We start from the raw sequence: 72,089 nt of genomic DNA, 5'->3' as shown, positions 1-72,089 counted from the left end.
GGCCCCAAATGGCCCCTATGCTTATATTTGCACTTTTGACCGGCGATGTCTATTCCGCCGCTCAGTTTGTATTTGATATAATATTTTGATTTGGCACGACCGCTTAAGACTTGTTTGATATAAATTATGTTCGATATGATTTCGAAAAATTATGAAATAAGTTTGGATTTGAAAAGGAATGTGTGATTCGGTCTGGGTACCCAGGTAGGGTGCCAGTCGCGGCCCACGGGGCTGGGTCGTGACAGTCCGTATAAGTGACCGTGAAATTCACCCTTCAGCAACTTCATTCTATGACACTTCTACGGTCCATTATACGGGCCGTATAACATTATACGGTCCATATAATCGACCGTATAACCCATCTTTTCACTGATCTTTTTCTTATCACTTCGTTTGATCTCCAATCCATAGGGAACCTTCTTAGCACTTGTTTATCACCTCATTAACAATTTAAGGGACATTATAACTCTTCTCCAAAGCACCATTGAGTTATCATTAACTCGTTACTCGTAATTCCTTTTTGATACACATCGTATGCCTTGCCTTCTCTCGGCAAACTTGCTTCTCTTATCTCAGTTGCCTTTAAAATCTTAACTAGGGTCATCAAACGTCATTCCTTCCTTATGAAAATATCGTATACTCATATTCTTCGTTAGTCTATTCATTGTGCGTAAATGGGGGATTTTGCAAGGTGTAACATTCTTCCCCCCTTTTGGAACATTCGTCCTCGAATGTTAAACACTCGGGAATTCTGCGAAAATTTCGCCAGAGTTTCCCCTGTAATATGGCACTACTATCCTGTCACAACAGCCCATAATATCATTTCCTCATAGGGCCACAACATAATTGTTACATCCCGTATTTTTGAACGTCGGATTAATTGTAAGTTGAGGTGGGGCCCACACGTCAAGATTTTTTTTGGGATATGTGACAAATTATATGAATCACATATGTGAAGTTAAACACAACTCAAGAAGGACCCTTGGGCCAAATCAAAGTGGAAGTCCTCCAAACCAATATTTTTAAGAAAACGTTTTCGGGTGACCTGACTTTGGGGGGGAAAAAACGGTATTATAAGTTTCGAATTTGGAAAATACCAAGAAATAGAAGTTGTACATAATTGAATTAGCTTTCCATCCATAGGTCGTGAGTTCCAAGGTGACGTCGATACAAGGAGATATGAACGTTTTAAGGTCGAAAGGTCAGTGGGCTAGGCCCAACTCGGGACCAACCGAGTTGGCCCAAAAAAATGAAAAGAAAAATTTGGGCCCAACTCAAAGGGGTGGCCGGCCAACAATGGCCCAAACCCATGGTCCTAATTAAATTTTCCATGTGCTAATAATATATAGTAGTCATTATCCTATAGAGGGTTCAAGAAAACAACATAAGGAGAAGACAAGAACAACAACTCAAGCCAATTTCGGGTTTGGCCATAGAAAAATCAACCCCCAAAATCTTGCCTCTAAAATTATTTTCTTGTTGAATTCCTACTAATTCAAGGTCCCTCTACAACTTGGTGTAGTTGTTTTGGAAGAAGGAGCACTTGGTTCCTCAATTTGATCATATATTCAAGTGAAGAAGATTAGGAAAAAGGGTAAGAATTCATCCCTTTTATTTGTGTTATGAAGTCTTGTTTGTGTTGTAGTATGTGGGAATGAGTTGATTGTATGGAAAAATGGAAGATTTCAAAGTGGGTATGAAATATAGTGTATGTAGCCGTGTGTGTATATTGTTGTATATATGATATGAGTTGAATTTTATGTTGTATTCTAGTTGTGGTTATGATGGAAATTATATTGGGAATGAAAGTTGAATGAATTTTGGTTGAAGTTGGAATGTAGAAGATTATGTCACCTTAGAATAATTTTGTGATATTATGGAAATGAAGTTGTTAAGATGTAAATTATGATTATGGTTGATGAAATTGGAAGATGGAAATATGTTATGAATATGTAGGTTGAAGATTTGAAGTTTTGGGTGAATTATGTTTTGGTGAAAAGTTTGTATATTTTGTATATCTTGTGAATATTTCGTAGAAATGATATGAAATATTTCCAAATTATATTGTGATGATCTAGATTAATGATGAATGTGAAACCATTGAGATTAGTTTGGAAATTGAAGTTGAAATGAAGGTTATGACATTATGTTGAAAAGATAGCTAGTTAAGTTATATTGTGGTTATAGTGATTGTTGTTGTTGTTGATGTTGTTGTTGGGTTGTTGTTGTTGTTGATGTTGTTGTTGGGTTGTTGTTGATTGTTTTGGCCGAGTTAAATTCTCGGGGATGCTATGTGTATAGGGGAGATGCTGCCCAAATTTTTGTAGAAAAGTGTTGACTTGAGATTTAAGCCTAAAGCCTTATGGTTAACATTTGGTAAATGTGACCATTTGCAGATTTTGGACGAAACGGGAAGTGAACTTGGAAAGGCGTAAAGTGCGTAAAAGGTATGTAAAGCTATCCCGATTCTTCTCTTGGCATGTCCTAGGTGTACTAGGATTGGATTTGAACTTCGGAAGACATTCTGCCCATTGGAATCCGCAATTGAAAATGCTCCTTTTTCGTTCAATAGAATTGAACCCTCTAAGCAGGCTTACTGAAAAATTATGCAAACTTCTCCAAACTGCCTAGAAAGTTATGGAATACCCCTAAGACCTCTGTAGGTGACCCCATAAGCTTAATATACGTAATTTGAGCCCGCCGCCTTGTTTGTCCCGAGGCGGGCCCACTATTTCCGATTTTACCCTTATGGTCCTTTGTAACTTGATTTCAAGCAATTTTTAAGGAAACGTCTTAACTACTTTTCCGACTACTAATGATACTTATTCTGGATACTATATCGAGTCTCTGTAAAGGTACGATATTTTGTATTACGTTTAGCTCCACTATTCCCGTTTTGCCCTCTTATTGTACTATTGCCTTATTTTCGAATAATATAAAATAAAATGTTTTAACTATCCTTTCAACTACTAAGGAAAATCGTTTGCTGACTCCCTCGAGTTTGGTAAGCTATTTTGGAATATGAAAAAGATTTCAGGAGGATTATTCTTCCGTAACTCATTATGACATATGACATACACTTGCTATGATTCCGTCCGACTTCATCGATTTGATTTGTCATTCAATATGCCTCATTGAGTCTCTGGAAATTTATAATATTTTTATTGCATTTAGTTTCTCACTACTCCATTCGTGGATGCCTCAATGTTTCCCACACTGAGCCCGGGCCAGGATATGTTGTCAAGCGTATTCCACTGCATTGTTCGTCGTGCCTCGATGTGAGGGGGCAGGAATATATGTACATGGGTTTTGGAGTATGCTGTGCCATGTACACACATTCTGATATGCTATGATCTGATATGGCCATCTGATATGATATGTTATGTTACGGGGTTATCCCCTACTCTGTTCCGTATGTATGGTGGCACCAGCGTCGGGGGGTGGCCACGTTCTGTTTGTCGAGCCCTTGACAAGGGCCGGATATGATATGTTGTATGTTTCTGAACACACTCCTCATGTTTTGAAAATATGCATTTGATACTTCAGATGTCACACTCACTTCTCTGTAAGTCCTGTTTCGGTTATGATCTTGTTCCGTATTGGGACCAGGTACGACATATGTTTTCAACAAATACTATTTATGCTTTATGATCAATATTTTGCTAATCTGGATATTCTGTCCATTTTCTGTACCTTCTGTTCTGATTATGACTTTGTTTACTACGTTCTGTGCTTTACATACTCAGTACATATTTCGTACTGACCCCCTTTCTTCGGGGGCTGCGTTTTCATGCCCCGCAGGTACAGAAGACAGATTTGCTGACCGCCTGCCTAGGACATCTATTCTGCTATATTGGGAGCGCTCTTTTGTTCAGAGCCTGTATATTGGTACAGTTTGCCGCTATTATATATATGTATGCTATTCAGGGGTATGACGGGGCCCTGTCCCGTCTTATGATTATGTTATGATCTGTAGAGGTCTGTAGACATACTTGTGTGGGTTCTGTATATGTTCGGGTATGATACGATCTGTGACAGCCTCATCGGCCTCCATGTACTGTGTCGGTTCTTTTATGCTAATTACTAACGTCAAGTGACTTTTATATTTGAAATATTCTGTCATTTTGCTAATTTGGGTTATCGGGTACGTCTGGGTGTCCAGCACGGACACTAGTCGCGGCCTACGGAGTTGGGTCGTGACAATAATAGCGACATAAATCGGCCACACACGACCAAAAGCATGAAAAGAAAACATACATACCTTATAATGTTAGTGTTTCATCTTGAATCTCTCTTGGGGGTTGGAACAAATGCGGGTATGTGGATTTCATCTTCTCCTCCGCTTCCCAAGTCATCTCTTCCCGGTTGTTGTTTTGCCACAAGATTTGACTGAAGCTACTTCCTTATTGCAGAGTCTTCGCACTCTAGGATGGCAATAGGCACTTCTTCGTATGCTAGCTTTTCTGTCACTTGGACATCATCAATCGGAACAATCCTCGTATGATATCCAACACACTTGCGGAGCATAGAGACATGAAAGACTGGATGAACCGATTCAAGCTCTGAAGGCAGATCCAATTCATAGGCTACATGACCCACCTTGCAGATAATTTTATAGGGTCCAATGTATTGAGGACTTAACTTTCCTTTCTTGCCAAATCCCATCACCCCTTTCATTGGCGATACTTTCAAAAATACCCAATCATTAACCTGAAATTCCAAGTCTCGCCGGCGATTGTCTGCGTAAGATTTTTGGTGACTTTGGGCTATTAACAATCGATCTCGAATCACCTTGACTTTTTCTACCGCTTGCTGAATCAATTCAGGGCCTATTAACTGTACTTCTCCTATTTCAAACCATCCGATTGGGGACCTGCATTTCCTTCCATATAAAGCTTCATACGGAGCCATTTGAATACTGGAATGATAACTATTGTTGTATGCGAACTCAATCAGGGGTAAGTGGTCATCCCAACTACCATCAGATTCCAGTACACAAGCCCATAGCATATCTTCCAAAGTTCGAATAGTACGTTCGGCTTGCCCATCTGTCTGCGGATGAAATGTCATGCTAAGCTTCACTTGAGTACCTAGACCCTCTTGAAAAGACTTCCAGAACTTGGCTGTAAACTAGGCTCCTCTATCTGTGATAATGGATAGTGGAATAACATGAAGTCGCACAATTTCTTTGAGATATAACCTCGCATAATCTTCTGCTGAGTATGTGGTTCTAACCGGAAGAAAATGGGCTGATTTCGTGAGTCTATCCACGATCACCCATATATAATCATACTTGCCTCGGGAACGAGGTAACCCCACAATAAAATCCATATTGATAACTTCTCATTTCCAAGTAGGGATTTCCATTGCTTGCAATAATCCTCCTGGCTTTTGATGTTCGACCTTTACTTGTTGGCAATTTGGACATTGGGCTACAAATTTGGCTATGTCTCTCTTCATGCCATCCCACCAATATATTAATTTAAGATCATGATACATCTTTGTTTCCCTTGGGTGAATAGAATATCGAGAATAATGAGCTTCCTCTAGGATTCGACGACGCAATTCTGCAACATTTGGAACACATAGCCTGCCTCGATATCTGAGAATTCCATCTATAGAGGTTTCAAATCGAGACTTTTCTTTTTCATGAGATGCGTCTCTATAATGGCTCAACTGAGGATCTTCATATTGCCGCTCTTTCACTTCCATATCCAAGGACGAAATTGTGGGATCATTAATACCAATTCCTGCATTACCCGAATCAATTACACGTACTCCGAGATTAGCTAGTTGGTGGAGCTCATGAACTAATTCTTTCTTTTCCGGAGGGACTTCACATAAGCTGCCCATTAATCGGCGGCTAAGCACATCAGCTACTACATTTGCTTTCCCAGGGTGGTATAAAATACTCACATCATAGTCTTTCAACAATTCTAACCACCGCCTCTGCCGCAGATTTAACTCCTTTTTCTTGAAAATGTATTGAAGACTCTTGTGATCTGTATAGATATCAACATGCACACCATACAGGTAATGTCTCCAGATTTTTAATGCATGAATAACTGCAGCCAATTCGAGATCATGAGTTGGGTAGTTCTTTTCATGTTTCCGTAGCTGTCTCGAAGCATAAGCAATAACTCTACCATGCTGCATCAATACACACCCTAACCCAACTCCAGAAGCATCACAATACACGACATAACCCTCTGGCCCTTCTGGGAGTGTCAAGACTGGAGCTGAGGTTAATCTGTCCTTCAACTCCTGTAAACTACGCTCACAAGCATCATTCCACTGAAATTTAGCTGACTTCTGGGTTAGCTTCGTCAATGGGGCAGAAATAGATGAGAAGCCCTCGACGAATCTTCTATAATAACCTGCCAATCCCAGAACACTACGAACTTCTGTAGGCGTCGTAGGCCTTTGCCAAGTCTTAACAGCTTCAATTTTCTGAGTGTCGACTCGAATGCCATCATCCGAAATAACATGGCCCAGAAATGTCACAGAGTTCAACCAAAACTCGTACTTTGAAAATTTTGCATACAATGCTCGGGCTCGAAGTATTCCAAGGACAATTCGTAAGTGATCTGCATGTTCTGATTCTGTGCGAGAGTACACCAGAATATCATCAATAAATACTATCACAATTAAATCCAAAAGTGGCCTGAATACATTATTCATCAAATTCATGAACACTGTTGGAGCATTAGTCAACCCAAACGACATTACTCGGAACTCATAGTGGTCATATCTCGTTCTGAAAGCTGTTTTGGGAATATCTTCTTCTCTAACTCTCACTTGATGGTAACCCGACCTCAAGTCTATTTTTGAGAACCACTTGGCACCTTGCAATTGATCAAACAAATCATCAATCCTTGGGAGAGGATATTTGTTCTTTATCGTTACCTTATTCAACTGCCTATAATCGATGCACATTCGTAGGGAACCGTCTTTCTTTCAAACGAACAAGACTGGTGCTCCCCACGGTGATGAACTGGGTCTAATAAACCCCTTTTCAAGCAAATCTTTCGACTGTGCCTTTAGCTCTTTCAATTCTGCCGGAGCCATTCGATAAGGAGGGATAGAAATAGGTTTAGTGTCCGGCAACACATCAATAGCGAAATCAATTTCTCTTTCTGTAGGAAGGCTTGGAAGCTCATCTGGAAATACATCTGGATATTTATTCACTATCGGAACGGATTGGAAAGTTGGCGACTTTGCTTCGGTATCATGAACTCGGACTAGGTGATAAATATAGCCCTTAGCCATCATCTTTCTTGCCTTAAGGTAGGAAATAAACCTACCTTTCAGAGATGCTGTGTTACCCTTCCATTAAAGCACGGGCTCTCTCGAAAATTGAAATCGAACTATTTTCATCCGACAATCAACATTAGCATAACATGAAGCCAACCAATCCATACCCATAATCACATCGAAATCTAGCATTTCCAGCTCAATTAAATCAGCTTTAGTTCGGCAGTCACACATCACAATTACACAATCTTTGTACACTTGTCTTGCTATCACGGGATCACCAACCAGAGTAGATACCTTAAAAGGTTTAATTGGCTCGAGTTTCACCCCAATACGACCAGCCACATAGGTAGTAATATAAGATAGGGTAGAACACAGATCTATCAATGCATACACATCATGAGAAAACACGGACAATGTACCTGTAACCATATCTTGGAAGGACTCAAGATCCTGTCGTCCGGCTAAAGCATAAATGCGGGGCTGAGTGGCACCTGAATTAGATGCTCCCCCTCGGCCTCTACCTCGGCCTGTTGGAATCAGAGAAGTCTGCCCTACCGGCCGCACTGAAGAAGAACCGGCCGCTGATCCTGTGGGCTAAATCCAATTTCTACCACTCATCGACGGGAAATCTCTCATCATGTTCCCAACCTGGCCATAAGCATAGCAAGCATCCAAACCCTAGTGACACCGTCCGGAATGTAATCTACCGCACTGACTGCACTGCGGTACTTGGGGTCTCCTCTGGCTATAATCTCCCCCAAACTGAGAATCTGGGGCCCTCGAACTCTGACCCTGTCCTAAGCGGAAGGAGCGATCAAATCTCCTACCTGCAAATCGGGGAGGTGCACTAGTCACCGACTGGCCTGAGTGTCTAGAATGCGGCTGCCTTGATCCCCCTCTGTATTCACTACCTGCGCCCATAGATCTGGCCCTCTTGCTTTGCCCTCTATCAATATCACGATCACCCCTTTACGAATGTCGTTGTCCTTCTAAGTTCTGAGACTGGGCTTGTATTCGGGAATATCCATCCTATCTTGCAACGAAGCCATCAAACAATCCTTGAACAGATGTGGCTACAAGCCACTCACAAATCGATCACTCTACTCCCATATCGGCCATCATAGTCGAGGCATATCTAGCCAAAGAATTAAATTGCAGGCTATACTCCCGGGCACTCATATTTCCTTGCTTCAAATTTAGAAATCTATCCGCTCTAGCTCGGCGGACCTCGGTTGGTAAATAATGGCGAATGAAAGCCTCTACGAATTCTTGCCAAATGGGAGGAGGCGCATTCTCTCTTCTCGATGCTATCCACTTATTATACCACAATACCGCCACATCTTGGAGTCTATAAGATGCCAACTCCACAGATTCAGTCTCGGAGGCCTGAATAATCCTCAATGTTCTCAGCATCTCATCAATAAAGCCTTGCGGGTCTTCATCCAGCTTTGACCCGAAATATTCAGGAGGATTCAAACTCATAAAGTCACGGGCTCTGGTACTAGCTGACCGATCACTTGGGCCCGCATTCTGCCGTTGTGCCTGGGCGGCAACCAACTGTGTCAATAAGTGAATAGCTTCGGTCATTTGTTGACCCGAAGTAGTCGGTGGAGGGACTGGCGGCATAGGAGCTAGAGCTGAAGCCCCTTCTTGTTCTTCGATAATAGGTGGAGTAGAAGAAGCATTAGATGGAGCCTCATTATGTGATTCACTCTCATCTACATTCATTGGCGGCTCTCTTTCTGCCCGCCTTTTCATCGTAGCCTTACCTTTCTGGACGGCTTCAGCCTTTCCCTTTGGCGGCATTTCTGAAATTACAACACACTATTAGGGAGGATAAAATCTTATACACGGCTCTATCGCACGATCTCATAAGAAGAAAGATGGTCATATTTCCTAAATGCCCTGTAGCCTCCTGTTTATTAGTGTGGCGCACAACACACCATAAACAAGACTCTACTAGACACGGATCGTTGACACTTCCTAGGACTGAACTACTCTGATACCACTTTTGTCACGACCCGACTAGGGGCCGCGACGGGTACCCGGGGGGCTAACCACCGAGCACCACTCATTCTACTACTTATCATGCTCATTAAACGTTCCTTTATCAGATTCATACTCAAATTATAAGGAAATCATCTTTCATTTGAAAACATGAATACTTTTATATACATACGCCTCTCGGCTATCAAAATGATAATATACACACATATACATACGTACAGTAATGACCTTGTAAGACCATATAACCCACACTGCGTATCTACGAGACTCTACTGGAGTGCTAGACTTAAGGACGGGACAAGACCCCGTCATGCCCAAAATATACATGTACACAAAAGAATAATCATAAGCACCTCCCTGTCTACCTGTGGGCATGAACACAGCATCCAAAGAAAACAGACGTCAGTACGAACATTGTACTAAGTATGAGAGGCATAAACAATAATAAAACATCAATGAAATGAGGAAGCATCAAATGAAGAGCAATTTGTAACTGACTGTGACTCATAAAAGAAATAACACATGTTGACTTACTCATACTCATCATCATATCATATATGCATAAATGTATAAGTTGCCCGTCCATATCGTATCGGTGTGATAATCAATAACATTAGCCTGCGTCCAGGCCTCCCGCGTCCGGGGTATAAGCTGCCCACTATAGTGGTGTGTATGTCTGCCTGTCCATATAGGTACGATGTAATATCATCATCATAATGTGCTAATAATAATATTCTCATCATAGTATGCTCATCATAATACGTGCGTAAAGACTCAAGGACAACTATACTTTATCGAGGTGACGTAAGGTCGTGATCCCCCGATTCCATTATGGACATCTATAAGTACTCTGCCTCACCTCGAAGTAAATAGTACATAAGGTGAGTATATACAATAATCGACATCGCTAACTTAACAGTGTGCTGCCTCACCTTGAAAGGAACGTAAGTATAAGGTGAGTGTATACGATAATGAGATCATTAGCTCAATGGTATTCTGCCTCACCTTAAAGGAAATAGTATATAAGGTGAGTGTGTACAACAACAATATCATTAACTGTAGAATCTTTAGACTCAAGCTTATCATCATTGTTATTCGGCTCGCGACATATCTCTTATCTCATAGTGCTATTCATGAACATGAACTACTAGCTTTCCGGAATGTAGGAGATTCATAGTGAAGAAAGAAAAATCATACCATCAGATTCATGCCATAGAAAGATCGTACTAGCCTCACATACCTTTGTCGTTTAACTACTCTATTGCTTGCTCATTCTCCTTTAATGATTACGTCTTTACCTTAAAAAGAATTCGCATTAACATTAGCTAAGAGATTATAAGAACGTGCTTACTAAGCTAGAGGAAATTGGGCCGCATTTCCTTTGTTTGTACTACTTTCCCCATATTCCATATCAACTCCCAAACGTTCATAACAACATTCACAATATAGTAGACAATAATCATTATTCATCTACAATATCCGCATTTCACAATTCCTCTTCAATTCCCCCATAATCATGGTCATAACTCACTATTACGTTCTTTCACAAATCATACTCATTCCATGTTCTAAATGTCATTCATAATCTATTTACAATCACAACATATCCATATTCATGATCCATCCTAAACTACTACTCAACAATAGCATTATTCCCATATTTATGACCCATTTTCTATATTTTTCAACAATCCAAGTGTTTCAACTTCACAATATCTCAAACATCATGAAAATATCGTAAAACTTACCTTAGATATTGTGGGAACAAGCCTTGAGTGGTATTACCCTTCTTACACCAAAACCCTAGTTCACGTTTCTTGAAATTTCTTGGCTTAGATGACTTTAATGTGCTTCACACTCTTGATTTTTGTTGGTTTGATGAAGTTGATCTTCAATTTCACTTGGATTCCTGTTTATGGAGGGTTTGGAAAGTTCTAGAGAATTCTTAAGTTGTGGAGAAGAAAAATGAAATGAAATAAATGTGATTGGGTCTCTTATTTAAAACTTGAAATCTCTCCTGGCGTCATTATACGGACAATTATACAGTCCGTATAATTGACCGTAAAATAGCTCCAGTGACAATCCCCCTCTGTGTCAATTTGACGGCACATTATACGGGCCGTAGAATTTTATATGGTCCGTTTAAGTGACCGTAAAATTCACCCTTCAGCAACTTCATTTTGTGACACTTCTGCGGTCCATTATACGGGCCGTATAACATTATACGGTTCGTATAACCCATCTTTTCACTGATCTTTTTCTTGTCACTTCGTTTGATCTCCAATCCATAGGGAACCTTCTTAGCACTTGTTCTCATTAATAATCTAAGGGACGTTATAACTCTTCTCCAAAGCACCATTTAGTTATCATTAACTCGTTACTCGTAATTCCTTTTTGATACACATCGTATGCCTTACCTTCTCTCGACAAACTTGCTTCTCTTATCTCAGATGCCTTTAAAATCTTAACTAGGGTCATCAAACGTCATTCCTTCCTTATGAAAATATCGTATACTCGTATTCTTCGTTAATCTATTCACTGTGCGTAAATGGGGATTTTCCAAGGTGTAACATAACATGAGGCCAACTAATCCATACCCATAATTACATCAAAATCTAGCATTTCCAACTCAATTAAATCAGCTTTGGTTTGGCGATTGCATATCACAAGTACACAATTCTTATACACTTTTCTAGCTATCACGGGATCACAAACCGGAGTAGATACATCAAAAGGTTTGATTGGCTCAGGCTTCACCCCAATATAATCAGCAACATAAGGAGTAATATAGGAGAAAGTAGAACTCGGATCTATCAATGCATACACATTATGGGAAAATACAGATAATGTACCTGTAACCACATCTGGGGAGGACTCCAGATCCTGTCGTCCGGCTAAAGCATATACACGAGGCTGAGCGTCACCTGAAGTAGATGCTCCCCCTCTGCCCCTACCTCGACCTGCTGACATCTGGGGAGTCTGCCCTACCGGGCGCACTGAAGATGAGCCAGCCACTGATCCTGTGGGCTGAACCCCAACTCTACCACTCATCGACAGTCAATCTCGCATCATATGCCCAACCTGGCCGCAAGCATAACAAGTATCCGAATCTTGGCAACACTGTCCGGAATGTAGTCTACCGCACTAGCTACACCGCGGTACTGGGGGTCTCCTCTGACTATAATCTTCCCTGAACTGAGAATCTGAGGTCCTCGAACTCTGACCCTGTCCTGAACGAAAGGAGCGATCAAATCTCCTATCTGCAAACCGTGGAGGTACACTAGTCACCGACTGTCCTGAATGTCGGGAATAAGTCTGCCTCGATCCCCCTCTATAATCACTACCTGCCCCCATAGATCTGGCCCTCTTGCTTTGCCTTCTATCAACATCACGATCACCCCTTTGTGGTTATTGTTGTCCATCTAAGTTCTGGGCATGGGCCTGCATTCGGGAAATATCCATCCCGTCTTGCAACGAAGCCGTTAAGCAATCTTTAAATAAATGTGGCCCTAAGCCACTCACAAAGCGATGCACTCTATCTCCCATATCGGCTACCATAGTCGGGGCATATCTAGCCAACGAATTAAATTGAAGGCTATATTCCCGGGCACTCATATTCCCTTGTTTTAAATTTAAAAATCTATCCGCTCTAACTCGACGGACCTCGGGTGGCAAATAATGACGGATGAAAGCATCTACAAATTCCTGCCACACGGGAGGAGGCGCATTTTCTTTTCTTGATGCTAGCCAATTATTGTACCACAATACCGCCACATCTCGGAGTCTATAGGATGCCAACTCCACAGATTCAGTCTCGGAAGCATGGATAATCCTCAATATTCTCAGCATCTCATCAATAAAACCTTGCGGTCTTCATCCGGCTTTGACCCGAAAAAATCCAGAGGATTCAAACTCATAAAATCACGGGCTCTGGTACTAGCTTCCCGATCACTAGACTTCACATTCTGCCGCTGTGCCTGGGCGGCAACCAACTGTGTCAATAAATGAATGGCCTCGGTCACTTGTTGACCCGAAGCAACCGGTGGAGGAACTGGAGCTGAAGCTCCCCCTTATTCTTCTACATTGGGCGGGGTGGAGGAAGTATTAGATGGGGCCTCATTATGAGATTCGCCCTCTTCTACATTCATCGGGGGCTCTCTTCCCACTCGCCTTTTTGTCTTAGTCTTGCCCTTCTGGGCGGCTGTAGCTTTTCCTTTTGGCGGCATTTTTGAAATCATAGCACACTATTAGGGAGGAGAACGTCTTATAATACAGCTCTATCGCACAATCTCTTAAGATGAAAGATGTTCATTTTTCCTAAATGTCTTGTAGCCTCCTATTTATTAGCGTGGCACGCAACACACCATAAACAAGACTCTACTAGACACGGCTCGTAGACATTTCCTAAGACTAAACTGCTCTGATACCACTTTGTCACGACCCGGCTAGGGGCCGTGATGGGTACCCGGGGCTAACCACTGAGTACCTCTCGTTCTACTACTCATCATACTCAAATTATAAGAAAATCATCTTTCAATTGAAAACATAAATACTCTTATATACATAAGCCTTTCGGCCATAAAAATAATATACATACATACATAATGGTAACCTCGTGAGACCACATAAACCACACCTGCGTATCTACGAGCCTCTACTGGAGTGCTAGACATAAGGACGGGACAGGACCCCGTCGTGCCCAAAATATAAAAATATACACAAAAGAATAATCAAGGCACCCCCGGAACAATGAAGTCCTCTCAAATCAGCTACTAGCTCCTACGAGTCTGGATCAAGATCACCTCCCTGTCTACCTGTGGGCATAAACACAGCGTCCAAAGAAAACGGACGTCAGTATGAACATTGTACTGAGTATGAGAGGCATAAACAATAACAATACGTTAATGAGATAAAGGAAGCATCAATAAGGAGCAACTGTATATGACTGTCACTTCTAAAAGAAATAACACATGTTGACTTACTCATAATCATCATCATATCATGTATGCATAAATATATAAGCTGCCCGTCCATATCGGTACGGTGCGATAATCATTAGCCTGCGTCCAGGCCTCCCGCGTCCAGGGTATCAACTCATGCCGCCCACTAGTGGTGTCCGCCCATGCCATCTAGACATGGTATATACATATAGCTGCCCGCCTTAGCGGTGTCTGCCCAGCCATATAGGCGCGGTGTGATAGCATCATGTACATATCATAGACTTATCATATTATCATCATATTATTATCATAATGCATGACTGGAAACTTAAGACAATTATACTCTATCGAGGTGACATAAGGTCGTGAACCCCTGATTCCATTATGGAACGTTTATAAGTATTCTGCCTCACCTTGAAGGAAATAGTATACAAGGTGAGTGTATACATTAAATGACATCGTTAACTTTATAGGAACATCATATCATAAACTCTAGAATCTTTATACTTTACTCATCATCAACTCTATTGGCTCATAACATGTCTCTTATCTCATATAGTCATTCATGAACATAGACTCTTAGCTTTCCGGAGTATAGAAAATTCATGGGAAAGAAAGAATAATCATGTCATAGGATTCATGCCATAGAAAGAAAGGACTAGTCACATACCTTTTACGCTTAACTAATCTATTGCTTGCTTGTTCTCCTTCAATGGCCTCGTTTCTACCTTCAAGAGAATTCGCATCAACATTAGTTAATCGGCTATAAGAACTTGTTACTATTTCTAGGGAAAATTGGACAGCATTTCCTTTGTTTCTACTACTTTCCTCATATCATATTTCAACTCCCAAACGTCAATAATAACATTCATAATATCATCGTCATTAGTCAATTCCTACAATTTACTCTCATGGTCATCCATAGTCATCATCATACTACAACATTACATTCATTCTCATCTAATGTTTCTCCCATACTCCTAACATTATTCATAACGTGATTACAATCTCAACATGTCAAGATTCATGATTCATATTAATCTACTATTCACAATTGTCACTAATCTCATCTTTTGTAATCATTTTCCATTTTCTTCCAAAATCCAAGTGTTTCAACCTTTCCTTACCTTAAACAACATGGAATAATCATGAAACTCACCTTTGAATGCTTAGGAACGGGTTTTGGTTGGTAATACTTCACTTGAAGAAAACCCTAACTTCACTCCCAAGAGAATTCTTGACTTGGAGGAACCCTAGTGAGCTTCCTTGCACTCTATTCACTTAAATCTATGGTATAAACCTTTGATTTCCCTTGTATTCTTGAAGATGAAGTATGTGTAACCTTCTAGAGATCTTGAGAGAGATGAAGAAGTGTGTGGGAAATGAAATTAATGAAGTGGAATCACATTTATATATTTGAACTTACTCAGCCCGTCGGGACTTCCACGGACACTTGTACGGTCCGTGGAACATTGTACGGCTCGTACAACTAGTCGTGGTTCACCACAGGAAACCATCATTTCTGTTGGGTATTATACGAATCAGTATACGGTCCGTGGAAAGTTTCACGGTCCGTGCAACATGGTCGTGGAACTCACAGCTTTTTCCGAAGTTGTCCGCGTCGCTTCGTTTGATCTCCAATACTTATACAACCTTCTTAACACTTGTTTAATACTTCATTAATGATCTAAACATCAATATAACTCATCCTCAAGACCTTACCAAACAATTTTTAACGCAGTAATTTACGAAACCTTTCCTAAACCTCACTTATACTCCACTTATCTTTATCAATCCTTATTCCATCAATTCATATAGCTTCAAGATCTTAACGTACGCATTCTAAGACCACCAAGTATTCGTCTTATAGTTTTAAGAACTTCTCGTTACCCTCAAGCTCGCATTGGTTCATTCACTATGCGACGACATGAAATTTCCAAGGTGTTACATCGACAATATTGATAGCACAAGCTTAACTATCTAACCCATGACCTCGCATTAGCAACAGTGATTCATGCCTTGAAGATATGGAGGCATTACTTTTACGGGGTACACGTTGACATTTATACTAATCACAAGAGCCTCCAGTATATCTTTAAACAGAAGGAATTAAATCAAAGGCAGCGAAGGTGGCTTGAGTTACTAAAGGACTATGATGTGGACATATTGTACCACCCTGGAAAAGCCAATGTGGTGGCTGATGCATTAAGTCGCAAGTCTTTGGGTAGTTTGAAGTTGGTACCGGTCGATAAATTTGAAATGACCAAAGAGCTTTATCGTTTAGCAAATTTAGGGGTTCGTATAATGGATTCAGAAAAGACTGGAGTTACCTTACAAGATATATCCCAATCAGCATTTGCATCTAAAGTAAAGGCCCGACAAAGTGAGGATCCAGTTCTTGTATGTATCAAAGAAGGAGTTCAACAAGGCTGGACAACAGCCTTTGAGTCAGATTCTGAAGGGATTCTTAGGTATCAAGGTTGCTTGTGTGTTCTAGATGTGGCTGGACTTCGAGAAAGGGTTATGACAGAATTCCATCAATCGCGGTACTCTGTTCACCCAGGTTCCACCAAGATGTACCATGATCTTAAGGGTTTCTACTGGTGGAATGACATAAAGAAAGACATCGCAAAGTTCGTAGCTCAGTGTCCCACATGCCAGCAAGTGAAGATTGAGCATCAGAAGCCTAGTGGGTTATTGCAGGAGATGGAGATTCCAGCTTGGAAATGGGAAGAGATTAATATAGACTTTATTATAGGATTACCTCGCTCCCATTGGAAGTATGATTCTATCTGGGTAATCGTTCATAGACTGACAAAGTCAGCTCATTTCCTACCATTCAAGACCACCTACACAGCCGAAGACTATGCCAAGTTATACATGAATGAGATCGTGCATCTTCATAGGGTTCCGATATCGATTATCTCTGACAGAGGTGCTCAGTTCACGGTGAACTTTTGGAAATCATTTCAGAAAGGTTTAGGAACTCAGATAAACCTTAGTACAGTTTTCCATCCACAAACCGACGGACAAGCAGAGCGAACCATTCAAACTCTGTAAGATATGCTTAGGGCGTGTGCTTTGGATTTTCAAGGAAGTTGGGACGATCATTTGCCCCTCATAGAGTTTACCTATAACAATGTTATCACAAAAGCATTGGGATGGCTCCGTATGAAGCTTTGTACTGGCGAAAGTAAAGATCCCCCACAGGGTGGTTTGAGGTTGGAGAAGTTAGTCTATTCGGTCCAGAGCTTGTACATCAACCGATTGAGAAGGTGAAGCTCATCCAGGAGCACTTGCGTACCGCTCAGAGCCGACAGAAGTCTTATGCGAATGTGCGAAGGAGGGGGTTAGAATTTCAAGTTAGAGATTGGGTATTTCTGAAGGTATCGCCAATTAAAGGCGTAATGAGGTTTGGTACGAAAGGAAAGCTCAATCCCATGTACATCGGTCCCTACAAAATCATTTAGAGAGTGGGTCAAGTAGTGTATGAATTGGAGCTTCCGTCCGAACTGCAGGCAGTCTATCCAGTGTTCCACACATACATGCTGAGGAAATGCATAGGGGATCCTTCTAGAGTTGTGTCGGTGGATGATATTCAAGTCACAGTGTTACACCTTCCGTTTTGTCGCAAGGAGATTTTGGCTTATTGGCGGTGAGTACCTTCGGTTTGGTAATCCGCACCAGAGTTTTGGATATGAGATATTTTACCTTTTATATGTACAGGAGTATAATTATGCATTATTGACATTACGAGGGAATTAGAAGTGAAACGAATCGAATCAGAGCAAAACGGAGCAGTTCAGATAAACTGCTGAAACCAGTCAGCATCGACGGCCCAAAGGATGACCGTCGACATATCGACGAGCCGTCGTCTAGCACCGTCAACAGGTTTTTGCAATCAGGCATCTCTGGCGGCAGTTCAAAGGGGCATGTCGACGTACCGTCGACACATCAACGACCGTCGATGCTCGTCGACCCGCGGATCTGGAATTTTCCAGCCCTGCTTATAAATATAAGACCCCACATTTTTATTCCAATATTCTCCCAAAAACATATCCTACATCTCTCTAGAACTCTCCAAAAACCTCTTTCTATTTCTACAATAAATCTATACCAAAAACCAAGATCAAAAGCAAAGATTAAGAGATTCATGTACAAGGAAGCCTATTAGGGTTTGTAAAGAGAAAGAATTTCTTTGGTATTCAAGTGGGGGATTTCATTCTAATGGAGTAGATTGACTTAAGGCTTGTTCCTAAATGATTGAGGTGAGTTTATGTTTATTTCATGTTATTGAGAATATTGAGGGGTTGAAAGACTTGGATTATGGAAGAAAGTGAAATATGAGCTTAAATATGGAAATAATAAATAGTATGTTGGGTAGTAAGTTAATGTGAATCCTGATTTTTAGTATGAGATGAATATAATCTCGTTATAGATGATGCTAATGACGTTGAGGAAGTGTTATGTGAGGAATAAATATGATGTTGTATTATAATTATGGTTATGGATATCCTTGAAGGGGAATTGTGAGAATTGAATAATGCTTAGCTTAAAGAGGTTATTGATTAGAATATTGTGGATGTGTTGTTGACGCTTGGAAGTTGTTATATTATATGGAGAAAGTTATAGAAACAAAGGAGATGCTGCCCGATTTTCGTTAGCTTTAGCCTGAGCTTAAGTATGTTTCCGATTATCAAATCTTAGCACGAATTCCTTTGAATGTCGAATTACGAACTTGGAAGGAAGCGTATAGTTGGCAAGTTAGAAAGACGAAAAGGTATGTGAGGCTAGTCCCTTCTTTTTCTAAGGCATGATTCCTATGACATGACTTACTCTATTTTTCCATGACTTTCTTACATTCCGGAAACTATGAGTCTATTTTTAAAGGGAGCTTCCCATGAGATAAAGATAAGAGATATGTTATGAATATGATAATGATGATATGATATTTCTACGAAGTTAATGATCCATATATGATTCCTTGATATTATTCCTTGATATTATTCCTTGTTGTTGACTCACCTCATAATGCTAGTTCCTTCAAGGTGAGACATGATGATCATGACTACTCCATAATGGAATTGGGGGTTCTCGACCTTACGTCACCCCGATAGAGTTATAGTTGTCTCTGAGTTCTTATGCATGCTTTATGATAAGTAAATGATGATACGATTACACCGCGCCTAGATGGCCAGACATGTCACCGCGAAGGCGGCCTGCATACGATTACACCGTGCCGAGATGGCCGGACATATCACCGCGAAGGCGAGCTGCATACGATTACACCGTGCCTAAATGGCCGGACATGACACCACTAGTGGGCGGCGTGTGATGGTTACCCGGACGCGGGTTAACGATGATGATATATTTGATATGCATACATGTGTTTCTATTTAAAGTTAAGCAGACTTAGTATTCGCCTTAAGAGGCAATTGACGTAGAGGTTATATCCTCACCTCATGTTCCATTATTTTTATATGATGTTACTAGTATTCATGCCTTACATACTCAGTACATTTATCGTATTGACGTCCTTTCTTTTATGGACGTTGTGTTCATGCCCACAGGTAGACAGAGAGGTGGCCTAGATTTCTAGGAGCTACTCAACAGATTTGCAGGAGCACTCCACTATTCCGGAGGTGCCATTTTGAGATATTATTTTTGTGTATGTATATTTTTTTGGGCATGACAGGGTCCTGTCCCGTCCTTATATCTAGTATTCTAGTAGAGGCTCGTAGATATGTACGTGTGGGTAGTGGATGACCCATGGTGACTACATTGTATATTCTTGTATATCATTTTTGGCAGTTGTGAGGGCTTATGGATATTTATGTTTGGTCTTGGAGTTTATATGTGTTTAGGATGAGTATGATGACTAGCGTAATGAGTGGTGCTCGGTATTTAGCTCTGGGTACCCGTCATGGCCCCCTAGTAAGGTCGTGATAAAAGTGGTATCAGAGCAGTTTTGTCCTAGGGTGTGTCTACGAGCCGTGTCCAGCAGAGTACCGTTTATGGGTGTGAAGCGTGCCACACTTATAAACAGGAGGTTGCGGGGCATTTAGGAAAAATGATTGTTCTTCTTCTTATTAGATCGTGCCATAGAGCCATGTTATAAGATTTTCTCCTCCAAAATTGTGCGTTATGATTTCAACAGTGTCGGTAAAGAGAAAAGCCACAGCCGCCCAGAAGGGCCAGGCTATGACAGAAGGGCGGATGGAAAGGGAGCCACCAACAAATATTGAAGAAGGTGAATCTCAAAATGAGGCTCCATCCAATATCTCTCACACTCCGCCTATTCTAGAAGAATAAGAGGGGGCTTCAGCTCCGGCTCCTATGCCTCCAGTTCCTCCACTGGGTGCTTCGGGTCAACAAATGACCGAAGCTATTCAGTTATTGACACAACTAGTTACCGTTCAGGCTCAGCGGCAGGGTGCGGGTCCAAGTGACAGGGCGACTAGTGCTAGAGCCCGTGATTTCATGAGTTTAAATCCCCCAGAATTTTTCAAGTCAAAGCTGGATGAAGACCCGCAAGGTTTTATTGATGAGATGGTGAGAACGTTAAGAATCATCCATGCCTACGATACTGAGTCTGTGGAGTTGGCATCTTATAGACTCTAGGATGTAGCGGTCCTATGGTATAATAATTGGATATCTTTGAGGAAGGAAAATGCACCTCCCCCGATTTGGCAGGAATTTGTAGATGCTTTTCTTCGTCACTATTTGCCACCCGAGGTTCGTCAGGCTAGAGCCGATAAATTTTTAATCTTAAGCAAGGGAATATAAGTGCCCGGGAGTATACCCTTCACTTTAATTCATTGGCTAGGTATGCTCCGACTATGGTGGCCGATATGGGAGATAGAGTACATAGGTTTGTGAGTGGCTTGGGGCCACATTTGTTCAAAGACTGTTTGACAGCTTCACTCCAAGAGGGGATGGACATCTCCCGTATTCAGGCCCACGGCCAGAATTTAAAAAGGCAGCAACAGCCGCAGATGAGTGAGCGTGACATTGATAGAGGACAGAGCAAGAGATCCAGATCCGCCAGTGCTAGTAGTGAGTACAGAGGGGGTCAGCGACAACAGTATTCCAGATATTTGGGCCAGTTCGCGACGGGTGCACCTCCTCGGTTTGCGAGCAAGAGATTTGACCGCCCCATTTATTCCGGTCAGGGTCAAAGTTCGAGGGTCTTAGGTTCTCAGTTTAGAGGTGATCCTAGCCAGAGAAGACCACTGGTTCCTCGATGTAGTCAGTGCAGAAAGTTACATTCGGGCCCGTGTCGCCAAGGCTCAGATGCTTGTTATGTTTATGGACAGACTAGACATATGATGCGTGATTGTCCCTCGAGGTACAGTAGAGTTGGGGTTCAGCCCACAGGATCAGCAGCTGGTTCTTCCTCGTCTGTGCGCCCCATAGGGCAGACTCCCCAGATTTTCGTAGGTCGTGGTAGGGGCAGAAGGGGAGCATCCAGTTCAGGTGGTACCCATCCCCGTATGTATGCTTTAGCTGGACGCCAGGATCTTGAGTCCTCCTCGGATGTGGTTACAAGTATACTATCTATATTCTCCCATGATGTTTATGCATTGATTGATTTGGGTTCCACGTTGTCTTATATTACTCCTTATATTACTGACCGTATTGGGGTGAAACCCAAGCCAATTAAACCTTTCGAAGTATCTACTCTGGCTGGTGATCCCGTAATAGCGAGGCAAGTGTATAAAAATTGTGTGCTGGTGGTGTGTGATCCCAGACTACAGCTAATTTGATTGAACTAGAAATTTTAGATTTGATATGATTATGGGAATGGATTGCTCGGCCTCTTGTTATGCTAATGTGGATTGTAGGACAAAGATAGTCCGATCCCAATTCTCGAGAGAACCCGTGCTGGAATGGAAAGGTAATACAGCGTCCCCCAGGGGTAGGTTTATTTCCTACCTTAAGGCAAGAAAAATGATTGCTAAAGGCTATATTTATCACCTAGTCTAAGTTCATGACACCGAAGCAAAGACGCCGACTTTTCAATCCGTCCCGGTAGTAAATGAATTTCTGGATGTATTTCCAGATGAACTTTCAGGCCTTCCTCTGGAAAAAGAGATTGACTTTGCTATTGATGTGTTACTGGATACTAAACCGATCTCTATTCCTCCTTACCGAATGGCTCCTGTAGAGTTGAAATAGCTAAAGGCGCAACTGAAACATTTGCTCGAGAAGGGATTCATTAGGCCCAGTTCATCACCGTGGGGAGCACCTTTCCTATTTGTGAGGAAGAAAGATGGTTCCCTACGGATGTGCATTAACTATAGGCAATTGAACAAGGTGACAATCAAGAATAAATACCCGCTCCCAAGAATCGATGATTTGTTTGACCAACTACAGGGTGTCAAATGGTTTTCCAAAATTGATCTAAGATTGGGGTATCACCAAGTGAGGGTTAGAGAAGAAGATATTCCCAAAACAGCTTTCAGAACGATATATGGCCACTATGAATTTCGGGTGATGTCATTTGGGTTGACTAATGCTCCAGCAGTGTTTATGAATCTGATGAATAATGTATTCAGGCCCTTTCTAGACCTATTTGTGATCGTGTTCATCGATGATATCTTGGTATATTCTCGATCAGAAACAGAGCATGCAGACCATTTGGGTATTGCCCTTGGAATTCTTCGGACTCGAGAATTGTTTGCCAAATTTTCAAAATGCGAGTTTTGGCTAAATTCTGTAACTTTTCTGGGCCACATCATCTCAGCTGACGGTATTCGAGTTGATACTCAGAAAATAGAGGTTGTGAAGACTTGGCCAAGGCCCACAATGCCTACGGAAGTCCGTAGCTTTCTAGGATTGGCAGTTTACTATAGAAGATTTGTGAAAGGGTTTTCCTCTATTTCAGCATCATTGACGAAGTTAACTCAAAAATCAGCCAAATTTCAATGGACTGATGCTTGTGAACGCAGTTTCCAGGAATTGAAGGATAGATTAACTTCAGCCTTAGTCCTGACACTCCAAAAGGGCCAGATGGTTATGTTGTGTATTGTGATGCCTCTGGTGTTAGGCTAGGCTGTGTGTTGATGCAGCACGGTAAAGTCATTGCCAATGCTTCAAGGCAGTTGCGGAAACATGAGAAGAATTATCCAACTCATGACCTCGAATTGGCTGCGGTTATTCATGCACTAAAGATGTGGAGACACTATTTGTATGGCGTTCATGTTGATATTTATGCAGATCACAAGAGTCTTCAATATATTTTCAAACAGAAGGAGTTGAATCTTCGGCAAAGGCGGTGGTTAGAATTATTAAAGGATTATGATGTGAGTATTTTATACCACCCCGGAAAGGCGAATATAGTATCTGATGCACTTTGCCACAAATCAATGGGTAGTCTATGTGAGGTTCCTCCAGAGAAGAAAGAATTAATCTGTGAGCTTCACCAGCTAGGCAGTCTTGGAGTTCGTTTAATTGATTCAGGCGATGCAAGAATTGGTATTCACAACCCAACTGTTTCATCCTTAGATATGGAGGTGAGAGAGCGCCAATATGAAGATCCCCAGTTGGTCCACTATAGAGATACATTTCCTGAAAAAGAGAAGTTGCCATTTGAAATTTCTGCAGATGAAGTTCTTAGATACCGAGACAGGCTATGTGTTCCAAATATTGCAGGACTACATCGCCGGATTCTAGAAAAAGCTCATTATTCTCGGTATTTCATTCACCCAGGAGCGACAAAGATGTATCACGATCTTAGGCTAATGTATTGGTGAGATGGAATGAAGAAAGATATAGCAGAATTTGTAGCTCAATGTCCAAATTGCCAACAAGTGAAAATTGAGCATCAAAAGCCAGAGGGATTATTACAAGTCATGGAAATTCCAGCTTGGAAATGGGAAGTGATTAACATGGATTTCATTGTGGGTTTGCCTCGTTCTCAGCGAAAATGTTATAGCCCACATTTCATACGTTCGGAAATCTCGAGGTAGTCGTGATATGTTAAAGGCAAGATCATATTCCAAAATTATTTTAATATACAAGTTGTTACGAATATTATTTATGAACATTATTAGTATGGAAATATTGCAAAAGGCTAGGGGCAAAACGGTAATTTCACAAAGTGTTCAAGAATGTTCTTGGAGGACCAAAGTGTTCCAGAATCTTCTTGAAGGGCCATGTTGGCCGTGTGACATGTATGGTATATGCCTACATTTTTTTTTATGGGGACTAAAGCTTACATAAGAAGAAACTTGGTCTTCTTGGACCAATTTAAGAAATTTCAAGAAAAGAGGGAGAAAACTCTAGAAAAAGAAAGAAGAGGGGGCATGTGGCCATTTCATATTTAAAGGGGGCTACTTGAAAAGATATAGGGACCAAAGTTGGTATAACAAGACAAGTGGTCATGTTTAGTCATTTTAAGAAGCTTCTAGAGAGGGCATGTTCCCCTCACATGCTTGTGGAACTATATATATATATATATATATATATATATATATATATATATATATATATATATATATATATATATGAAGGAGTGGAAAAATTCTAGGTTATTCACCATTCAAGAAACAAGAAAGAAAGAAAAAAGGGAAGAGGGGTGTTCGGCCATGGTGTAGCCGAACATGGCCCATGGAAAAGTTGATCACAAAAAAATTATTCTCTTCTAGCTTTCCTACCAATTGGAACGTCCTCTTTAACATGGAAGAGTTGTTGGAGCGAACAAAACGTTCTTTGGTGGAATTTCAACTCTAGCCGGAAGTTGGAAAGCTAAGTGTAAGAGGTATGTATTCAATCTCCTTTACATATGTTATAGATGATTCATGCATGTTGGAGTGTGTAGAAATAAATGGAATTCATGAAATATGTTGTGGTGATGTGGCCGTGTGTGCAAGGTGTTGGCCGTGTGTGTGTGTGATGTCGTGTAAGAAAAGTGGATTGATTTTGTGTAGCATGTTGGTTGTTGTTGTTGTTGTTGAAATGTAATGTACAGAGACGGATGAAAAACTCATGAGAATATGCATGTAGTTGTTGTGGCCGAATGAAGGTTGATTTGGCAAGTTGTAGTGAATTGATTCTATTTAATATTTTAGTTGTTGTATTGTGAATTTCATGATGAAAAATGAAGGTTGCATGGCTTGAAATGAAGTTGTAGTCGTTATAGGGTTGTTGAAGAAGTTAATGCGTTACTAGCTTGGATTCTTGCATTGTATGAATAATGTTGTTAATGTATGGTTGTTGATATGGTTTATGAAATTAGAACAAGAGAAAATATGTTGTCAATGTTTTTATTGAAGTTGGAGAGGTTCAGGCGGCATTGTATGTTGATTGGGTCATTTTGAATATTGTAGTGTTGCTAGAATAATTGTTGACATTGTTGTTGGTTTGGCCGAGTTGAATTCTCGGATTGTATTGATAAATTGGCCGAGTTAGATTCTCGGGGATGGTATATTTACAGGGGAGGTGCTGCCGAAATTTCAGCAGAATATAAGTAAATTTATTTGAGAAGTTAAGACAAGTGAATGACGATAAATCTAATGATCATGTGAATTCTTTTGTATGTAGACTAGCAAGTTTGGACAAATAAGCGTAGCTAATAAGGCGTGGCACAGGTATGTAAGGCTTACCCGTTCTTTCTTTTGGCATGTCCTAGAGCCAAGTAAGGTATGACATGGTATACATCTTGAGGTTACTCTATTCTGTGATTCCGAGTTGGTTAATGATTCATATTCACCCTTTTTGATATGTCTCTATGATTTCTGAAGTTCTATTTAATATGTTTCTGAGTCTGCCTATGATTCTGATTTACTTCTGATATAAGTCTCTCTGATATGATTGAGTTGTTATACGATTGAGTGACGAAATAAGTATAAAGAGTTTTGTTTCTGAAAGAATTTTGTGAGTCTTAATGTCCCTAAACTTCGGAAAAGATCTCAGATTTGCTTTAAAACGCTTTTAGAACATTTTGTACTTCAAACATTTGTAATTTTCTCATACGAAGTCGGATTGGCCTGAAACTTGTTTCCTGAGCCTTCAGATGTCGGTAAGTATGCCTATCTCTCGAGTCTTGATTTATATGCATTTAGTTTCTCACTACTCTGCTCGTGCATGCCTCAATGCATCTTTCACCAAGTCCCGGGCCGGGTATGTTATCGTGCGCCCTCCACTGCATTGTTCACCGAGTTCCTCATTAGAGGGCCGGGTACGGTATATGTATATGATGATATGATGAGATGATGATATGTTATGGTGGCCAGGAGGGCATATAATGATTTGACTCACCTAGTCCCTCACTAGAGGGCCGGGTACGATATGTATATGATATGATATATATATATGTATATGTATATGTATATGTATGCATGATGATATGAAAGTATGATGATATGATTTTATCCACCGAGTCCCATAACGGGCCGGGTACGCTATGTAGTAATGATGTGCATGATTAATGTTTGGATGCAAGAGTTTTGGTACTCTGGACATTGTATAAGTTTCTGCACCCCTTATGCCAGTTATGATTCTTTTACTGTGATTCTTGCCTTACATGCTCAGTACATTTTTCGTACTGACCCTCTTTCTTCGTGGGCTGCATTTCATGCCACGCAGGTACACCCAGATGAGTTGAAGCTATTAAAGAAGATGTCCCAGCGGAGATGGCAAGCTCCATTTGCTCCTGGAGTGTTGCCGAGTCAGAGTATATGTGCTATGATTTCTGCTTGATGTTAGAGACTTTGCAGACAGAGTCGTGGGTATTGGGAGTCAGTCTGTCAGCGGCTCCATCAGCCGATGTATTCTTCTGTATTATATGATAAATTCCATATGTTTACAGATTTTGTTTGGTCTGAGTACTACAAAAGAAAATATTTCTGAGAGTATTTATTTTTATTTGTCATTTTGTTTGATAGAAAGTCTAGGGGACTACGTCTGTAATAAGAGTCAGTGGGTTCGCTCGGCTCCGAATATGGGGTCGGGTGCCCATCACACCCTAGTAAGGTTAGGGTGTGACAAAGTGATATCAGAGAAGGTCTGTCCGTGGGGTTGTCTGCACAGTCGTGTTCAGTAGAGTCCTGTTTATGGTGTGAAGCCGGCCACATTTATAAACAGGAGGCTACAGGGCATCTAGGGATTGTTGACCTTCTTTCTGTCCTAGATCGTGCGATAGAGCCAAGTCATAGGAAATGAAATTTCTTATGTAAGCCTTACATACGAGGGAAAAAGGTAAGTGGTGACATGGAAAGTCACAGGGATAAGTATTGACATATTTATTCTGTTATCTGAAGTTGGAAGCTCTGGGTGGCTGGAATATGTCATATATATATATATATATATATATATATATATATATATATATATGTGTGTGCGTGTGTGTGTGTGTGTGTGTCCTGTGAGGCATTGTTGGTATTTACCGGGCGCAGGTTTTGAAAGATAAGAATGGTAAAGGAGATTCTGCTAGAATTGTTGGGTACGCCTAATAGGAAGAAGTGTGGAAAGGTAATATCGTAAACGGACGACAAGTGGGGCGAGTTGTTTCAGAAAGGTTATGGATTTTGTATAACACGAAGAATAATAGCGAGAAAGGCGATTAGCAGTCCAGAGGATTCAAATGGATAACATTCAATGTTTGTTGGAAAATTCGGAGGAAGTCGACGATCAGTCTTGCTGTAGACTATGATGTACAAACGCTGAGTGGAAACCCAAACAGGCTGGTAACCGAGTATGCATAAGTAACGGCGATGAAGGTACGTTTGTTACCATTGGGACTCTGGGAACCCGGGACGGAAGGTAATTATGCATAAGAGTGAAAGGTGAACATTGAGGGTCGAAAAGGGTAAAATGGTAATTGTAAAAAGAAAAGACGTGTTACGAGAGTGTCCCGGAATCTGTAAGGCCTCGACTAGCCCCAAATCATGTAATAAAAGTCACATGAGAAAGCGGATGCGATTATATCAGTATTAAGGCACCAGATTCCATCAAAGTTTCGAGGTTAAGCGTGCTAAGGTGGGAGCAATTCTGGGAGGGGTGACCCCCTGGGAAGTATGCTGAAAGCTTTCACAAGTGTAGATCCAAGAGATAAATGAAAAGTTAGAATAACCTAAAGGGAACTAAAGTATACGAGACGGTTGGAGATCATAAGAGTTCGCGTAGAATGAGGCAGATTGGGTTGGTGAAAAGATAGGGGGGTGTATTACAGCTCTGGAATTAGGATAGGCTTGAATAGTGCTTGGAAGTATTTCGTGGACTAGTTGATAGTAACTATCTATATATATATATATATATATATATATATATATATATATATATATATATATATATATATATATATATATATATATATATATATATATATATATATATATAGGAATGAGGATATCCCACATATGCTTGTATCGGTGAACATGTGCGTCCCAGCAACCGGTGCTACGGTAAAGAAGGCACCAATTGAGTAAGGGTACAGAAGTTCAAGTGACAACAAGAATGAACGGCATAATGTTATAAGGAAGGCTGATGTTATCCTCTCTATAGGGTAAGATTGAAACATTCTGATATAGTGATACTTGAGTAAGAAAGAGAGTAAGTAAGTGGAAGGCAAAGAGACCAAAATGTCAGAAAAAGGTGAAAGGTAAGAAATCCCGATAAGGGAAGCCCGAGAGAAATTGCTGATAAAGCATGAGGCTACTTGGATAAAAACTCGAAGGTAGTTACGTAAGAAGAATAAAGTGTGGTAATAGGGAACAAGAGAGGAATGTGTGAGATCCGAGAAACTAATTTCAATAAGTAAGGCGAAAGGAATAGTGACGATGACGGGAGATGTGAAGCAAGAAAAGAATGATTAGGCATGGCGATGATGTTAGGAGATTAGGTCCTTAAAAGGTATGTAAAGGAATAGATGTGCAGCCATATTAATGTGGTTGCCTCAGATATAGAAGTGCCTTTTGGAGAAGATGATTTAAGAATGAAACGGAATTGCACGTTCAAAGAAAATTTCATGAACTTCAAGGCCGATGCCACAAATGGCAAAAGAAGAAAAGTGTCCGAGGAGGAAAGAACCTAAGGAAGGTTAAGGATGAAAGTAGGAAAAATATACAATGGGTTGGTCAAAGGAAAAGGAGAGCGTTTAGGCACAGGGCAAGTGAAAACCTCTAACCATAAGCGTAAGAAGGATACCGTAATGAGTTAGCAATAGGAACCCGATTACGCGCCAAGGAAATAATAAGGATAATGAGCTAACGTTTTTTATTTGGAAATTTATGATAGGGAATGAAAATTTATGCGAGATCTGAGAGATTTGGTCCTAGAAGAAATGGGAATGAAATGTAAGGAATGTACGTTGGAGACCGCTCGGTTATAGCGTCATGAATATAATTAAGGATTCAATTAGCAAGGACAGAGGAAGTATAGACTATAAGGATTTTATGCTAAGGGCAAAAGCAATTGGGCGCTCGAAAAGCATGGATGCGCAGCTGCGACACGAGCACATAGTTAAGGAGAATCACGAGTAAGTAAACTATAAACGAAGACTTCACAAAAGAACAATTGGCATATAGGGAGCCCCTTAAAGGGGGGGAGACCATATTATATTAGCTTATGAGAAATTACGACATTTTCAAACGCCAAGAAAGGAAATTCATTAGCTCAGGACCGGAGTTTGAAATATATCGACACATCAAAAAGATACATGGAAGAAGCGGGAACGAATTGACAATGAGTGTACCGTAAGGCCGACACGAAGGGAAAGAATAAAAGATACCTTAAGGAATGCTCCTTGCCAACATGAATTATGACGTGTTTATGTCATGATCTGAATCCCTCCTATCGGGCAGACTGGCGTCATACCTAAGTACGCAGTGATATGTTTTAAAAGGAGTAATAAAAGAGCAAGAAAATGCTTACAAGCTAAGTTTACAAAGAATAACGGAGAGGATGATAAGACTCAGAGGACATTTCGGACGACAACTCCTATTGTAATAGAGGCACCTGCGATCGGTGGTTTGGAAATTTTTGGAAGAAAGAAAGAACGTAGCAATTGTGAAGGAGAACTTATGTGAAGACCGAGGAGTTTGATTATAAAGAAGATAGTGTGGAAGAAAAGAAACGGGCATGAAGGAAAGGACGACTATAAGAAGGACCCCTCCCGAAGTGTTACAAGACCCTATAAGATTAATTGAACATTCGAGGACGAATGTTCTAAAGGGGGGGAGGATGTTATAGCCCGCATTTCATACGTTCGGAAATCTCGAGGTGGTCGTGATATGTTAAAGGCAAGATCATATTCCAAAATTATTTTAATATACAAGTTGTTACGAATATTATTTATGAACATTATTAGTATGGAAATATTGCAAAAGGCTAGGGGCAAAATGGTAATTTCACAAAGTGTTCAAGAATGTTCTTGGAGGACCAAAGTGTTCCAGAATCTTCTTGAAGGGCCATGTTGGCCGTGTGACATGTGTGGTATATGCCCACATTTTTTTTTATGGGGACTAAAGCTTACATAAGAAGAAACTTGGTCTTCTTGGACCAATTTAAGAAATTTCAAGAAAAGAGGGAGAAAACTCTAGAAAAAGAAAGAAGAGGGGGCATGTGGCCATTTCATATTTAAAGGGGGCTACTTGAAAAGATATAGGGACCAAAGTTGGTATAACAAGACAAGTGGTCATGTTTAGTCATTTTAAGAAGCTTCTAGAGAGGGCATGTTCCCCTCACATGCTTGTGGAACTATATATATATATATATATATATATATATATATATATATATATATGAAGGAGTGGAAAAATTCTAGGTTATTCACCATTCAAGAAACAAGAAAGAAAGAAAAAAGGGAAGAGGGGTGTTCGGCCATGGTGTAGCCGAACATGGCCCATGGAAAAGTTGATCACAAAAAAATTATTCTCTTCTAGCTTTCCTACCAATTGGAACGTCCTCTTTAACATGGAAGAGTTGTTGGAGCGAACAAAACGTTCTTTGGTGGAATTTCAACTCTAGCCGGAAGTTGGAAAGCTAAGTGTAAGAGGTATGTATTCAATCTCCTTTACATATGTTATAGATGATTCATGCATGTTGGAGTGTGTAGAAATAAATGGAATTCATGAAATATGTTGTGGTGATGTGGCCGTGTGTGCAAGGTGTTGGCCGTGTGTGTGTGTGATGTCGTGTAAGAAAAGTGGATTGATTTTGTGTAGCATGTTGGTTGTTGTTGTTGTTGTTGAAATGTAATGTACAGAGACGGATGAAAAACTCATGAGAATATGCATGTAGTTGTTGTGGCCGAATGAAGGTTGATTTGGCAAGTTGTAGTGAATTGATTCTATTTAATATTTTAGTTGTTGTATTGTGAATTTCATGATGAAAAATGAAGGTTGCATGGCTTGAAATGAAGTTGTAGTCGTTATAGGGTTGTTGAATAAGTTAATGCGTTACTAGCTTGGATTCTTGCATTGTATGAATAATGTTGTTAATGTATGGTTGTTGATATGGTTTATGAATCTAGAACAACAGAAAATATGTTGTCAATGTTTTTATTGAAGTTGGAGAGGTTCGGGCGGCATTGTATGTTGATTGGGTCATTTTGAATATTGTAGTGTTGCTAGAATAATTGTTGACATTGTTGTTGGTTTGGCCGAGTTGAATTCTCGGATTGTATTGATAAATTGGCCGAGTTAGATTCTCGGGGATGGTATATTTACAGGGGAGGTGCTGCCGAAATTGCAGCAGAATATAAGTAAATTTATTTGAGAAGTTAAGACAAGTGAATGACGATAAATCTAATGATCATGTGAATTCTTTTGTATGTAGACTAGCAAGTTTGGACAAATAAGCATAGCTAATAAGGCGTGGCACAGGTATGTAAGGCTTACCCGTTCTTTCTTTTGGCATGTCCTAGAGCCAAGTAAGGTATGACATGGTATACATCTTGAGGTTACTCTATTCTGTGATTCCGAGTTGGTTCATGATTTGTATTCACCCTTTTTGATATGTCTCTATGATTTCAGAAATTCTATTTAATATGTTTCTGAGTCTGCCTATGATTCTGATTTACTTCTGATATAAGTCTCTCTGATATGATTGAGTTGTTATACGATTGAGTGACGAAATAAGTATAAAGAGTTTTGTTTCTGAAAGAATTCTGTGAGACTTAATGTCCCTAAACTTCGGAAAAGATCTCAGATTTGCTTTAAAACGCTTTTAGAACGTTCTGTACTTCAAACATTTGTAACTTTCTCATACGAAGTCGGATTGGCCTGAAACTTGTTTCCTGAGCCTTCAGATGTCGGTAAGTATGCTTATCTCTCGAGTCTTGATTTATATGCATTTAGTTTCTCACTACTCTGCTCGTGCATGCCTCAATGCATCTTTCACCGAGTCCCGGGTCGGGTATGTTATCGTGTGCACTCCACTGCATTGTTCACCGAGTCCCTCATTAGAGGGCCGGGTACGGTATATGTATATGATGATATGATGAGATCATGATATGTTATGGTGGCCAGGAGGGCATATGATGATTTGACTCACCGAGTCCCTCACTAGAGGGCCGGGTACGGTATGTATATGATATATGATGTCCACCTACATGATCCTATTTACCGAGTCCCTCACTAAAGGGTCGGGTACGGTATATATGTATATGTATATGTATGCATGATGATATGATTTTATCCACCGAGTCTCATAACGGGTTGGGTACGCTATGTGATAATGATGTGCATGATTAATGTTTGGATGCAAGAGTTTTGGTACTCTGGACATTGTATAAGTTTCTGCACCCCTTATGCCAGTTATGATTCTTTTACTGTGATTCTTGCCTTACATGCTCAGTACATTTTCCGTACTGACCCTCTTTCTTCGTGGGTTGCGTTTCATGCCACGCAGGTACACCCAGATGAGTTGAAGCTATTATAGAAGATGTCCCAGCGGAGATGGCAAGCTCCATTTGCTCCTGGAGTGTTGCCGAGTCAGAGTATATGTGCTATGATTTCTGCTTGATGTTAGAGACTTTGCAGACAGAGTCGTGGGTATTGGGAGTCAGTCTGTCAGCGGCTCCATCAGCCGATGTATTCTTCTGTATTATATGATAAATTCCATATGTTTACAGATTTTGTTTGGTCTGAATACTACAAAAGAAAATATTTCTGAGAGTATTTATTTTTATTTTTCATTTTGTTTGATAGAAAGTCCAGGGGACTACGTCTGTAATAAGAGTCAGTGGGTTCGCTCGGCTCCGAATACGGGGTCAGGTGCCCATCACACCCTAGTAAGGTTAGGGTGTGACAGAAAATATGACTCCATATGGGTGATTGTTGACAGACTCACGAAATCAACTCATTTTCTTCCAGTTGAAACCACATATTCGGTAGAAGAATATGCAAGGTTGTATCTTAAGGAGATCGTGCGACTTCATGGTATCCCGATATCTATTATCACAGATAGAGGAGCACAATTTACTGCTAAATTCTGGAAGTCCTTTCAAGAAGGTTTGGGTACTCAGGTAAGACTTAGCACAGCATTTCACCCACAAACTGATGGGCAAGTCGAATGCACTATTCAGACTTTGGATCAAGTAAGATTTAGCACAGCATTTCACCTACAAACTGATGGGCAAGCCGAATGCACTATTCAAACTTTGGAAGATATGTTACGGGCATGTGTGCTAGATTTCGGTGGTAGTTGGGATGACCACTTACCTTTTATTGAGTTTGAATACAACTATTAACCGGTGGTATGAATGAGCCATTTTGGTTAGTTCGACGGCATATTTGAGCGTTTTCCCTTAAATAAATAAAAGTTTGCTCTTTCTAATAACTTAAGCTATTAGTTGAGATGATCACACACTTTAACATGATAACGGATCAGCAGGGATCCTGAGAATGAATCTCACCGCTACACATTATCAAAAAGAACTTTCATATGCATTGTTCTTGAAAACAGAATTAGGTCTGCATACGAGAGGAGCTGTTGAGAATATAATTAAGTAAAAAAAAATTATGTCTAATAGTTCAAACTTTTAAATGAGATGGTCACACATGTCTAACACAACACGAATTCATCGTTCATACGAAATTACAATTTGATAATATACTGACAAGAAAAAAAGGACTACTCAAAGTAAATTTGAGTGTAATCATAATTGGCCAAAGACATGAAATACACAAGGCCTTAGCTCGCAGTTTTAGAGTATATCTAACTAATTAATTAAAGATTACATATTTGTCATTTATCTCATTCAGCATTAAAAGGTAAAGGTTTGAATCCATGGTTGATGCTGGCTTCCCAAATCTTCTCAACGTCAATCATTTTGTCTCCACACTCATGTACAATCCATCCTTCTAAGACATGCACAATTCCAGCCACTCTTGGCGCACTCATTGCCCTTCTTGGCAGCCAATTCTGTCCCAATATATCAATGTCAAATGTTATTAAAGAAAAGGGGTTGATTTCAGGTGTGGTCACTAGACTTTACTTGTTATAACATTAACAATTTTATAAAATTATTTTTCAATTAAAATAAATAACTTTTACCATTATAATAGTAAAGTCACAAAACAATCAAAGTATCTAAAATTTACCCAAGAGTTAAATTACAAAACTATTTTTCTTACATTAAAGTAAGTAAATTATGTGTATTGCTCAGAAAATACAAACGACCGAATCAATGTAAAATTTTTGGCGTCTAATATGAAAAGTGAGTTCTTTTATTTTTCTTTCACCTGATATTTTTGAATAACAAAATTGACCTTCCGAACATTTGTATTTTCTAAATATATTCATATATAGTTCAGTTAATTTAATGTGATATACAGTAGTTCTGTCACTTTACTGTTGTAATTGTAAAGTTCAGTAACTATAGACATGAAAATTACCATTTAAAACAAGAAAATCAAACTTATCAAAAAGTTGAGGGTGATATAGAAGAACAAATACATAAAAAGTAGAAATCATGACAAACCTCACAAGCATGCAAGTTATGCAGAGAAGGAGGAACTAGCATTGCAGGAGGGTAGTGATAGAAGCAGTCGTGGCGAGCTTTCTTAGGAGGCAGTTGTGAGAATGGCAAGAAAAGTGTCCCTTTTGCTGCCTTCATCTGTTCTTCTTCTGTTAATCCATCTCCAACTACCCATATCTATTACCAAGTTAACAACCTACCCTTAATAATATGTAAATAAGAAAAGATTAAAGTAAAGCATTTTTACTAGCCCCTCCTCTTTTTTTTTTTTTTTTTTTTTTTTTTGCCATGAATTGATTACTTTGATTGTTTCACACTTATAAAGGAGCAAGGAAACAATTAAGAAGGAAAAGAGATGCGGAGGGGAATTTTACCTTTTGATCAAGTCTCTTTGACAGCACGATATTACTCTGAGAACTAGTAGCAAGTTTTAGTTTCTCATAGTCACTTTTGTACAATGTAGCCACCTGATATTCAGAATGAGAAGAGAAATTAGAAAAAAGAGAAAAGAGGAAGAACTGCATAACTGAATCGGGATTTCATGTCCTAACTAAGCAACAATTGGTTAGCCAATCATCTCGTAACTAAGCAACAATTGGTTAGCCAAAAGTCAGTTCATGAAACTGTTAGGTAATATCAATACATAAATTCATCAAGCAAGAATTGATCATCATTTTATACATCATAGAATACAAAAAAAAAAAAAAAAAAAAAAACACCACCACATGGCAGGAGCAGTTGAACGAAAGCTTAAGTAAGTACAGGCACAGCCAGTTTGAAGAATAATTATATATGAGAAGGGTAGGTAATCATCTCGCTCGTAACTAAGAAACAATTGGTTAGCCTAACTCATGAGCTTTTAAGTGAGTCTGGCCAGCCAATTTAAATAACTACTCTTTCCGTTCCAATTTATGTGATAGTTTGAATCAATAACGAATTTAAGAAAAAAAAAGAAAAACTTTTAAATTTTTTAATTATCTTAAACATATGACAGAATTGTGTGGTTATAAAACTTTTGAAATTTGTGGCCTTTAACATGTCACATAACATTTGTGTGATTATAAAAGCTTCTCATTAGGATAAAATAAAAAATGTAAAGTTAATTGTCTAAAAATTTAGAAGTGTCATTGTTTTTTAAATGGGAAAATTTCAATAATGTACAATCCAGCACAAGAAATTACATCCACGTAGCCATATTTTTAAATTACATCCACGTAGCCATATTTTAAATTACATCTGCATAGCCACTGTTTCACGGTATATAACATTATACAAAAATATACAACTTTATACACCTATTGTAGACACTGTATCAACCTTGTATAAAAGTGTATAATAATGTATAAGAGGTGTTTATATACATTTTTATGCTGGTATACGATATTATACAAACTTATACAAGAGGTGTTTATACACACTTCTACATTGTATAAAATTGTATAATAGTGGAGATCCGGTGGAGATTGGTGGTACAGGGGATAGGATGAAGGAGACGACCTCTCCAGTGGTACAAGGGAGAGGATGAAGGAGACGACCTCTCCAGTGGAGATCCGGTGGTACAGCGGAGAGGATGAAGGAGACGACCTCTCCGCCGGCTACCGCAGGTAAAAAAACTAGTGGCTACGCCGGGTAATTATTTTACCCTAATTGGTGTAGAGCGTAAAAATCCCTTTTTAAATGGACTAAAAATGAAAAGGTTTCACATAAACTAAAAGTCTAAAATGTAGGTATTTATATTATTAATGAGAACTAAATCCCTTTGAGGAGATAGTAAAATTAGATAGGATGGCAAATCGATTTTTTTCTGAGTTCTCTTTTATAAACTAATAATGGTATAAACGAATTTTGTAACATAAATCACTTAAAAGTTAACTTCAGCTATCATCCGTAGAAGGTCAGATTAGTACAGCAAATATTAAGATAATTTACCTGCTAAAAGAAGTTAAAATATATTATTGGTATAAAACTTCTTTAAACTGTCAGTCTGCCACTCTATATAAGTTAATGTTATTGTCTAATTTCAATTAAGATTTTGAAGAAGGAAGCAAAGAACAAATGGTAGTAATTAAAAGCGCAAGTAAACCTGGATGCCCCTTTGACACATAGCAGAAGCAATAGAAAAGGCAACTTTAGTAAGATTTCCTCTGAGAAGCACTTCTGTTGTTCCTTTTGGAATGCTGTTTAGCACAACAGCAACTGCTAAGCTGCTTCCATCCACCACCTTGATCTTGATTTTAGGGTGCCTCTCTATGTAAAGTTCTCCATTTCTGTTAAGTTCCTCACCCTGTAAACTAAAGCCATGCTTGTTAAGCAAAAAAAATCCAAGACAACATACTCAATATGATTTAACTCATCGACACTGGTTATATAATGAATTAATTTTTACACTATTATTGTATGTTAACATGGCTACTACTACTACCATTTTTTAACCCTTTTTCATCCGGTCCCTTTTTCTTGAACCCCCTTATCAAATGTTCTGGCTCCGCCCCTGTTAACATATCTATCTTGTCTTATTTTCCAAGTCACTTATTATGAACCGTTACCTGCAATTACTCTCTCTGTCCTAACTTATGTTACACACTTTTTTTTTAGTCTCTACCAAAAAGAATATTACCTTTCTATAATTAGAAACTACTTAATTTTAAAATTTTCATTTTACCTTTAATGAAATTATTTATAGTCACACAACTGTCTAAAGTTTATTTTTTACCAAAAATTTCAAAAGTTATATTTTCTTTCTTAAAATTTATGTCTAGTCAAATGATGTCACACAAAAAAGTTGGGACAGAGGGAGTACTTTTTCATGGTAATTTTTTTTTTTTTGGAAAGCAATCATTTCAAATATAGAAGTTAATTCATTTAACAAATCAACTCGCCAATCAAGAACTCTTGAAAACAAGGAAACTTGGTGCACTTAAACTTGCCTGGTTTAAGAGGCCAAGACTTAAGATCTTGGCACCTTTTTCTTCTGCTTGTAGTATAGCATCCTCTATGAAGCTGTTAATAGCTTGTGATTGCCAATTCAACAAGTACTGCATATTAAAATAAAATAGCACTATTTTAAGAGAAATTATAAGAAAAAATTTAAAGAACCTGAAATTGGAACTCGTTTCAGCAGAAATTAGTTGTTATAACCTGTAAATTGTATCTTGGTATAGCCCAAGATTGGAATTTAAACTTTTCCAAGCTATTTCTCTCCAAAATGAAAGTGCGTCCGTAGATACAGTTTGTGATCATAGTCCACAAAGTCACTGGCCACATGAACCAAATGTACCATTTATGGTTTTCATGAGGCATTGAGGCCAATGAGGAAAATCCTAGCCTGAGATGGTAGATGGATTCTGGGGTAGTCAGATGTGTCAAATGTATCACATCAGGTGTATCTTCTTGCCTCTTCAGGGAATTTTCATATATCGAATCAGTATACTTGTCCGTGGTCCCATAGATATAGTCATAGATTGGCATAAATAGCGAATAATTCGTACGAAATTGAGTATGGTGCAAGGAGTGAAACCTGATAGTTCAACGTCAACAATGCATTGTCAATTTCAAGATATATACTTGTTGCTCGGGTAGATCCTCTAATAATGTCGTCACACGTGTATCGGACTTTTATAAAAATGCAATTTTTTAAGGATCAGACACGGATGCAACATTTTATTTGAGGATCTAAGTAACATAGTTAGCAAATAGTTCAAATCAAAACAAGTATTCCTAGAGCCACTTGTTCTGCCACGCCCCAAGCTAACAAGATTGTTCACATGGCACTGGACTTGGCTTTACGCTCAGAGGCAAATTCATAATTTATACTATAAGAATTTAACGACTTTTAAAGGTTTTAGTAAATGATCTTCACATATATTTTCTATGTTTCGTGTTGGAAATACTGAATTCAGTTGAACTAATAGCATATAATAGGAATATATTTTTTGGTATGAACGAGAAATGACTTACGAGGGCGTATACATCAAGTATTTGAGAGGGGGAAAGATGGAGAAAATCCACTTGGGAATGAACTCAAAGTTGCAGTGCCCCATGTTATTCATGAGATCAATATAAGTAATGTAGCCAAAGAGAGAAGCCAGAGAAGCAGTCCCAGTGAACACTGTTGTTAAGGTTGGAATAGCAAATAGCAGGAAATATGCTATATGCTCAGCAAATGGATGAATCACAGCTGAAAAATCAAACCACAAAAAGAAGACATATAAAGTGAGAGTTAAGTTTTATGCATTAATGATGTAAGTAATGTTCACATAATAACGTCACTTATAAGTTAATAACAATTGCATCTCTATGATAAGCATTAATCATTTATAACCTCATAATTAACAATAGTACTAAGTTGCTATCACAAGTCTAGTTATAAAGATAGTGTAAAAAATCTTTTATCGTGTCCATATATATAAATAAAATCAATAAATTAATTAACATCATGAAAACCACATTTCAAAATTATATGACATACTTAATTTACAAAAAGTTGAATGATATATAGAAGAAAAAAGTTTTTTTTTTTTTAATTTTCGGCCAGACAGCCAAAATTAATTAGGGGTGCTAGCAAAATATACAAAACATGTATACTAATTATGTATATATACTCAATATACAAAACATATATATTTATTATATTGGGCTTTATATTTCTTAGGGCGGCCCAGAAAGGTAACTACCGAAGAAATTGTACGCTTTCCCTTCAAATGGGCTGGTTTTAGATTTTTTCTCTTCAAATGGACTGGTCTTTAATTGTTTTCTTTAACAATCGAACTTAAACATGTAGAGCATAACTTGTGGAATATACAGTATGATGTGAAACTATAAACTTATAACACACAAAAAAAACTATTTGTTATGAGGGCCAAAAATGAAAGACCAGCACAAAATAGGGCCATAAGTGCCCAAAGACCCACCACCCCCACCCCAGCAAAAAAAAAAAAAAAAAAAAGCAATGTTGAATAGCTAATTAAAGAAAGAGAGGTCTTACATGTGATGGGCTCAGTAACAATGGAAGAGTGATGATGAGAATGATAACGAGAGTAGAGATAATGATGGTGCAAAGCTCTATGAAGCCAATAATAGAGAAATTCAACAGGACCAGCATGAAGGATAATTGACATGATCACACCATCTGATCTCCACAATGACAAGTTTGAAGCTCCGGAAGTTATCGTATTGAAGCCATAAATCAAAAGCCCGCTCAGTATAATCTGATCATCCCCATCGGTTTTCCTCATGAGTATCATCTAATTATTATTTTAAGTTACGTTCTTATTACCAAATATTTACATAATCAAGTCACTGGTTATTATATGTAAGTTGTATGATAAACATTACTATTATACATGACATGGTACACAAATGGTAATTAACCTTCTACATAAGTTATAAGTTAAAATTTATTGATGGTCTAAAAATTCTATACATTATTAATTTATACAAATAAATCTTACGTTCATGCAGTTGGTGTAACTTCTAAGCTTACGGTGCATATATATATATTCAAAAACAAGTTAAGATGATCTACAACATATAATTGTCTATAATAATACTAATTTGATAGCCTAAAAATGCAGTAGATAAGATGTTATAGCCGATTAAAAACATATTGATTTACAATGTTTATGTATATAGGATAAGTCCTTATAAAAGTCATTTAATTTTATCCCCAATCAAAAGCGGGGAAAAGATGTAACATCCAAAACATTAATTTTGACTAATACTTTCTTCTATAACACTAGAATCTAAGACTGTGTTTGACGAAAAGAAAGACTTTTGGCGCATATAAATTAAATCAAGTCGAGCAACAAGTTATTAAGAGTGAATGATAAATTTAAAGTTAAAGAATCTTCAAATATAAAAAGATATGTTCTTTTTTAAACGATTAACAAAACGAACATATAAAAAGGTAGAGAGAAAAGAGACCAGTTGCTCTCTCTGTCAACTTGATCAAACTCAATGCCTTTGTCAACAATGCGGTTATTGCCTTTGGCAGTTCTATAACGGGAGAAGCTAATCCAAAGCTGGTTGTGAAGCATTCTTGAGAGTAGAAAAGGAAATATGAGCAGGTTGGTTGAATCCCTCTCATCTTCCTCTTTGGTTACATAAGAATAGACGCTCTGAGTAATCCATGGAGCCAAAATCACGTACTTTAATTTGATCATCGCCCAGTCACAAAAACAACAAATCATTCATGTTAGTATTCTAATGATAAATGACAATTGATATACAATACTGAAATATAAAAAATATTAAGAAAAAGTAATATAAAGCCAATATTATATGTTGGAGTTTAACTTTTATACATCGATATTGTAACAAAAATTTCCAATGTATATTAGTTTATCTAAAAGACAACTACAAACAACTCATCTCCACAAAGTTGAAGGAATATAGTAACAAGAAAAACGAAGAGAATTGCATGATGGATACCTTAAAGCTACCGAGGTGCTTCCAAGGCCAATCAGTGAGAAATCCAGGAGTTGTAGCCATTGTTGTTTCTCTGCCTTGCGGTTCCTAATTGTGATTGAATTGATTAGCTTAATGTGAAATGGGCAATATAAATAGGGGCTTTATGAGAAGACTGTTTCGTTTACTAGGTGTCTCGTTTCCACAAGCTCGTAATAAAAAATAAAAATAAAAACAGGAAATCTTTGTTCTCGTCATTGTTCTCTATTTACCAATCTGGTGAACTTCTTTCTCTAACTAAAATAAGCTATAGGCTTAAACACTTAACTAAGGTTTGTTTTAATTGATCGTCTGAACACATTACACATGATAAAGTGTTTTATTAGACATTTTCGATTTAAATTTTGGAATTCTTTTTGAGTGTATTCTCAAGATATAGATAAGTTAAGTGCTAAAAATACGGTCATCTCTGTTAGTTATATGCATTAACCACAATAAGCTATAAAACCTCAAGCCTGCTCCAATTGAGTTTGATGTGTATAATTAAAGGAGATGATATATTTTATGTGGTTAACTACTTAACATAACTACATAATAGACGTTTGAGAATATGTGCGACAAAATTCGAACATTGAACCGAGAGTGTCAAAATATGAACATTTTATCATGTGTTCAGTTACTTAATTAGAGCAAGCAATAGTTCAAGTGCCTAATGTGCCAAAATAAAATTTACTCTAAAGTTTTAGGAGTTATGATGTATTAAGCTATATATTATGAGCATCATTCGGTAAAGTTTCCTTTTTCGTCTACTTGTAAGCTAACATTTAATTGCACAAATTATGCAAAAACTCACTTTTATTTGGTGGACGTTACAAAATACGGGAAAAGTTAACACAAACCAAAAAAAGAAAAAGAGAATATTAGAACATCACTTATTAGTTTCTGAAGAAGAGCTAACATACTACTCCTATTTAATGGTCTAGCTAGTTAGTGTTAGCTACTCCTATTTAATGGTCTAGCTAGTTAGGAGAAGGGTTTCTTTTAAATTCCTAAACTTGTATTGTATGGTGACTAACAATTAATGCGGCATCACACGCGATGACTCTTTGTTACTTAAACCAATTACATTTACAAGAAGTAAAAGCAGTAACAATATGGGGATCTTTTCTTGATTGGTCATTGATGCCATAATAGTTTTATGTAAAAAATTGGGAATCTGATCACCAAATGCAAGAATAGAAGAGCTTCTTCTTTGGTTGATCAACTACACATTTTTTTATTATAACCCAAGTGAATTGTATATATGCATCGAAACTTTGAAGATAGCACCCTGTTTGGATAAATCATAAAATAATCCCTTGTTACTAATTATAGGTTACCAACGTTGTTATCACGGTTATATTTAACTCTTAACTACATGTGTTTAAGAGATGGATATTGACATTGCTAGTGAGTATTGGTACACTAACCATGGCCAAAGATTAGGGATAATTGTTTTTTTATGATCACCAATAGACTCTTAATTATTAGATTTTAGGCAGTAAGAAAAATAATCCGCTTTCTCACAGACCAAGAGTAATTACATTCATGCACGGAACCCTGAATGCGCGACTTTGTAAGTATAAAATTATTTTGGTAGTTGTATTGTGTTGTTAGTGCGAGGATTTTCCGAGTTTCGCTGTTGATGAGACATCGGATAGTTCCTCTGTTTGTTGGGTGTCGGACCCTTAGAATGTTACTTCTTCAGGATCACTTTGTGGTTGAGCCACGTAAAAACTTGGGGTTTGAGGAATAGAAATCATTAAGTTCTCATAAGTTGCATTTTTTGACAATGGGAGATCATAACGTGAAATAATTGTACTAAAAAATGCAGAAGAAAATTGAATTTAGAAGCAAACATTACCTTTATTAATACATGAATTTTTTTACCGTGCTAATCAATTTCAATTGAACCGAATAATCCAAATTAACGATAGCAATCAAATATCACAAATATCATTGTTGCAAATTTCATATATTATGTCGATACACGATATCTGATTCATTCTAAATGCTAAGACAGTCAAAATTCATGATTTATAACTGCGATCCAGAGCGAAAGAAGTTCATGTCGCGGCCCATCCACCTTAGCCGTGATGGCACCTACACCCCAACCCGGTAGGCATACTAATTCTAATTTTAACTGTTATCTCATTATTACAATATATAAAGTAAGCATTCAGCATGATTATAAGTCAAAAAGGTGTCTAGAATAACATTAAGTAGGGAAAAGTACAACTACAACCCAAAATCTAATGATATGAGTCAAGAGCGTCTAAGAGTAAAATAAATAAAAGCCTGAATTACTGGCTAAAATAGAAAGACAGAGTAATAAAGATAGAGGTAGTCAGCTCACTAAAATAAATAAAAGCCTGAATTACTGGCTAAAATAGAAAGACAGAGTAATAAAGATAGAGGTAGTCAGCTCACCCTGGAATCTACTTATCTGCTGCTACTAGACATGGTTGCGGGCTCCACTAGTATTCGAATCAATATCTGCACAAGATGTGCAGCAAGTGTAACATGAGTACGAAAGAACGTGTACCCAGCAAGTATCATCGACAGACCTCAACAAGGTAGTGGCGAGAGTTGGTTTTTGGAATACTTGCCTTACATTTCGATAAGTTATAATCTGTACACCCCGAAATCCACCCTAACACAACAAGCATCGGAAGTATCTTATAAAGTTAAATAATCGACAATCTCATTTAACTCTTTAAGCATTTATTTAAAACAAGTCATTTAGGGCTAAATGAAAACATGCCCACGCTTATAAAAGTAATTAGCGGAAGTCTAATATAAATAGCCAATCATAAAATGTGGCAAACACACCAATGAGTCAAACGATGACTTCAACAAATACACACAGTATTAACATCTATCTATGAAGCTTCTAAGATAAATAAATGTGTAGTCTAACTTCGGGACGCAGCCCGAAAACTAAAAATAATAGACTAAGATAAAGGAGTGTCCCACGAACAAGCATGTGGACTCACCAATGACTCCGAAAAAAGTAGCAAGGTCTCCTACTTCGTACGTGTGACATGAACCTGCACTTCTGTGTTACCTAATACACTATCAAAAACAACAATGGTAAGCTTGAGTACTAGGTACTCAGTGCGTGTCTCGTGGACAATAGTTATATAGAAAAATATACAAGTCATAAGTGTATATGGAATACATACTAAGAAACAGTTCAAAACAAATGCCAACATATCATGAATACCCATTATAAGTCAATGATGAAGAAATAATCACTTTGAATTATTAAAACGTTTTCATTACCTTGAGTTCTTTCATTTGAAATCAAGTTCATCATGTGTCAACTCATAGGCAACCACATTCATGCCAATACACACTACTAAAAAACTAGCAAAATTCGACGGACAAAAAATCGATGGACTGTGTCGCTTTGAAAAACCGACTGAAAACTGACGCAGTGCGTCGATTTTGTGTATTTCTATTTTTTTTATTTTTTTAATTAAAAAACCGACAGACAACGTCGGTTTTTTCCGCAAAATTTTGAAATTATATTTCTGCCAAATCTTTTTTACAAAAACCGACGTCCCACGTCGGTTTTATTAAAAACAAAATTTAAAATATATTAAATAATTTATAATTCATTTTTTTTGGTAAAATATTAATAAACGATTTTTTTTTAAAGAAACGGACGGACTACGTCAGTTTTTAATTTATTTTGTTTGGTCAAAGTCTGGTCAACATTTTAAAAAAATCGACGGACCGCGTCGATTTTTTTTTAACAATATGATAGAAACGGGTTTGGCATATCATTCGCTATCTTCCCAAAAAAAAAAAAAAAAAAAACCACTTCTCTCTAAAATAAAAAACCCTAACCCGCCACCCACCCCCCCTCTGCCCACGCCCGCCACCTGCTGCTACCCGCCGCTACCTACGCGGTCCAACCCCACCTATCCCAGCCCCGTTTTTAACTTGTAATTTGAGGTAGTTTCTTTTAAATTAAGGCTTTTAAAATTCTTTCAATTTTAGTTTTATTTGTAGATTTTAGGCCTAATGTTAGTCTATTTAGCTTTGTTAAACATCATTTGTAACGTTATTAATGTTGAATTTGTGGAAAAATGTAAACTTTATTTGACTAGTTTACTTTTCATTTTTTTTTTTTTTTTTGCTTGAGATTGTGCTATATTTTATGTTCATTGTCAATGTATTTGTGTTAGCTTAGTTATCATTGTTTGTAATATTATTGATGTTAAATTCGTGCAAAAATGTATACTTTATTTGACTAGTTTTTTTTTTTTTGGAATTGTGCTTTTTGTTAGAATCCATAAGTTAGTAGAATTTTTATTGAGCATTCAAAATTAGAATTGATTGAGATTGTGCTTTTCAAAGTAGAATTGTTAACTTATAGTATTTCTATAACCTCAAAACTAAAGTTTAGACTTTATTTGACTAGATTTACTTTTCAATTTTTGGAATTGGTTGGGATTGTACTTTTCAAAGTTATATTAAAGTTAGAATCCATAAATTATTAAAGTTAGCATTGTTATTGAGAATTCAAAGTTAAAATTGGTTAGGATTGTGCTTTTCAAGGTTAGAATGTTAAGTTATAATATTTCTATAACAATATTATAACCTCAAAACTAAAATGTGGACTTTATTTGGCTAGATTTACTTTTCAATTTTTAGAATTGGTTGGGATTGTGCTTTTCAAAGTTATATTGAAGATATAATTCATAAGTTGTTAAAGTTAGAATTCATAAGTTATTAAAGTTAGAATTGTTATTGAGAATTGAAAGTTAGAATTGGTTGGTGTTGTGCTTTCTTAAATTATTGTTAAATTTGTGAAAAAATATAAACTTTATTTGACTAGTTTACTTTTCATATATATATATATTTGCTTGAGATTGTGCTAATTTTTATGTTCATTGTCAATGTATTTGTGTTAGCTTAGTTAGAATTGGTTGGTTGGTCCGTCGGTTTCCAAAAAGCGAGGCTATGTAAACCGACGGACCGTAAAGGGTCAGTTTCCCGTTGGTTTCATTAAAAAAACCGACGCGGTCCGTCGGTTTTCCCCCTTTTTTTAGTAGTGACATGCTCAAATCAATAGTAACAAAGTGATAACCACTTAAGGTTCCTAAAATTGCATAGAATTACCACATTGGGCTATCAACCCACAATGACTGCCCTTTGTAACGGTTCACATTTTGTGGGCAGGGATAGCGCTCGGATAGCTACTTTAAACTCGTTGGTGCTCTTTTGGACTTTATTAAAAAAGAGTCGCCATCTAATTTTTAGAAAATTAGAAAAACCAGTGATGAAGAGTTTATTCATATACAGTGAAAAAACCTTTGTAATCCAAACTTCTAGGTAGGAGTTCTGGTGATCCCTTACGGAAGGTGCTAGGCACCCTAGTATTAAACGGTTGATCTACGAATTCCAATGTATGAGTGTTTGCATGAACTGTGTATTTAGTGTTTACTCCAAAATTTATAAAATCTATCATTTGCTTGCATATCATTTGTTTTGAAAAAAAAAGATTTGAATATATTCCCTTTATATATAGGGTAGTTTAAGTTCGGATTCACGATATCCAGATAAGAGTAGCTTACTTTATATATAAGGATAGTGTACTTTATTCATAATATCTATAAAAATGGTTTATTTTGTTTTGAAAATATGTATGTATATATATATATATCCTTTTCCGTTTATGTTTAATCACACTTTGTCTCAGGTCCGTCCGTATAATACATTAGAACGTCTTATCCTAAAACCTCGTATGAACGTATTTCACTTGTTCTTGAATCAACCTGATTACGAAAAATGGTTTGGTTTTTCTTTTGAAACCATGTAGACACACCCATAAAACTGGTCTCTTCTTTTGCTCTTTAAATTGGGCTCAGGCCCAAAAACATGTTTTCTGCACAATAATCTTTCAGTGGCTTACTATTCTTCATCAATGGGATTTTGGCCTAAAACCCTTTATTTTCTGTTTAAACTTTAGGTGGGCTTAGGCCCAAAAATGCTTGCCTCTAATTGAACTTCAGCTCAGGAAAAACCTTGTTCGTTTTTTAGTCCAGCAAACTTGTGTCAATTAATACAAGACGCGTGATCTGTTTTTGGTTTTTGGAAAAATGATGCCATTTTACTTGTAGTTTTGAAATCCTTTTAGCCTTTTCAATTTATACTAAACGGTGTAGGCACCGTTGTCCTAAGACGGCTAGTTCAAACAATAAGAGTTCCAATAAATTATGAGGCTTTTTACAAGTTCTTACAAGTGCAAATACACCAACTTTACAATTAAAGGAAAAGGTATAACTCAAGCAAATAAATAGAGTGAAAGATAGGCTAGGGGCGTACCAAGCCCCTAGTTGGCCATTTTCACCCATGGTTAGGCCTTCTACGCGATTAATATATATATTAGCTTCTATTTCTCAGCTGGGCTCAATCATGACTCAAAAGAATTACATGTTGGGCCTTAGCCCAACAGCTTGGGGCGTGACCCGCCCCAAATGGACATGCAGTGGTGGAGGAGAAAAGAAACAAAGGACCCCGGTTCGTTTGTGTATAACTAAGTCTATATATATATTTACTGAACTTATCATGTGTATAACCAAGTCTATAAATATATATGTTTGTTTATATTTACTGAACTTATCATGTGTATAACCAAGTCTATATATATATATGTTTGTTTATATTTACTGAACTTATCATGTGTATAACTAAGTCTATATATATATATCAAATTTACAAGTTCTAAAATTAAGTATTCGAGTATATGCTTTTGGGCTTCACTGGTAGGGATTTAGATAGTGAAAAGGGGAAAGTCGTCACCATCCATATTCCCAGCACCGCACAAGATCCAAAGGGTTTTATGAACCCCAGGCATGACAGGACATCGGGGGGAGGGCTAAGACCAGGCCCTAAATCACCTCGACATCCCAAACCAGTATAGCCATAGGATAAATCAGAATCCCTTAATCATGCACAAGTATGGTATAGATCAACATATGTGGATATAATGTAATTACAAACGCTACTGGAACCAGCAAGTATAATGTGAACAAAAGCATACCAAAGACACATGGATATTGAGTAATTAAAACAAACTGTAGTATGTGGGCATAAGATGAATAATGGCCAAAATCAAACTCATAGTCATAAAAATGGAACCAAAACAGAGATTGCAACATGTAAATATAAGATAAACAAAAACAGCACCAAGGCACTTAATCATGAGATGAACCAAAATAGAGTCACCTTTTTTTTTTCTTACTTTTGGGACTTGATAAATCTGATCCACTCTTAATTGACTCTGAATTGGGCTAGGCCCATCTATCTTCTAAAATAAAACTAAGTTAAAGATTAATGCCTAATGGAATTCCTATCCCCTATTGCTCATTCAATGAATATCTACCCTATATATGGCTGGCTTGCTTGTTCACATACACTAAATATACCTATGATATGCACACATAATGTGTATGCCTTCTTCTTTATTAATGACCTAGGGTATATTCTATGTATACTAAGCCTCAGAATAGGTTCTAAGTCCCATACTTACATTTAGCAAATCAAAGATATCATCTTCAAACCAAACTAAGCCCAAACCCAGCCCTACCAAACTAGATATAGGCCAGGCTATTCATACAGGTAAGTTATTATCAAATGGCAAACACAGGGTGTCAACCTATGCTCCTCAACTACTCACAATTCTAGACAATGTCAAATAGAAGGTGAATATTCACTCAATGAGTCAAACCCAAACAAGGAGAAAACAAAAGCCATGGCAAAGAACTCATCCTATCAACAGAACATAGGGAATATAAAGTTTAGAATAAAATAAGCTGACATACCACAAACAAGATAGGATTTTAACAAGTTCAAGAAACTGGAGACAGTACAAGGATGACCCCTTTAGGCTTCAATTAAACTCAACAGCATAGAGGAAAGTATATAGAAAACATAGACATGATACATATACACTATGGCCTAGGTGAGATGGAAGAAAGAAAAGAAACAACCATGACATCCAGTTTCAACCAGATTTTTAAAGAGGCGGGATAACACAAGGTATTCAAATAGATCAAATGACTTAGACTCAACAGTTTATTTAAAGAGTAAAACTTTTCACATTTCAATCTTTCCAATTCTTTTCCTCATTCTGGGAATCAGTGATCCAAGTGGGCAGTTCCTCTCCTTTAACTGTGCTAGTCATATTTTATCACTTAGCAAATCCATTTTTATTACAACCTTTGATCCAATAACAAAAATAGCAGTCCACAGGCATGAACATGACCAAACACACATCCCATAGACCCAAAGGCATGTCATGGCACCTTTTATTTAGGGAAAAGATACTATGAGCCAGGTTATATTTGACTCTTCTCAATCTCCATCCTAAGATGCCTTTAAAAGTCTTACCAGGCCAAGTGACTTATGGTTTGCCATGTGCACACAAGTGGCTTGATCTTCTTATCATCCAACCAGGTTAAATTCCTAGTTAGTGACAACAAATTGGCCTTACAGTTAGCTTAGCCTAGAAATTTAGTCATAAAATGGTTTTTAATCCTTTGGCCATAACAGAGTTCCCATAGGCTATCATGTTCTATTTGAAGTTGATTTTAACATGAAGAAAACAAGCCATGACAGTTTTGGTAAGATAGGGGATCTGACAGATAAGATAAACAACAGCATACTCCCAACAAAATACCATTACAGACTTGCTAGCAAGTTATCAAACAGGTTCAATATACACTTAGTTCAATGATCCAAGGTGATCATGGACAGTTTTTTTTTTTTTAAAAAAGGTTACATCAATCAAGTTGTAGTACAAACAGATCCTAAAAGAGCTTCTTAAATCGTGTATTCAAGGCAAAAATATTTGGCAAGATAATTGCCTAATCCAGAATCCCAGGCAGCTAAGCTAATCTTCATTTTAACTAACATCTTGTCTTGAAAATACTTAGACATTTATAATGTTTACTGATCTTGGTTCAGACTATGTCATGATTTCACACATCAATTACCCCATCTCTCCAAACTAGTTTAAGCAAAATAGGACTTTAAACATTAGCTTCAGCCTTCCTTTTTTTTTTTTTTTTGTTTAACTTAGTCCAGAAGCCTCTTGATCATCCTACTTTTATCTTACCCTATGTGATCATGGCTTTGATAAGTAAAACAAAAGAACATGTTAACACATACCGACCATAAATAATAAACTTGAATCAATCCTTTAAGAACAACATACAACCAAGCAAACCTTAAGCTACACAATTAAGTACAGATACACCTTGCTATATTGATCATTTGAACAAAACATGATATGCAGATAAGTGAAACACAGCTGTGTTAGCAACTTAAAATAAACACGGAACACTTCATTGCATCAAACTAACAACATAACTAACCCACATCATCAACACAATACCAGACTAAATAGCACATGATTAAACTATTTTTAAAACTAAGCAAGATTATTAAAGTAAAAGCAATGACAAGCTAAAAAAATTACCTTTTTGGGGTGCAACCGGAGCAAGAATGGACTTGGAGCCTTCTTTGTGCTTCCAAAATCAAGCTCAGCCACACACACACACAACAAAAAGAAATTAAAATTTTGAAACTAGATAACTCAACTCTTAAAAGCTAAGTTTAAAATTTTGACTAGGAAAGCCATAATGTCAAGTTTTATTACTTAAAATTTGGGACTTTTCGCATCTCCTCCTTTCTTTCCTCTTTTTTCTTCTCTGTCTTGTAGAACCCCAAAGTTCATTCAAAGATCTAAACCAACGATGTGGTACCAAGGGATTTTTTTAGATGCAAAACATAATACTATGAAATTAATGGCTAAGATTCACTAAAGTTAAACATATGCGGTTGGATCTGACCCATTCTAGGTAGATCCAAACTAAACCCTTGCGAACCAATAGTAATCAAGTTCGTATAGTCCCATTATAACAACAAAGATGCAAAATTCGTGTTTTGATTTAGGAATAAAGAGAACAGTGAAAGAGGAGATGATTATACCGTGTTTGGACGGATCCGAGTGAAAAAATGTTGAAACATTAATTGTTTCATCCTTTTGGTTGTACTAAACCTGCGAGAACTCTAAGATTTATGTACCATTGCATTCTTGGCATGAAAGAGAGAGAGAGAGAATGGAGGCGGCGCTAGGGTTTTTAGGGCAAAGGGGAAAGAAATGAGAGAGAGGGAGTATAAGGTGGCGTTTGGTATGAAATAAAATGTGAAAGGGGCATTGCCCCCTTATCAGAAAAAGGGTTGGGCTGGGTCACGCCCGCTTGGGCTGGACTCGGTCCAAAATATTTTGGATATGTTCCCCCCACCCCCCTTCATGTATATGCGCATATATATATATATATATATATATATATATATATATATATATATATATATATATATACACGTGTCTATTTAAATGTATATACGTGTTTATTTAAATGTATATACGTGCATAAGGGTAGCACGGGTAATTTAACAAATGGACAAATAACAAGAATATTGATTATCGACCATATCATTTTAATTATAAACAAATTAGGACGTAATTAGCCTATTAACTAATTTAAAATATGTCTATTGTGTAAATAAGCTCAATTTTGCAAATATAGCCTTAATTAAAATCTAACTGACCATTCTAATTATAACTCTTTTCTGACTTAACTAGCTAATTAAAGTTAAATTACACTAATGACCTCAATTAATTTGAGCCAAATGAATTTGGCCATTTCAATTAAGACCACTAGACGGCTAATTTTGCAAAAATGACCCCTATTGCCTTAACCATGAATTGGCTAATTCCCATTGAGGTCATAATGTAGATAATTAAATGATTAAAAACCAATTTTGCATTAATGCTCCTCTATTTGATTAACTAGCCTAATTAAACATTATAGACAATTATGAATAATTTTAGCAAATTATACAATTACACAAAATTAAAGATTAAGGGGTAAAATGGTCAATTATTTTAATTACTCAAACTCCTTGGATTAAAGGGAATAATGTATTTGCTAATTTGATTTTTCAAAATTTAAACAATTAAATAAATGATTATTTTAAAATTGCTTTTCTTTTATTAATCTAAGCCTTATAGAATAGAAAGCGCCCATAGCCTCCAGTCCTCGTTTGGCCGGGCAGGTAGATGAGGTGAGAGGTTTCAAACGAAAGTCAAATATCTCATTATTGTCATAAAATGTACCAATTACTTCCTAAATGACTTATAATATCATAGAAATTATTTTATCAATTTAAAGGAGTAAAAATATTGACCTAAGCAATTTTATAAACATTATTTTGACCTCTAAAATGCATGATTCATTGTGATTGTCATCCATGAACTCTGGGCAATTAAAATAAATTACGGAAGGTCAAAATTTAAGTGTCAACACCCTTTCTCTCCTGAATAGCTAGGAACAAACCACACCAGGACTACCAACCCTTGATGTTCACTCTTCCTCCCGAATGGCTAGGCTAACCCCACTAGGATCCATTGTGACTACTCTTCCTCCCGAGTAGCTAGGGAAAATACAAACAATAGAAATTATGGCCTATTAGCCGAATCACAATCACAACAGAGAAGACGAATCACTTGTTATGACTTATTTTCGTCATCCCGTCAATAGAATATGGCAAGTCATTACTCGATTTACAGATTGTGCTCAAATTATTAATCAATCCTAATTCAACGAAACCCGTTCATGGGATAAAACACAATGAATATTAAAGCTTTTGAAACAAGATTAAACCATCCCTTATAGGGGCAAAGCACATTCAACGATTAAAGTTTTATAATTCATTTTCAGCCATTCCTTGAAAGGGAAAATCTCGAATAAATATATATAGTATAATACACATTAGGTTAAATGCAGGCTTGTTCCTCACGCACACGAAATCTTTCCAAAAACCATTTTTAAAGGTTGACAAGTATGTTAAAAAAGAGACATACCTCAAATCTCGCCAATAACGCTCTCTAACGGACTCTCTTAAGTTGAATAGTCATTCCATTGATTTTGATGATAACGATATTTACTTTAAACTATTCGCTTGAATTTCCACCCTTTTCGAAAACTAAGGCTTTTATGCCCAGGAATTAGGTTCTTGAAACCCGCATAGATCATCCGTGGATTATCATCACTTCTACTACCCTACATTAGTCTAAATCCCTTAAATAACATCAGCAGAAATCAAAGATCATACCTTTTTGAGATTTTCTAAAGTCTTTTACAATTTCTCTTTCTTTGATTTTCAAAACTCTAAAGGTTTGAAGGATAAACTAATATTAATGTTTGTTAATAATCCATGTAGGAGTGTTAAGTTTACTTAGAGATACATGGAGTAACCTTACCTTGGTGTGGGAGGATGTGGAGAGGAGAGAAAAATCGACTTAGGATTTTGCAGAAGTGAAAAAAAAAAACTTAAATTGTAGAAATTAATGTTTTAAAGTTGAGTTATGCGTTTTTGGAGACCTTGGGCGTTGCCCAACCAACGCACAGGATTTTCTGAAATTGACAACTTTTCCATGATATGGCTGGGTGTAGCCCAACAATAGCACATAACTTTCTGCCAAAAATGCAGCACATACACCCGATGGTAAAATGGTACATAGCTCTTTTTAAGAAACTCCGATTGATCTAATCCTCATTGTTACGTTTTTTTGTACGCTAAGTTGCATAGTAAGTTAGCCGACATAAGGTCAGAGGGCAATATTATCTTTAAGGTTACAAGTTCTTAAACCATGATCAACAAGTGTTAATTAAGTGTCATGAGGATTAAAGGTTAAACAAATTGAAAGAATTAAGTTTCGTCAAAGTCCTTTGTTTGGTCATGAGTTACCGCAGGATTTGTCCCAACTTTCTGTGGGTTTATCTCTAAGTATATGAAGGGTTATAGGGTGAATTACCTATCTAAATTCAGGTTCATCGAGTCTAATTTCGAACGCATCAAACCGTTCGTCAATCGGAGCTCTATACCAAGAGTTATGTACGTTTTAACAAAACGCTGCAGAGCAGACAACCTGTACAACCACATCTACGGACCGTGAATAAGGATTACTGTCACATCTCTTTTTTCACAAAAAATGATTTACATGTTAAATTCAAAAGGGTTTTCAAATCGAAAGTGACCAAAATGTGTTTCAAAAGGGGTTATTTAAGAAATAACAAGAATCACCACTTGACCATGAGTTTTGGTGTGACAAGCCACCTTTAAAATAGTTATCCCTTTTAAGAACACGTTTGACTCTAAAACTGATCAACGACATAGATTTCGGTTAAGGAATTCTGTTGACCGAGAGGAAGGTGTGAGGCATCTCTCGAGTCCCGTGGTTCTAGCATGGTCGCTTTGTTGACTTCGTATTGGCTTAAACGGAAACTCAATCAGATAAACTCAAACAAACAAGCACGCGCACACAGGAAAGTTCGAAAATAAAGTCTAAATTATTACAACCTGAGATAAAAGAAAAAATGCGAGAAAATAAACCTTTACTACCCTATGCTAAGCTATATTAAGTTATCCCAACATCCTGGGATCTTCTCCACGAACGACTTCTATTTTTTACAAATTACTTTGGGGCATTCCCTGGATAAATAAATAGTATTTAAAAGCAAATAAAAGCACACCATCAATTAAACGGGCCTAAAGATTTGCCTACCTCAAGTGCGATACCCAAAACTTCTTATTTCCAATCTCGAATATGACAATGCTATGAATAGGTTACACGATGAAGCAATTAAATATTTAAAGCCAGATTTCATGATTATTTAGAATCCAAATCCCGATATTCAAATTTAACTTACGTCATCCATTTTTAACTAACAGCCTATTTGCTAAACTCAAGCCTTAACATTGATATAATTAATCTTCCTTAATTGAATGGTGTTCAACAGTAATAGATGACCCCTTTAAATCAAACTAACTAATCAGATCATTCAAATGAATCTCATAATCATAATCACGAGAAAACAAACACCAAACAAATGTTTCATCCAAAGCATCGATAACAAAAGATCTAGAAATTAAAGATGGAACAAAGATTAGAAATGGACCTCTTTATATATCAATTTAACTATGAAATTGTTGCAAATCAACGCCTGAACCGTGCACCGAAGTCGCTGACCGGAAAACTCAAACCGTACCTCAAACTACGAACACAACGACTCAGATTGAAACTCTTCGTTTTTCAATCCGAGAACCTTAAATCCTCTGTTTAGATCGGTTGTTTATGGGTATTTTCATGGTTGTATCGTGATGTTCTGACGAGAAAATAAAATGAAGGGTGCAACGGGTGGTGACGGGTGAAAAAGGGGTGGTGTTTAGCGGTGGTTTTAGGTGGAGTTATGGCTGGGAAAGGGAATGTTTCAGTTTTTTCTTTCATGTGTGGCGGCTATTTTCTTGTGAAGGAAGAAGAAGATGGAGAAAACCAACCCTTAAAAATCTCTTGTTTCCTCTTTTAGTGCTTTTTTTTTTCTTGTATGTTGATCTATAGGTGTATTTACTATGAACAATACACAGTAGACATAAACACAGGAAATGTACCTAGAAGAAGAGTTTTTAGAACAGTAGAACCGGGTGCTTTTTGGGCCCCATCGTCATGTGAATTTTTCTAAAAGAAAACTTTATTTACTCGTCTGTTAGCTGATCTGTCCATTTACTGTGGCTGTTTTATTAAAGTTATTTTTAATAAAGCTCTTAATAGTAATTTACGATGATAGATGGTCAGACATGAAGAAGTCAATAATCGGAATAACAGAGGTAGATATGACAAATAATGGAGAATTTTTTTATATTAGTCCAGACTTTATAATGAATTTAACAGGATTTGAAAAACATATAAAAATAGGAATACAGACTAAAGGATATGAAGAAATGTGTAATGGTAATAATTTATTAATGTGCATAGGATATTTAGGAAAAATGACGAATAATAGTAATACTAAGTTTAAAATTAAAGTAGAAAATGTCGTAGAATTAATGGGAAATAGAGGAATAAATTTAATTAAACCTTATATATATATATATATATATATATATATATATATACTCTGTTTTTCTTCTTTCCTCTTCCTCTGTAATGGTGTTTATCTTCTTCTTCTTTTTTTCGTGTGCCGGTGTGGTGGCTTCGGCTGATGTATGTATTATGGTTGAATGGTGTTGCTAGCTATTGTAGGTATTGTGTATGGTGTGGATTAGAAGGGGAAAATGTAGAAATTTTATCATGTGTGCTAGTGTAGGGGTATGTAGGAAAAAGGTTATCAAGTGTGCTAGTGTAGGGTATGAAGGAAAAAGGTATCCTATGTAGAAATATTATCATGTGTGCTAGTGTAGGGTATGAAGGAAAAAAGTATCCTATGACAGAAATGTTATCATGTATGCATGTGTACAAAAATGGATTATGAAAAGAAAATTTAAGAAAAGATGTGCACTGGTGTGTACAAGGAAAAAAATAAAGAGCAATTTTTGTCTTTTCTTTCGATTGAATAAAAATACCACGATGAATATATCAATCAGCTACTTCTAAATCAAAAATAAGGAAAGTTAAATAACTAGACTAAGCGATAATTCAAAAGCAATTACTATTAGAATACTAGAATGAATGAACCATTTTTTTTTGTAGTTTTCTTTCTTTAAAACACAAAACTTGCACTCTAAAAATAGTAGATATTTTTGTTCTCCTTTTTCCCGTAAATAAACCTACTAAATAAAAATAGAAAAATAACGCATCAAAACTACAATTAAAAGAAATGTTTAGACGCTATAAGGTGAAACACCCCGGGGAGGGTCAAAGTCACGTGTCTACATCCAGCCCCTATTTGACAGAGAACACGAAACGTTTTCAGACAAACAAGTAGACGAAGAGACTAGTTTGACCAAACCGTTATTCTAAAAGGAAGGGGGATAAAGCAAAGGATGCAACTGAGCCCTGGTTTTGGGCATCCTACATATCTCGGGTTATAAGGGAATCAGGTCACGAGTAGTTCAAGGAGTAAGAAGGTTTGTGGAACATACTGAGTTGGAGTTGAGTGAGGTCCTGTCAAGGCTCCGGTCCGCGGTCCTGTTATTACATCAAATAAAAGATAAAAGTTAAAAAAGAAAATACAAGTAAAAGATCCTATCTCTGCAACTTCTCGTGAATCTTCATGCTTTCCCAAGTGGTGAGATAAACGCTCTCATCTCGAATTGAAACTAGAAAGTAAACCCTGTTCTTGAGGCGAGGCTCCTGCTACTTCTGATTGAACTTGAAACCAACTGAAAGTATACCCTATTCTTCAGGAGGGCTCCTGCTACTTCCGACTGAATCTGAAACCAACTGAAAGTACACCCTATCCTTCAGGTGGGCTCCTGAGCTTGAAATTGAAAATTATCCCTATTCTACAGGCGGACTCTTGAACTTGAAATTGAAAGATGTTCTTATTCTCCAGGAGGGTTCCTGAACTTGAAATTAGAAGGTGTCCCTATTCTCTAGGCAGGTTCCTGATCATCCCATTCTTCAGGCGGGTCCTGACTTGCTTCCCATTTTTTAGGCGGGTCCTAACTATCTTCCTATTCTTCAAGCGGGTCCTGACTTTCTTCCCATTCTTCAGGCAGGTCCTGACTTGCTTTCCATTCTTCAGCGGGTCCTGACTTGCTTCTCATTCTTCAAGCGAGTCCTGACTTGCTTCCCATTACTCAGGCGAGTCCTGACTTGCTTCCCATTCTTCAAGCGGGTCCTGACTTGCTTCCCATTCTTCAGGCGGGTCTTGACTTTCTTCCTATTCTTTAGGCGGGTCCTGACTTATATCTCCTTTTACCCTTTTTCAGGTGGTTCCTGAATTTCTTCCCATTCTTCAGGCGGGTCTTGCAAATCATCAAAGACAAATAACACGAATAAAAATTTTCTGCCCCAGTTTTCACTAGGAATTTTTTTTGTTAGTGTTTAGAAAAATCGTAAACTGTATGTAAAAGAATTCAATGATGAAAGTAAAATCAAATTCTCTAACTAGGAAGTGAGTCTCTTAGGAGAAAAATTGAAGGACTCAAACTAGGAAGTGCATCTCCTAGAATTGGGATTGAATAACTGAAACTAGGAAGTGCGTCTCCTCGAGATGAAACTAAAAAAACATTGACTAGGAAGTGCGTCTCCTAGGTGTAATGGTTCAAATTAGGAAGTGCGTTTCCTAAGAGCAAAACCTTAAAGACTCAGACTAAGAAGTGCATCTCTTAGGGGATAAACTGAAATAGTCTGACTAGGAAGTCGTCTCCTAGGTGTTATGGTCCAAATTAGGAAGTGCATCTCGTAAAAGCAAAACCTGAAAGACCCAGACTAAGAAGTGCGTCTCTTAGGGTTTAAACTGAAATATTCTGACTAGGAAGTGCGTCTCCTAGATGTTAAGGTTTAAATTAGGAAGTGTGTCTCCTAAAAGAAAAATCTGAAAGACCCAGACTAAGAAGTGTGTCTTTTCGGGGTTAAACTGAAATACTCTGACTAGGAAGTGCGTCTCCTAGGTGTTATGGTTTAAATTAGGAAGTGTGTCTCCTAAAAGAAAAACCTGAAAGATCCAGACTAAAAAGTGCATTTCTTAGGGGTTAAACTGAAAGACTCTGACTAGAATGTGGGTCTCCTAGGAGTAAAGGTTAGAATTAGGAAGTATGTCTCCTAAATGAAAAACCTGAAAGACCCAGACTAAGAAGTGCATCTCTTAGGGGTTAAACTGAAAGACTCTGACTAGGAAGCGCGTCTCCTAGGAGTAAAGGTTAGAATTAGGAAGTGTGTCTCCTAAAAGAAAAACCTGAAAGACCCAGACTAAGAAGTGAGTCTCTTAGGGGTTAAACTAAAAGACTTTGACTAGGAAGTGCATCTCCTAGGAGTAAAGGTTAGAATTAGAAAGTGCGTCTCGTAAAACCCATACTAGGAAGTGTGTCTCCTGGAGGTAACTGAATTCATAACTGAAAAGTTGATCTATGTTTGTTGCTTGCAAACCTATATTGTGACATTTCCTTTTGCATCTGAAATTGAAGAATGGAACATTTTGAATATTCGGGCTTTGAAGATAACATCCGTCCCTGTTTCAAACAAAGAAAAATTGTGAATTTTAAAACATGGTGGTTGGTTTGTGGCGTTGACTTTGAGAATCTTGGCCCTATTCAGCTCTAATTTCAACCTATTTCGATAACCTTTTTCATTGGAGACATCTCAAACCTCAAACCTCATAATAAATGTACTGTACTTGCATTTCAACAATCACTGGACCTTTGTGTTAACCATGAATCCAAAAATCTGTCAATTGTCAACAAACTTGTTATGCATATCACTTCTTCTTGAATCTTGTCACTTTAATGATCCAGCCAAGCTTTGCTTTTTGTAATTGGAGAAGTTGGTAGCAGATTTTGAAGTCCTTTCTTGCTTGTTTTGGCATGGACTGACTCAAGATTAAAGAAAAGGAACATAATAATGCAAAAATTAAAAGAGATAGCGCTTGATAAAAGGGTCCTTTTAAGGAAAGAAGAAAATGGTACACTTATCTGAATATGGTAGCCAACTCCAATGATTATGACATGCATTTTGGATTAAGTGGTCTGATTAGTGCAACCAATCTTACCTTAAAATCTTGTCATACACTTGGACTTCCAAACCAGACTTCTAAATTTCAAAAATTGCATCGACATTATGAACCTCTTTGAACTAGTGGTGCCACAAAGGATCTTCACCAACAAACCTCTCTTATTTGGCTCGTTCTCTAACACACCGTAACCTTATGTTGCTTATAAGAATTTTCACTGATAAGACTCTCTCATTCGATTCTTTCTCTCACTCACCGTCGCCTTATGATGCCTGTAACGGTTCTCACCGATAAGACTCTCTCATTTGATTCTTTCTCTCGCTCATCATCCCCTCATGGTGCCCGTGAGGGTTTTCACCGACAAGACTCTCTCATTTTTCACTTTTGATTTTTCATTCCTTGCACAAGTAACATGACATTGTTCCCTATATGATAATAATCACTTAAAGCATGTTTGACTTGTCATTCTCAAAGATTGATGTAAAGGTCTTTCTTTTGGTTGTAATGTGCCTTTTGGATAGGGTTGAAAGAAAGGATAGCACGGAGGCTCGAAGATAACACTAAAATAATAGGGGTGAAACTTATAACTTTTGGAATCGACTCAATAGGAAAAACGACGTCTGCCCTAGTTTCTTTGAAACGGGGAATTTTGAATTTTTCTTTGGTTGGACCGAACCCCAGAATAGGGTTGCCTACGTATCCTGCCGAGACAAGAATCAAGTCAAACATAGTTTAGGAAGCTCATTTCTTGTGTTCTCTCTTTTTTTTTTTTTTTTTTTTTTTTGTGTGATTTTGTTTCCTTTTTTTTTCTTTTTGTTTCGTTGTCCTTCTCCCTTTTTTTTTTTGCTCTTTTCTGAATCTATTTTTTTATTCCAAAAGAGGGGTATGAAAGAAAATAAAACTAAGGCTCAACAGGGGTAGCAAAAGGTGACACAACATTTAGATAGCAGAATGAAATTCCCTCGTCATACCAGTCCTTAAAAATGTCAAGTATAAAACATGCAATTTGAGAATGAGAAATGAAAATCATATCGTATCTCTTCACAACAAAGGCATTGTTGGATATTGTCTCTTACTTTTCTTTCATACTTGTCGATGCAATTTACCTTCTGACTCTCTTAACGACATGGTATTTCTCATCTAATTGATCCACTCCCATATTACGTGGAATATACTTCCTAAATATTTCAATCTATGTTGTTTTCCTCAAATGTTCTTCTTCACAATTTTCAATTTTCAGTGCATTTTTCCCCTGACTAGACAAAATTTTAAGATCTGACAAAAAAATTCGCATGCATGCCATGTCACTAGAACCAGCCTGAAACAAACTGTACAAAAGAAAACTAAACAAAATCAATTAAAAATTTGACAAAAACAAAAACTCTTTTTTTTTAGAATAACCCGGATAACAGAAAGAACATCAAAACAAACTACCAAACTCCTTCCTAGGGGGGAGAGGAGTGACTTCCTAATTGCAAAGCTGTTTAGCCACTAAGTTGTACATAAGCATTAATCAAATTACTCTCAGCAAACAAGCTCTGGGTCCCTTTAACCAATTCATCCTTATTAACTTCTGGAACTGGGACTAATTGCCCGAGAAGTTTTCTGAAAGCCTACTTTCTCTGTTGCCTCTTTTTCTTGCATTCTGACCTAGGTCGAAAGTTGGAGCTGGTACGAGGTCGATATTCTTATGGGGGCGAGCAAGAACCCTGTGGAGGTGGTGCGCACCATTGTTGGTAAGGATGTGATTGAGCATATGGTTGTGCACGATAGGAAAAGTATTGGAGCGATGGCATGGACTATTGAGGGTCTTGTGGAGGGAAGTAATGTTGAGGTTTAGTGTATGGAGTTTGGGGATAGACTTGAGGTTGTGGCTGGATATATGAGTGAGGATGACCCCTCACACCTCATCGCGGTTCTGGTATAACCATGGCTACATCATCATATTCCCTCATGTCCCTCAACCGCTGTGAGTTACTTCAGCATTTACTTTTATGTCAGCAAAACTCATGATATGTCCTGTTTTGATTCCATCTTCTATAATTTCCCCCCATCTTAATGACCTCAATGAATGGTTTGCCCAGTGCTGAGAGCATGTTTTGATAGTATTCTTCAATTTGGGCTTGAAGAAAAATATCCACCATCTCACTTTCTCTAACTGGAGGCCTTACTCTAGCAGCATGTTCTCTCCATCTAATGGTGAATTCCCTGACATTTTCTGTAGATTTCTTCTGCAACTTGGCCATGGACAATTTATCTGGAGCAATATCTATGTTATACTGAAATTGTTGAACAAACTTTTGAGCCATATCATCCTAAGTATGCCACTTAATGATGTCCTGATCAATGAACCAATCCGAGGCTATTACTGTTAAGCTCTCACTAAAGTAGGAAATAAGCATTTCGTCCTTACCTCTAGCTCCTCTCAATTGATTGCAATACTCCTTCAAGTGGGCCATGGGATCACCATGCCCATTATACTTGTCAAACTTTGGAGTCGTAAAGTCGAGGGGCAAGTGAATATTAAAGAAACATGCACAAGTCTTTGTACGAAACACTGCTAATGACCTTCATAACCTTGCAAGTTTCTTATAGATTGCTCCAAGCTTTTCATTTTCATAGTCATTTCCTCATCATCCATGGTTTTAACAAATTTTTCAGTATTAACAGCAGGCTCAAGGTGAGGGTTATAACCATATGGATTAGAGATATTGAAAGTCGGTTCTGGAGTATAGGGCTGAGCATCATGGGTTTTGAACATAGGCTCACTGCTAGATGGATCACCAGGCATAGTAAGAGGAGCTTGGATTAAGGTTGGCACATTAGGGGAAATGTCAAGGAAGCCAGGTGGCAGTGGTGGTGGTGCTTGACCAGTCATCCAAGCCCGATACATGTTTGTCATGTGTTGTTTTAGCATTCTTACTTCTTCAACTAACCCTGAGTTTTGGTCAACCAACGGTGTTTGAGCACTTACGTCAACCAACCCAGTGTCCTCGTTGGTTACCATTGCCTTTTTGTTTTTCCACCTTGTGTTGTAAGAATGAGTCACCAGTTTTAAAAACCGCAAACCAACCACCTTCTAAACATCATGAATCAAAGACAAATGAGTTAGGATATTGTATGAGTATACTATCGTGTTATATGCAATGCACATATTCATAATTATTAGTTTTAGAACGATCCTGAGGGTAACAAAGTTATTTTGGCATCATATCAATTTTCGCTCGATTTGGCCTTCCTCTCTTTCATTTTTCCTTTTCACACCTCTTGTTCACTCATTCAATTGCCACTCGTTTCTTTTTATGATTATCTCTCTTTTTCTTTCCACTCTTTTCCCTTTGTTTCACTACTTTTTATTTCATTTTTTGGTTACGGAAGAAAAGCTCTCCCTTTTTTTTTTTTTTTTTTTTTTTTTTTTTTTTTTTTTTACATTTTCAAATAAGTATCAAGAAAACTCTCTTTTTTTCAAACTTTTGAATAAGGATCAAGAAAACTCTAGTTTTTTTTTTTTGGATTTTTCGATTCAAAATAAAAACTCTTTTTTTTTTTTGAATTTTTGAATAAAATCACCGAACCCGGGGAGGGTTGCCTACGTATCGTCGCCCCGAGAGACGGGAATCAGGTGTGCATACTTCGTCCAGATTAGACTGTTAAGGACACTATGAAAAACTAACACCCGACTCGAAAAGACAACTATATATTTTTTTTGTTTTGTTTTTGAAAACATATAATATAAAAATAAAAATAATAAGAAAAATATTTTTGGTATTTTTACCTAAGAAATATGCTAAAGAGACTAAAAACAAACCAAACGCCCTTTTTTTTTTTTTTTTTTTTTTTTAATAACGAAAGTAAAATCTTTTTGGAATTTTGTTTTTGAACAAAATGCATAGGAATAAAAAAAAATTCTTTTTTTTTTTCTAATAAATGAAAGAAAGGGGAAAAGTCATTTTTTTCTTTTCTTTTATAAAAGACGCTAAAACTCCTAAAGCTACGAAATTTCTTTTCAACACCCGCTTACTACTTCCAAATCTTCTCATTTTCTCGTTTTCCTTTTCAAGCACTCCTCACTCCGCCAAATGACCTTTTTACCCTCAAGATGCACCAAGTAGCACATAGGGATGATTAATGCCTTTTTGGGCGGCAGGCCCAGTTTGACATCATTTTGGGACAAGTCTCCTACAAAGGAACACGATATCAAGGATCGAGTCTTGCCAAGTCCAAATGACATGATGCACATAAGAGTATCCTAAAGGCTGACCTTGGTTGGGGCTTACTAACAAGGCTGTTCGAGGAGGCATGTGGTCGATAGCGGCTACTTTTCTCTCCGCTTACTCCACGCTTGAAATGCCCCCTCCCTAAAAATTTGGATGATTCTCGAAAAGGTCGTGTACGATTACAATGTACTCCGAAACTTGTTGCAAATGGAATTAGGGGGTTATGCAAATGATGCCAGATATAAAGCGGCAACAGGCAATGAAAATGCGATAAACAAATATGCTCAGAAAAACAGCAAATAAGGCACACCGATTAACCAAACAAAACTTTGACCCAAGAGTTTCTAACTAAGCCAATACCAGTCACATTTGAAAAGCTCGAATTCTAAAAGTCTACAGCAGAGTTGCCAGAGTTGTCACACCCCTTTTTTCACAAAAAAATGATTTATATGTTAAGTTTAAAAGGGTTTTCAAATAGAAAATGACCAAAATGTGTTTCAAAAAGGACTATTTCAGAAATAACAAGAGTCGCCACTTGACAGTGAGTTTCGGTGTGCCAAGTTATCTTTAAAATAGTTATCCCTTTTAAGAATAGGTTTAACTCTAAAACTGATCAATGATAGAGATTCTGGTTAAAGAATTTTATTAACCAAGGGGAAGCTGTGAGGCATTCCTCGAGTCTCGTGGTTCTAGCATGGTAGCTTTGTTGACTTCGTATTGGCTTAAGTGGAAACTCAATCAGATAAACTCAAACAAACAAGCACGCGCACGAAGGAAAGTTAAAAAATAAAGTCTAAATTATTACAACCCGAGATACAAGAAAAAATGCGAGAAAATAAACCTATACTACCCTATCCTAAACTATATTAATCTATCCCCAACATCCTAGGGTCTTTTCCACGAATGACCTCCATTTTATACAAAGTACTTCGGGGCATTCTTCGGATAAATACATAGTATTTAAAAGCGAATAAAAGCACACCATCAATTAAACTGGCCTAAAGATTTGCCTACCCCAAGTGCGATACCCAAAACTTCTCATTTTCAATCTCAAATCTAGCAACGCTATGAACAGGTTAAAAGATGAAGCAATTAAATATTTAAAGCCAGATTTCATAATTATTTAGAATCCAAATCTCGATATTCAAATTTAACTTACGTCATCCATTTTTAACTAATAGCCTATTTGCTAAACTCAAGCGTGAACATTGATATAATTAATCTTCCTTAATTGAATGGTGTTTAACAGTAAAAGATGACCCCTTTAAATCAAACTAACCAATCAGATCATTCAAATGAATCTCATACTCGTAATCACGAGAAAACAATCACCAAACAAATGCTTCATCCAAAGCATTGATAACAAAAGATCTAGAAATTAAAGATGGAACAAAGATTAGAAATGGACCTCTTTATATATTAATTTAACTATGAAATTGTTACAACTCCACGCCTGAACCGAGCACTGGAGTCACTGACCGAAAAACTCGAACCGTACCTCAAACTGTGAACACAGCGACTCAGATGAAAACTCTTCATTTTTTAATCCGAGAACCTTAACCCCACTGTTTAGATCAGTTGTTTATGGGTATTTTCATGGTTGTATCGGAGTGTTCTGATGCGAAAATAAAATGAAGGATACAACGGGTGGTGACGGGTGAAAAATGGGTGGTGTGTAGCAGAGCAAAACCCCGTATTTCTTCTACAGTGGTTTTAGGTGGAGTTATGGCTAGGAAAGGGACTGTTTCAGTTTTTTCTTTCGTGTGTTGCGCCTGTTTTCTTGTGAAGGAAGAAGAAGATGGAGAAACCCAACTCCAAAAAAATCTCTTGCTTCCTCTTTCGGTTTTTTTTTTTGTAAGTTGATCTATAGGTGTATCTATCTTGCTATCTATATATCTTTGTACTCTGTTTTTCTTCCTTTCTCTTCCTCTGTAATGGTGTTTATCTTCTTTTTTTCGTGTGTCGGTGTGGTGGCTTTGGCTGATGTATGTGTATTATGGCTGAATGGTGTTTCTAGCTATTGTAGGTATTGTGTATGGTGTGGATTAGAAAGGAAAAATGTAGAAATGTTATCATGTGTGCTAGTGTAGGGTATGAAGGTAAAAGGTTATCATGTGTGCTAGGGTAGGGTATGAAGAAAAAATGTATCCTATGTAGAAATATTATCATATGTGCTAGTGTAGGGTATGAAGGTGTAACGACCCATTTGGTCGTTATAGTCTTTCCGGCATTTTCGCCCTTTTCCGAGCTTGGTTAGCTCACTTTTGACCCTGGAGAACAGTTGACAAACTTTCCGAGGTGTTTGATTTGATTCGGGTGAATTTTTATGAAAATTGAGCTTAAAGCAAAAAATAGTTGACTCAAAGTTGACTTTTAGGTAAACAGACTTTTTTTGAAAATTCGTCGATTTCGAGAGGTCCGATTGGTCATTGGAACTTATGTGCATATTTGTTCGGTTCCCAATGCACTCGCATGCATTTTGGACTTGGGTTGGAAAACTAGAATTAAGGTCTCGGGGATTGACTCGGTCAACGAGACCTGCATTGGGAAGTTTGAAGCCACGGGTGCGTTCGTAGCGTGTTTTTATGTGTGTCTATGTGTGTGGTGTGCGAACAGATGGCCTCAGGAATTAGTCGGAAAATCGAATTGAATTGTGAAACTTGGGTGGAATTTTGGTGTTTGGTGCCCGCTTTGGTGGCACCAGCGCCGCTGCAGCAGTACCGCTGGAGCGGTCCAAGCCAACTGGGCTTGACCGCTATAGTAGTCAAGGGACCGCTGGGGCGGCGCCGTCGAAGCAGTTTGAGTGACCGCGGAAATGGTGATCGGGCAGTGATTGGGATATTTAAATGATATAAAACCCCAAGTCTTTTCATTCATTGTTATTCCAAAGGTGGTTCATATTGGGAGCATTTTTAGAGGATTCTTAGAGGAGGTTCTTGGTGGTAAGTTCTCCTAATCCTTGTGCTATTTCATTAATCCTAATCATCTTAAGATTCCTCTTCCCTTATCAATACCTTAGTTATGGAAGATTAAAAGTGGGTTTTGATGAATGTTCTATCTAGGCTTATTAATGATGAAATTGATGGAGTTTATGCTAGATTTTGATGAATATAAGGTTGTTAATCATTTATCTTCCATTATTAGAGTTGAATTATTGAATCAAAGAGTTAGGGTTTATACCCAAAATTGGGGTTTTGCTTCAATTTCAAAATTAGGGGAATCCATGAGTTAAATTAGCAATTAGTTGTTGGGTTATGATCACCTAGTGCATAATTTGATATTTTACTCTCGAATTTCCTGTTTTGGCCTTGTGGGCCCCGTTTCCCCAAATTCTAAGGCGAGATTAGACCTAAATTGAATGATAGTGATATTAGTATCGATCTTCGTGATTTCTAATCTAGATTTGGGATATGCCTAGACTTCTTTTGTAACGACTCGTTTGATCGTTATAACCTTTCCGATATTTTCGCCTGTTCTCGAGCATTGATTGGCTCACTTTTGATCCATAGGGACCGTTGACACGCTTCTCGAGCTGTCTAGACCAGCTTTGACAACTTTTGTGAAATATAGGCTTAAAATGAAAAATAGTTGACTCAAAGTTGACTTTTGGGTAAACGAACCTTTTCGAAATTTCGTTGATTTCGAGAGGTCCGGATGGTCGTTTAGAACTTGGGTGTGCATTTGGTTCGGTTCCCAATGCACTTGGATGCGTTAGGGACTTGGGTTGGAAATTAGAACTAAGGCGTCGGGGGTTGACTCGGCCAACGAGGCCTCTGTTGGAAATCCTGAGGCTACGAGCGCGTTCGTAGCGTATTTTTGTGTGGGTTTGTGTGTATGGTTTGTGAGCAGATGGCCTCGGGAATGACCCGGGATTTCGATTGAAGACTTAGAAAAATTGGGGGATTCTGGTACCTGGTGTCCGCTATGGCGGTACGGGTACCAGTGCCATCCTAGCGACACCGCTGTTGTGGTGTGTCGGCCGCTGGGGGGCCACATGTATTGCTGGCCAGACCGCTGTGGCGGCCTTAAGGGCGCTGTAGCGGCCCCGCTACTGTCGTGGCGGTGATAGGTCAGGAACTTCATTAAGTGTGCTTTAAATAAGCCTTAGACTCTCATTTATTCCCATTTCGAAATTAGAAATTTCGGGAACAATTCTTAGAGATATTTTGGAGACATTCTTGGAGGTAAACCTTTCCTACTCCTTTACTCTTCCTTAATCACAATCATCCTAGATTTCCCCCTTCTCTTTAATAATCCCTTAGTGATGGAAGTTGAAAGAGGGTTTTGATTTTTCCTTAGGCTCATGTATGAGGAAATTAATGATGTTTATGTTAGATTTTGACTAATCTAAGCTTATTAATCATATATCTTCCACTTCTAGTATTGAATTTTTGAATCAAAGACTTAGGGTTTATATCCAAATTGGGGGTTTTGCTTGAATTTTGAAATTAGGCTAATCTTTGAGTTAAAATCAGCAATTAGTAGTTGGGTTATGATCACCTAGTGCTTAATTTAATATTTTGCTTTCAACTTTCCCATTTTTGCCCTTATAGGCCCGTTTTCCCAATTTCTAGGGCTAGTATTGACCTAAATTGAATAGTAGTAATATTAGTATCATTCTTCATGATTTCTAATCTAGATTTCCATTATGCTTAGACTACTTTGGTTCTGAGGTTCAGCGGAAAGGCAAGGAAAAGGAGTGAGTTATTGGTGTTGCGGTTCGGCCATCCAGGTAGGTTATGGCTTACCTTTAGTGAGACTTCGTATAGCAAAGCACATATTTAGATTATATCGTTGGAGACAGCATGTGAACCTTCGGGTATGAAGTCGGGTTAGATATTGCCTTAGCTTGGGCCCTGTTATGTGTTAGGGCTAGCTATCCCTTTATGTGTGATTTGATTGTTCTATTGTGCCGGCTTGATGCCATGAGTCGTTGGTAGATATTGGATTCTGATTTATCATCTTGATTATGATATAATTGGCATACCCATTGTTGGTATTTGTACTTGGATATATATCGTTGGCGTACCCATTGTTGGTACTTGTGATTCTGTTATATTATTGGCATACCTATTCGTTGGTACTGGTGATTCAGTTATATTATTGGCTTACCCAGTGTTGGTATTTCTGATTCAGATGTATTGTGGTTTGCCCATTGTTGGTACTTGTGATATGGGGCATAATTATCGATTATTGATCCATGCATTACATGCACTCTCATTTTCATGGTACACTACTACATGGTCGATATCCGAGGTTCATTCCGGAATTGTTGTTTGAGTGAAACTGATACCTGATAAAACTATTTTACTTGAGTGATGTGAGGTGGCTGATATCCGATGTTCATCCCGAAATCATTGATTGTATGAAATGGATACTTGATGAAACTCTTTTACTTGAGTGATGTGAGAGGCCGATATGCGATGATCAATTCCAGAATCATTGTTGCATGGCCGATATCCGATGTTAGTTCTAAAATTATTGTTAGTGCATGGACTCCGCGGGTCCCCCAGGGTAGTACCGGTGAGAACCCCTTATGGGCAAAGATTCGGGATACCGTATGTCTGTTGGGCAAAGATCCGGGACGAGTGGCACTTAGACTTCGCGAGTCACGCTGGGTTGTGCTACCGAGACATCGATATTTCTGTCCGGAGTACATGTGTACACAACATCTGCATGACATCGCATTGCATTCATTCCATCATTGCATTGCATTGCATTATGACTTGATTGAGATGTTTGGTGTTGTATTGTGATGCTGGATTGGATTGGATATATTCAGACTTGGCACATTTGGGGATTAGATGCTTTACATTGGTGATGACAGATACTTAGAATTGATTGCATTGGCTTATATTTGCTGGTTTATTTTTCTATCCGCTTTATTATCTGAATTGTGTTAGCTATGCTTAGTCGGTCGATGATGCCTACCAATACTGTTGTTTGTACTGACCTACACTTGCTGCATTCTTTTATGAATGCAGAGTATCAGGTCGGATCCACTTCTGTGACGCGTGGCTGATCGACGTTTCAGCTTTCTCTTGAGTTTCTAAGGTGAGCATGGCCGTCCGCTACCTTGAGGACTTTCTATCCTTATGTCCTATTCTATTCAGAGACATAGACACTTTTTGTATTAGTATTCCAGATTGTATTACTTCCCTTTAAGTGCTCTTGTATTATTCAGACTAGACCCTGGGGGGTGTTTATTGTCATTCCGCACTTCTACTACTTATATATATATATATATATATATATATATATATATATATATATATATATATATATATATATATATATATATATATATATATATATATATATCGTGAGACTTACGTGTTTGTTCTTCTCCGTTGCTTAATTTCATTCTTTTATGTATTTACTCATTGATTGGGTTGAGGGTTCTCTTACCAAGGTGGGAAGGTAAGTGCCCGCACGACTTAGGCAAAATGGGTCGTGACATCTTTGATCTTGAGGCTCAGTAGAAGGGGAAAGCGAAGGAGTGATTGTTGGTGTTTGTTGTTCAGCCATCCAGGTAGGTTATGGCTTACCCTTGGTGAGACTTCGTGTAGCGATGCATATATTTAGATGATATTATCGGAGAAAGCATGTAAACCTTCGGGTATGAAGTTAGGTTGGATATTGTCTTAGGTTGGTCCCTGTTGCGTGATTGGGGCTAGCCACCTCGTTGTGTTGTGACTTAATTGTTCTATTGTGTTGGCTTGATGCCACGTGTTGTTAGTAGATATTGGAATCTGTTGTCCATCTTGATTGTGATATTGGAGTATCTTAAGGCTTGAGGTCGATACGAGGATAGAGTTCTATATAACTTGTGTAGTCTTCATTGATATTGTTGGCGTACCCATGTTAGTACTTGTGACATATATATTACTGGCGTACCCATGTTAGTACTTGTGACATATATATTACTGGCGTACCCATGTTGGTACTTGTGACTTTGATATGCTATTGGCGTAACCATGTTGGTACTTGTGACATTGATTATATTGTTGGCGTACCCATGTTGGTACTTGTGATATTGATCAGATTATTGATGTTGACACATACATTACACGCATTCTCATCCATTCATGATACACTGTTGATACCTTGATAATACTTGATGAAACACTGTGATGAGCTGGGTTTGGTATTTTTACTTGAGTGACGTGAGAGTCCGATGTCTGATGTTCGTCCCGGAATCGTGGATTGAGTGAATTGATACTTGATGGAAACTCTTTTTACTTGAGTGACGTGAGAGTCCGATATCTGATGTTTATTCCGGAATCCTGGATTGAGTGAGTGCATGGACTCCGCAGGTCCCCCAGGGTGGCGCTGATGAGAACCCTCGTGGGCAAAGATCCGGGGTCCCGTCTGTCTGTAGGGCAAAGATCCGGGAGGGGTGGCACTTAGACTTCGCGAGTCACCTTGGGTTGTGCTACCGAAATGTCAATATTTTCATCCAAAGTACATGTGTACACAATATTTGCATGGCATTGCATTGCATCCATACATTATTGCATTGCATTGCATTCACGATTTACATTGAGATGATTTGGTGTTATACTTGTGATGTTGGATTCGGTTTGTTATACTGAGACTTGGTGAAATTGGGATTAAATGCTTCACTTAGGCGATGACGTGTACTTAGCTCCGATTTTGTTTGACTTATACTTGTTGATTTGTCTACCTATCTTGCTTTATTGTCTGAATTATGTTAGCTATGCTTAGTCGGTCGATGATACCTACCAGTACCGTTGTTTGTACT

At 37.8% G+C, this 72,089-nt stretch overlaps 1 protein-coding gene across 1 annotated transcript; it reads right to left on the bottom strand.

Moving 5' to 3' along the window:
• Positions 1 to 34,212: 34,212 nt before the first annotated feature.
• LOC132635292 (very-long-chain aldehyde decarbonylase CER1-like) lies at positions 34,213 to 51,864 on the bottom strand. Its single transcript, XM_060351622.1, has 13 exons — positions 44,568 to 51,864; positions 44,181 to 44,224; positions 44,002 to 44,067; positions 41,557 to 41,640; positions 41,050 to 41,273; positions 40,112 to 40,356; positions 39,085 to 39,304; positions 38,266 to 38,644; positions 38,055 to 38,162; positions 37,211 to 37,411; positions 35,502 to 35,594; positions 35,131 to 35,304; positions 34,213 to 34,571 (listed from the first exon to the last, which is right to left on the bottom strand). The coding sequence occupies exons 4-13, from the start codon at positions 41,614 to 41,616 to the stop codon at positions 34,404 to 34,406; spliced, it is 1,872 nt and encodes a 623-aa protein (XP_060207605.1). The 5' UTR covers positions 41,617 to 41,640; positions 44,002 to 44,067; positions 44,181 to 44,224; positions 44,568 to 51,864; the 3' UTR covers positions 34,213 to 34,403.
• Between the last annotated feature and the right edge of the window lie 20,225 nt (positions 51,865 to 72,089).

This window comes from Lycium barbarum, chromosome 1 (genome assembly GCF_019175385.1).
Source record: "Lycium barbarum isolate Lr01 chromosome 1, ASM1917538v2, whole genome shotgun sequence".
Lineage (NCBI taxonomy): Eukaryota > Viridiplantae > Streptophyta > Magnoliopsida > Solanales > Solanaceae > Lycium > Lycium barbarum.
This window is presented reverse-complemented; position numbering and strand designations above follow the sequence as displayed.

Bases quoted from the DNA above. Each gene is read 5' to 3' on its own strand.
- LOC132635292 (XM_060351622.1), bottom strand. From the start codon at position 41,616: ATGGCTACAACTCCTGGATTTCTCACTGATTGGCCTTGGAAGCACCTC. The intron at 38,163-38,265 runs GTTATAACAACT...TTTAATATGCAG, and splicing joins TACCAAGATACAATTTACAG to TACTTGTTGAATTGGCAATC. The intron at 34,572-35,130 runs GTTTGTCATGAT...ATATTGGGACAG, and splicing joins ATAACTTGCATGCTTGTGAG to AATTGGCTGCCAAGAAGGGC.